At 49.6% G+C, this 67626-nt stretch overlaps 1 protein-coding gene across 1 annotated transcript; it reads right to left on the minus strand.

Annotated features, from left to right (window-relative positions):
• Positions 1 to 15068: 15068 nt before the first annotated feature.
• LOC112112906 (caspase recruitment domain-containing protein 8-like) lies at positions 15069 to 47688 on the minus strand. The gene is made up of 13 exons (XM_026659112.2): positions 47648 to 47688; positions 47137 to 47165; positions 46664 to 46912; positions 43552 to 43677; positions 37014 to 37079; positions 34868 to 34947; positions 33394 to 33458; positions 32152 to 32375; positions 25431 to 25690; positions 21879 to 22004; positions 21344 to 21485; positions 16244 to 16285; positions 15069 to 15717 (listed from the first exon to the last, which is right to left on the minus strand). The coding sequence occupies exons 1-13, from the start codon at positions 47686 to 47688 to the stop codon at positions 15419 to 15421; spliced, it is 1749 nt and encodes a 582-aa protein (XP_026514897.1). The 3' UTR covers positions 15069 to 15418.
• Positions 47689 to 67626: the final 19938 nt, after the last annotated feature.

A 67626-nucleotide genomic window follows, 5' to 3' on the forward strand; every position in this document is an offset into this window, starting at 1 on the left:
GTTCTTTGTGCTGGTAACTCTCTGCTTTCTCTTTCATGTTTAATGCCCCTCGGCAAGTTTGATATGAAGCTGACCCTTCTGCACACACCTCCAAGGAACCTCTGTCGAAGGGCCTGCTCCTTCCATGCCTGGCTGTGTGGGCAAGACTGAGTGTCTGTTAACGTTAGATGGCTCAGCTGTCCAGCCTGAAGGCTACAAATGCCTGACTCATTGGGACTAGTTCTGTGCCTGATCAGACAGGTTCGCAGACTTTTGGTGAGTCCCAGAGACCAGAGAGAGATTTCTGTGGCCGTTGTTCACTGAATGTGCAAGAGCCTGGCCAGACTGTTGTGTGATTTCAGTGGTCAGGGAGGTGATGGGTGTGACATAGCAAGGTACAATCCAGACTAGTGGGAGTGGGCGGGGGGGGAGGGGGGGTTGGGCTGTGTCATCCTGCCCAGCAACCTCGGGTGCCTTACAATGCCTTGCTGAAGTAGCTCCCACCTGGGCCACTCACAAACAGCCTTCCAGCATTCAAAAAGTAATAGCAAATTTTTTTAAAGTACATCAGAAGCAGGAAGCCGGCTAAACAACCACTGGGGCCAATGGACGATCGAAATGTTAAATGAACACTCAAGGACATTTGGGAGAAACTAAGTGAATTCTTTGCATCAGTCTTCACGGCTGAGGTTGTGAGGGAGATTCCCAAACCTGAACCATTCCTTTTAGGTGACAAATCCAAGCAACTGTCCCAGATTGAAGTGTCATTGGAGGAGGTTTTCCAACAAATTGTTAAACTAAACAGTAAAAAGTCACCAGGACCAGATGGCGTTTACCCAAGAGTTCTGAAGGATCTCAAATGTGAAATTGCAGAACTACTAACTGTCGTCTGTAACCTATCATTTAAATCAGCTTCTGTACCAGATGACTGGAGGATAGCTAATGTGATGCCAATTTTTAAAACGGGCTCCAGAGGTGCTCCCAGAAATTACAGGCCGGTAAGCCTGTCTTCAGTATTGGGCAAACTGCTTGGAAGTATAGTAAAGAACAAAACTGTCAGACACATAGATGAACATAATTTGTTGGTGAAGAGTCAACATGGTTTCTGTAAAGGGAAATCATGCCTCACCAATCTACTAGAATTCTTTGAGGGAGTCAAAAAGCATGTGGACAAAGGGGATCCAGTGGATATAGTGTACTCAGATTTTCAGAAAGCCTTTGACAAGATCCTTCACCAAAGGGTCTTAAGCAAAGTAAGCTGCCTTGGGATAAGAGGGAAGGTCATCTCATGGATTTGTAATTGGTTAAAAGATAGGAAACAAAGGGTAGGTATAAATGGTCAATTTTCAGAATGGAGAGAGGTAAATAGTGGTGTCCCCCAGGGGTCTGTACTGGGACCAGTCCTATTCAACATATTCATAAATGATCTGGAAAAAGGGGTAAACAGTGAGGTGGCAAAATTTCAGGTGATACAAAATTACTCAAGATAGTTAAGTCCAAAACAGACTGCCAAGAGCTACAAAAGGATCTCTCAAAACTAGGTGACTGGGCAACAAAACGGCAGATGAAATTCAATGTTGATAAATGAAAAGTAATGTACATTGGAAAGCATAATCCCAACTATACTTGGAGTCATTCTCTGATAACATCCACTCAATGTGCAGCGGCAGTCAAAAAAGTGAACAGAATGTTGGGAATCATTAAAAGAGGGATAGATAATAGGACAGAAAATATCATATTGCCTCTATATAAATCCATGGTACGCCCACAGCTTGAATACTGCGTATGGATGTGGTCACCCCATATCAAAATATATATATAGGAATTGGAAAAGGTTTAGAAAAGGGCAACAAAAAATGTTGAGGGAAATGGAGCAGCTTCCGTATGAGGATAGATTAATAAGATTTAGACTTTTCAGCTTGGAAAAGAGAAGACTAAGGGGAGATATGATACAAGTCTATAAAATCATGACTGGTGTGGAGAAAGTAAATAAGGAAGTGTTATTTACTCCTTCTCATAACACGAGAACTAGGGCCACCAAATGAAATTAACAGGCAGCAGGTTTAAAACAAACAAAGGGATGTATTTCTTCACACATTGCACAGTCAACCAGTAGAACTCCTTGCCAGAGGCCAAGACTATAACAGGGTTCAAAAAAGAACTAGATAAATTCATGGAGGACAGGTCCATCAAGGGCTGTTAGCCAGGATGGGCAGGGATGGTGTCCCTAGCCCAGTGGTCCCCAACGCGGTGCCCGCAGGCGCCATGGCACCCGCCGGGGCATCTATGTGCGCTCGTGTATTGGCTGGCGGACAAGCATCCGCTGAGATGCCGCTGAGAAGTGGCAACGTCAAGAGGCATCGCCGCCAAAATGCCGCCGAGAAGCAGCGTCATCAAGAGGCATCACCACCGAAATGCCACCGAAAATCAGCGGCATTTCGGCGGCGATGCCTCTTGATGACGCTGCTTCTTGGTGGCATTTCGGCGGCAACACCTCTTGACGATGCCGCTTCTTGGCGACATTTCGGCGGATGCTTGTCCACCGGCCACGGTCCTCGGTGGCGCCTGCCAAACGGAAAAGGTTGGGGACCACTGCCCTAGCCTCTGTGTTCCAGAAACTGGGAATGAGCAACAGGGAATAGATCAGTTGGTGATTACTTGTTCTATTCATTCCCTCTGAGTCACCTGGTATTGGCCACTGTTGGAAGACAGAATATTGGGCTAGATGGACCTGTGGTCTGACCCAGTATGGCCATTCTTACGTTCTTAACCCACATTATGAGTTTCTGTGTTTAACTGCAGCCTGCCAGCTACATTCTGACTCTCACCAGCCTGGGTTACACTGCAGGGTGGCCCCAACATACCCCCAGTCCTGGATTTCCCCCCAGAAATGTATGTCCCCTACTGCCTCGCCCTCTCCTGGACACTGCAAATATTTTAAGTCTATTATTCCTTTAGGGGAATAACAAACCAACTTATTATTTTAAATAGAGTTAGCAAGACACTTAACTTAAACACACTGGATTAGGTAAAACATTAAAACAAGTTTATTAACTACAAAGAGATGGATTTTAAGTGAGTGCAAGTAATGAAGCATAGAATTCAGAAATGTTTGCAAGAAAAATAAAGATAAAACGATTACTAGTGCCTAACAACAAACTATATTAGATTAAAGCAAAATTTATCACCATAAACTTCTAGCAAGGTTATTGACCAAATTCTTCAGGGTAGAACCTCTACCCCCAAGTCCAACAGCTGTTTCCTTTTGTCTTCTCAGATGCAGAGAATGGGATGGGCGGAGGGGGTCTTGGAGTGTTTGTCCCTCCTTTTTATAGTTTTGGTCTGTGTTTTGAAAACATTGCCAGGAGACAAAGAATTTATTTGGAAGGATGTTCCCTGCTGTTTTTTTCACCCATAAGAACTGCCTTTGTTTTCCCTTCCTGCTTGATGACTCTGTTTACTGATTAAACGCAAATGAAGGCAAGCACTTATTCCTTTGTTGGGTGTGGGACTCTGGGGTTGTGTGTGTGGTTGATTAATTTTGGCCGTTTATATTGTCACTCTGTATTAGAGTTGGCATTAGGGAATTGAGTATGTTAGTGTATTTTTAATTAACTGGCAGAGGTGCCAAGGATGCTGCATGGGCCTCTCTTTCATTAGTGCTCATCTAAATTGAAATAAATCAATGAAACAGTGAGGAAGTCAGATGGGTGTGTGTGCGCACTTGTGTACATGCTGGGTATATTTTGGGGGGAAGAGGGGGTCGTGTGCAGGTATGTGTCAGAGATTTGTAGGGGAGAGAGAGAAGGAATGAAAGGAGATGAGAGGGTTTCCTACAATAATTTGAAAGTTTGCTAAAGCTGAATCTGATTAAAGTACATTGATGCACCCACAGACCTGACCTGTCCCAATCAGTTCCCTGATTTTAGGAAACTGCTTGACTTCTGTGGCCACAGCTCTCATTCCCCTACTCAACTCTGTGTCCCAGGAGTCTGAGATCATAGGAGAGGCAGGGAGGACATGGGGCGGGGGGAGGAGGGGAAACTCCAGAGTGGGGAGGGCAAGGACACGGATGAGTGAAGAGAAAAGATACAGGAACGAGGACAAGGGGGAGGGGCAAGAGAACGAGATAAAAAGAGAGACTCAGTGAAGAACTCAGTTCCACTTTCAGCAAACAGCCAAGCCAAGATGCCGAAGACCTTGAAAGATGCCTTGCAGGAGGTTCTGGATGAGCTGGGGAAAGAGGATTTCGAGCGATTCAAGGCCAAACTAAACAACCTTCCGGAGGTGCCCCAGGGCTGTAACAGAATCCCCAAGGGGAAGCTGGAGGAGGCAAACCGCCTCGCTGTGTGTGACCTGATCGTAAATTATTACACCACGGCGGGGGCTCTTCAGGTGGCCATGGGCGTCCTCAAAGGAATCAACCAGAACGAGCTGGCCACAAAGCTTCAGACACTCGTGTATAACTAGAGCTGGTGAGTTGATTCCCTCTTGCTTTGGGGCCTCGGCATCTTTACCTGCTCTTTGTCTTGTTCATTGTGCCCTGGCAGGACCCTGCCAGTCTCTCTCTGGAGAGAGGTGGCAGCTGCAGCAAAAGAGCCTGATTTGCAGGGATCTCTGCTCAGAGTTTCTCCAGGTTAGAGAGAGCCCAGAGGCACATGCAGGCGCTAGGGGGCTGCAATATACAGCAGGTCCTTGGGGCAGGTGGGAGACCAGCAGCCAAGTCCAGCCCTTGAGTGACTCCGTGGGCCCCAGGTTAGAATTAAATGGTTTTCCAATCACATTTCTGGCCAGAGATCATGTAGGAACATGGGAATTGCCAGATTAGATCACACCAGTGATCCATAAACCAGCGACGGGGTCAGCACCAGCTGCTTCAGAGAGCCCTCTGTGAGGAGAGTATTACTCCTGGGGGAATTCTGCGCCACTGCAGCGTAGCAGAAAAATGTCCCCCCCCCCACCAGTTTCTCTTTACTTTCTGCAGAAAATGGTTTCTGTGGGGGGCTGGGGATGCCTCGGCTGCCCAGGGACATTCGCCCTCCCCTTCACTGCACAGAGCAGCGGGGGCTGGGTCAGATCAACCCCCCAAAACTTCCCCTGGCTACAGGAGGCTCTGCACCACAGGGAGGGGGAAGTTAGCGGGGGGGTCTCGGTGCACGAGGTGAGGCTTGGTGGGGTGGGGGTTCCCAGTGTGTGTGGGGGTGAGGCTCAGCGGGGATTTTGGGTGTGGGTGGGGGGGTCTGGATGCATGGGGGTTGGGTGTACAGGGGGAGTAGCTCCCTATACAGAGACCCCTCCCCCCACTCCCGCACCCAGAACCCCCCACCGAGCCTCCCAAACTCAGGCTCTGACTCAGGTTTGAGCCCAATTCCGCCTTCTGTCCACACACACATCAGTCTCACTCAGGTCAGCAAGCACTCAGGACCAGGTCCCAGGACACTGCAAGGCGGGTGGGTCACAGCCCGAGTCCCACTGTGACTCGGGTCCAAGCCTGGCCATTCTGCAGTGTGGATGCAGGTGACACTGCAGATGCAAATCAGAAGATCTACGTAGAACAATATGGACACATCAGCATGGCTGTGAGACCCGGGTCCAGCAACCAGTAAATCGTGTATACCCAGATTTACCATGCTGCATGGATGCTCAGGTGCAGATCTGGAAACACCGAGTCCGCAAGCCCGGGTCCCACAGCCCTGGGTTTATAATGCAGTGTAGACATACCCATAGTGGGAGCCAGTCCCTGCCCCACTGCGCTCATAACCTACACAAAGGGCGGGATAAAAGGATGTTACACACAAACTGATCCTTGGCAATGATTATAATTTTGGGGGTTACTCTAGTTATGCAGGATTTTGTTATTTAAACACAAAGATACACAAAGTTTACGTGTGTGTGTGTGTGTAAAATACACACACAATTGGTCACCCTGGAGGGCAGGAACAACACTGGATGTATGGCATAGAAATGTGCGAAGTAGTCATTCACATGCATTCGTTAGACAAGGCTCCCTGTAGAGGCAGGCAGTTACCTCCTCAATTGTGAGTGTCTCACAGTGTCGCTTTGAACTGGGGAGGCAAATGTGGTTCTGGTGTGTGGGAATTGATGCAAATATGCTAATGTCTGCAAAATGTCACCCTAGATGGGCATCATGTGGCATTGATGACAGAGTGAAAGGACACGTGCCGCTTCTCTCCTCATCGAGCTACAAGAAGACGCAAAAACTCCGCAAACCACCTCCCACCAACCTCTGTGTCCAGCCCACAGCCCGTACCGAGGAGAGAGTCTCGCCAAGGACATCCTGATGTGCATGAGACACCCGACCCTGCTGTCTCTCCAGAGCCTGCTTCACTGCGACTCATGTCACCTATCCTGCAGCCTTCCCCTGTCCCGGCCCAACACTGTCCTGCCTGCTCTGCTACGCGTCTGTCAATAAAAACCTTTGAGCATTTGAGCCCCATGCTGTTGTGTGCTCCTGATTTGCGTAGCTCTGCTGGGGGTCAGACTGCCAACCTCCACCCCACATTGCTATCGACCTTGGGTAGGGCACTGTGTCCTCACATGCTGCCCCACACCAATCTGCCCTAGAGGGACCCAACCCTCTGCTGTGAGCTGGCAGGGCAATATCAACGGCTTCTTTGGCCAGCCTCTGCCAGTGTGCAAGGGGTCTGATGGGGCCAGTCGTGTGGGGCTAGGGGACCCTTCTGCACTAGGACAGCAAGGAAACCTTCCAGACTCATCTCCATTGTGGGCTGTAGAACGGCCAAGGGACAGTAACTGCTATGGGTCACAGCAGCGGGGAATATATGTCACAGCGGGGTCACAGCCGAGCCACTGGGCACGTGGTAGCTGTGGGCTGGGCCAGTAAGAAGTGTGTGGCCCAGAGCTCCTGCATGAGCGCTCTACCTAAACGTAGCCAAGGGCTCAGGGCTTCTGGTCTTTGGGCTCACTAAACAGTCAATAGCTCAGGCCCCTTGGCCTATGGGTTAGTGCTCGTCCAGCCCCGAATGTGGGGCCGGGGGTTGAGGGACCCGGCCCCACCCTGCTCCACTGGGTCCTAGCCCAGGCCCTAGCAGCGACAGGGGATCCCGTTGCTCGGCTGGTGGGGAAACGTGGGGGTTGCTGCCTTGCCTCCCGGCAACACAACAGGCCCAATGTCTCCTTTCCCTGGGCCGCTGCCTCCTGGCGCCTGGTGGGGCTGCTCCACAGCCAGGGGAGCCTGGTTCCTCATCTCCACGCGGAGCGGCTCTCTCTCCCCTCCCGCTCTGGGTTCCCTCCTGGGGCCACGGCTGGCCTTTCTCCAGGCCGGCTTAGGAGCATCATTGTGCCCCCTCATACAGGGGCTCCACGGGCAGTCCAGCTCCCTAGAGCGGACATCTGGCTCCTTCCTGGTCTGGCTCCCACTTTGCTGCAGGGCCTGGCCCTTATATTTCCTGCCCTGCCCCTACCCTTCCTGTGAGGGGGGGTGGGACAGGGCAGGGCTAACTGCATCCAACAGGGTGAATTAACCCTTTCTGGGCCACTCCACCTCATTACACTCCCCAAGGGGAAAGGCCCGTGTCCCATTCCCCACCACCCTAAGCCAGCCAGTCCCCACCCTGGGACTGTATTGGACCAGGGGCCCTACACCATAGGTGCAACCACAAATTAAAGAAAGAGGAGACAGGCAAATGGCTGCCAGTTGTCCCGATCCAGTTTAAAATCCTTCCTACTGACCAACCCAACAGTTCTGCGTTAATGAACCCACAGAAAACTGTCCTGAAACAGCCGAGGTCGCTACGCAGATCACAGGCCTGACCCAAACCCGCAGAAGCAGAGAAACAAAGAGTTAAGCCATTTACCAGAACAGACCCTCTTCCCTCCGTTTCCCATCTCCCCACAACCACATCTACTGTACACCACAGACCATGCCTCACAGCCTCAACTCTTACCCCCAGAGACCCCCACCTGACAGCCCCCCCTTTACCAAACTAACCACTCCAGCCACACCTCCCCCTGCCCTCCTACACACCCTCTCCCAGCACCTCTAGGGGTAGGGGTAGGCTCGGTTTGGAGGTGCCTGTAGGGTCTGGGACATGTAGGGGAAGAGAACTGTTTTATGATTTGAGCTTTACAGGGAAACCATCCACTCCTAGTTGGGGTGTGACCATTTCAGGATTAAATTCATCCACAGCAATGGGGGACTCCCTGCTGGCTGCTTAGGTGGAAGTCCACTTCTGCTGGAGTAGGGCCACGTCCTTCTGCCCCTGTCACCAGCCTGCCTCCCTCCTGCCTCTTTTCTTGTCTGCAAGATCTGAGATGGGTCACAGGGAGCAGAGGGCAGCTGTAGTTTCCCTGACAGAGGGAGAAGAAGCCAGGGTATTTCCCACACCAACTTGGGGCCGGTGGCTCCTGAGATCACATCTCTGCTATTTGCCTTCAGCCGGCCGGGCACTTTCCCAGAGATCTCATTCTCCGTGAAAGCAGCCATGGCTTTGAAGAGCTTCCTCTCTGGTGCAACACAAATGCTGTGGAGTGGGAGGGAAAACCTTTCCCCTGCAATGAGATTGGTCCCAACTTTTGTACAGAGGGAGTGTTGTGCCACTTTGCTAAAGTAGTCTCAAAGTCTTCCCACTACCGCCTGAGGAACGGCGATAGGTGATGGAAACCCATGTTATCCCTCTGCCACACACTATGCAATAGTTCAGGTCCCACCTCCCCACTTAGTAACCTCTCCCTCACATCCTTAGCCCCTGTGGCCCCTTAGGCGAGCAGCAGCAGATTGTGGGTCTTTGCTTATCAATTGCTCAGTGAAAGAGAAATTGATGCTACATAGGGAATTTCTAGTGTATTTTCTTTATTTAGCGTATACTCAAGTTTCCTTGAATAGAGGTGGACAAAACACCATGAGGTTCTAATGGTTAAAAATGTACACATTATTTCCAGTCTGAATTTGTTTAGCTTCAACTTCCAGTCATTGGATCATGTTCTATGATCTCTCTGCTAGATTGAAGGGCCCATTATTAAATAGTCGCTCCTCGTGTAGAGGCTTATAGACTGTAACCAAGTCACTCCTTACACTTCTCTTTGTTACGCTAAATAGCTTGAACACTAGCAAGCATGTTTTCTACCCTTTAATCATTCTCATGGCTCTTGTCTGAACCCTCTTCAATTTATCAGAATAATAGAATCGTAGAATATCCGGGTTGGAAGGGACCTCAGGAGGTCATCTAGTCCAACCCCCTGCTCAAAGCAGGACCAACCCCAACCAAATCATCCCAGCCAGGGCTTTGGCAAGCTGGGCCTTAAAAAAAAATCCTTCTTGAATTATGGACACCAGAACGGACACAGGATTTCAGCAGAGTTTGCATCAGTGCCAAAAACAGAGGTAAAATAACCTCTCTGCTCCTGCTCAAGATGCTCATGGATATGCTTCAGAGTATCGTATTAGCCCTCTTGGGCTCAGAGTCACACTGTAGTCTCATGTTCAGCTAATTATCCCTCACAACCTCCAGATCTTTCTCAGTCATTGCTTCCCTGTATAGAGTGCCCGCTCCTGTAAGTATTGCCTACATGCTTTGATCCAAGGAGTAGACATTTACATTTAGCCCTATTCAAATGTATAGTTTGCTTAAGCCCAATTTACCAACTAATTGAGCTCACTCTGTATCAGTGACCTGCCCTCTTCACTCATCCAATTTTTGTGTCACTTGCACATTGATAAAAATGTTAAATCATTGGTGATCCCTCCATTCGAGGATGATCTCTATCATGGATTTACATATGGGTCCTGAGATGACTCAGGAGTCCGGTCCTGGAACTGCAAATCCGCCCGCAGTAGGTACAGACATTTCGTGGCAGACCAGCTGCCTGCTGGGAGAAAGTTCTTTCTTTTTCCTTCCTTCTCTCTCTCTGTTAAATAGCGTAAGGTCAAGAACTGATCCCTGCAGGACCCCACTGGAAACATACTCACTTGCAGGCATAAAAGTAAATGGGAAGACTTACCGGTGCACCCGGTGTCGGCGTCCTTGGGGGATGGGGCAGCTCTGGGCCTCTGGAAGGGGCGGGGCCTCGGGAAGAAGGGGCTGGGCTGGGGATAGACTCCCCCAACCAACCCTTCATGGACGCCGCTCCTGCGGTGGCCAAAAGCCCTGGGGCTGCAGTGGCAGAAGCTGGCAGCCCCAGGGCTCCAGCGGTGATTTGAAGGGCTCGGGGCGTCTGCCTGCTGCCTTTTAAATCACTGGGCCCCGGGGCGGCTGCCCCTTTTGCTCCCTCCCTGTCAGTGGCCCTGCTGGTAGGGTCAGGCAGCGCTTTAACATCGCTACCCCTTTTGCCCCTACTGGCAGGGCTGCTGATGGGGGGCAGCAAAAGTGGCAGCGCTTTAACGTCAGCCGTGCGTGGGCTGGTACCAGCAGCCGGTTCTTACCGGTACGCCGTACAGGCCCACACTGGCCCACTTTCACCTCTGCCTGCTTGATGATGATTCCCCATTTACAACTACACGTTGAGACCTGTCAGCTAGCCCAGTTTTTAATCCATGTGGATTAATCCTTGGGGATTAGAGAGCATGGCCCCTTTAAATCCTCGTCCTGAGGCACAGGCAGTGCTGGTTGTTCCAGGGGCATGGAGAGAGGGAGGGCAACAGGAGTTGTGTGTCTGGAGCTGCAGACAAGAGGCCTCCACAGCTGAGAACCTGCCTGAACCCCAGAGCAGCTGACTGGGGACGCCCCAGGAGGAGCGCTGTGCCAGGGAAGAATCACCTGAGGACAGGCCGGAGCTGGACCCAGTATCACGGCTGCCCAGAGTGGTATGGGGCTGAGAGTACTGGGGCTTGTGCCCTTGCATTGGGAATAAGGAGGGAGGCGGCAGCTAGCTAAGTGGGAGGTGGTCGCTTTGTGTGGGTTTGCAGAGAGTGGCAGAAGAGGGAACTGGAGCGGTTTACTGGCACCGGTGACCAGGAGCATCCAAGACTCACCACTTGACTGGAACGCTGCCCAGGACTCCTGAACTCGGAGTGCAGATGTGTTGCTCGGTGTCTGTCCTTTCAGACTGTGGTACCACTGGGCATGTGGGGCCTCGCGTTCGATGTAACCCTGTTTTATCGCTTCCCCATCTTTCCCCTTGTTGTTTTTCTCCTTTCATCCCTCTGTACATAAATAGTTCCCTGTCCTATATTCATTGTACTACTCTGGTGTGTGTGTGCATGTGACCACTTGGGACAGGGTGGGGGGGTTAGAACAGGTGCCCCTGGGGGAAGAGGGAGGTTTTTTGCTGCATTCCTGCGCATGCCTTTTCTCAGCCAGAGTGTAGTGAGGCAGCTGCCCCACTCTGGCATGGAAGGGGTTAAAGCAGGCCAGAGAGGCTGCGCAGAGCCCCAGCCAACCAGGAAAGGGCTTACTGAGAGCCAATCAAGTGGAGGCTTCAAAGCAGCCAATCAGGGCCAGGCTGGGCCCTATAAGAAGGCTGTAGGGTGGCGAGGAGCTTGTTCTCTCCCTGGATGGCAAAGGGAGAAGAACTGGCTCTTAGGGAAGCACCTAAGACAGAGCAGTGCTGGGCAGGATCAGCCGAGGCTGGGAGAGCTCTAGGCTGACAACTACCAGACTGGGGCCCTGACACAAAGGGCAGAGAAGGGGCTGGGGCTGTGGGGAAGTGGCCCAGGGAAGCAGGCCATAGAGGGGAGTTGGAGGAGGGCAGTAAGTGGCTGCTACTAGAGGGTCCCTGGGTTGGGGTCCAGAGTAGGGGGCAGTCCTGGTCCCCTACTTTCCCCCCACTCGGCCAGTGATGAGAGTGGCTAAGCCAGACTGCAGTTGCCCTTGGAGGAAGGGGCGAGATTGAAGACTGCAGTGAGCCACTGAGGCAAGTGATAGAACCAGAAGCTGCTGCTCCCCTGGAACGGGGGCAGGGGAGAGCCAGGGGAGAGGGCACAGCTGGAGGGCAGTGTCCAGAAGTGGACACCGTGGTCTGGGAATGATGTGGGTCCGACTGTGAGGATGATGGAGACTGAGTAACGGTGAGTGAGACACCACTAGCGAAGGCACACGGCTGAAGGAGCTAATTCCCAAAACAACCAGCAGGGGTCCCAAAACATCCCCGGTACACAGAGCCACCTGCAGAGCAGACTCCATCTTCTCCATGAGGGCACTATAGTTACATTAATATTATATCATATATTTGTAATCAAAATTTTGTGCAGTATCATGTCAAATGCCTTACAGAAGTTTATCGCATCAACACGATTAGCTTTATCAACCAAACCTGTAATCTCATTAAAAAAAAAAAGGTATTAAGTTTGTGACAGTCTTTGGTTTCCATAAACCTATGCTGATTTGCACTAATCTCTTTACTCTCCTTTAATTCTTTATAAATCGAGTCCTGTATCAGCTGCTCCATTATCTTGCCCGAGATCGATGTCAGGCAGGCCTATATGTACCTGGGTCATTCCATTTACCCTTTTAAAATACTGGCACAAGATTTGCTTTCTGCCAGTCTTCTGGAACTTCCCACTGCTCCAAGACCTATTTAACACCACCCCTGCACCTCCACGCCCCATCCTACTGTGCATGCACAAGTTTACATGGGGGCAGACCCCCCTGAATATTTGCATTGTGAATGTGCTTTCCCCCCCCTTCTCCGGGTTCCACCACCCCAGTTCATGCGATGCTGTCACCTGTTCTTCTGGGGGTATAGGGAGCAGAAACGATGGAGTTTTCCATGGGATGGAAAGGCTGCTGTGTCTGGAGTCTTTGGGCATTTAGCTCCATAATCCTCTGGACCATTTGCATCCATCGTCAATGTTAGTGACAGGTGTGGTTGGGTGAAGGGAACACTTGCACATATGTTGTGAGGATCTGCCCACTAGTTGAGTGAGTTTTTGATTGTTAACGGCATTGATGTCTTCTCAGAACGTATACTGTTCTGAGTCATCCTTGAAGATGACGCATGTGGAGTCTTACATGCTTTATAGCAAAGGTGTCTGCCACCATATGCTCCAGTAGTTGAAGACGGGTTTGGGCCTTTATGTCCTGATGCACTTCCCACTGCACCTCTTGGCCCCTTTGCCTCTCCTCCCACATCCGACCTCTCCATCTTTGTCTTTCACTCTGCTCTTGATCATTCAACCCCCTCCAATCCCTGCGTTCGCAGTCACAAGCTGCAGTTCTTCACGTGAGCTGGATCAGATGCTCAGCAGGCGTGGAGGGGGCACCTCTCAAGGGCACCCTGGCAGAAGCTGCTGATAAAAACAGACTGAATCACTGTTAGATTTACAGTCGGAGCAGAAGGGGGAAAACTCCCCTTATGTTATTCCCACAAAGATCTTTATTTAATAATGCAAATGGTCACTTTAGCTTTGGGACAGCCCATCACAGTGTGGCTCTGCAGCTCAAGCCAGAGTACAGAGGAGTATGGGAAGATGGGAACCTATTACACTGGAGGTTTTCATGCCAGCAGCCCTTCGGTATAAGTAAAGGGAAAATGCAGTGAATTGAATATTGTCACTATTTTCACAGGCAGTGGTGATTTTGGCGGATATCTCATTCCTGAGGTTGACCAAAGCTCGGAGAATGCAGCTGCTGGTAGCGTACCTAAACTGCCGAAGCCTAAATGCTGCTAGCCCACTTAATGCAGTGTGCCAGTGGATCTCCATGCAGAGTGGCACGGGAATGTCTCCTATCGTGGGGGAAGAAACAAGGCTACCATCCCTTACAATGATATGGGGAGGATTGTACAGTATCTCCATGAAAGTTTCATTGAGATCTCGACAGTACAAGGGCCGTCACTGTATGGATGAACATAGTACTCTGCATGAGAATTGTCATCCTCCATGCCTAGCAAAAACAGGAAAAAGAAAGGAAAGGTGAACACGGCCTCCACCTCTTCTTTCTACCTCAATCTGAGCATGGGCCAGGGATCTGTTGTGGATTGCGTAATTAGGACTGCTACAATAATCTTTTTGAATTCATTTCCTAGCATATAGCAGTTGATTGAAGTGGCAACAATAATGTATTTGAGAATATTAATTTTAATTGTATTCCCAGTGCTCTTCTGAATATGAGGAGTAATGCACCAATACACGTACCCGAGCTCCCTTCACCGTCATCCCCGGGCTCATCTGCGCTCGTGTGATGGGACAGGCTCAATTCCGGCAGAGTTTCAAGCAGCTCCTGGCTCCCAGCATGTTTTGTATTCCCCTCTGCTTCTCACCCCCTTCTCCTCCTCCTCCTCACTGTGCATTGCGGGGGATCCCATGCCTAGCGTCCCTGGTCAGATTTGGGGTGCTGGTAGCAGGTGTAGTTCATTGTAGAAGTGGCAGGTCTGCAGGGGAGCCCCAGATGTGGTGGTGGTCTCCCTGGCCTGCTGCATGCTTGCCAAAGTGGACAATCAGGAAAAGGCATTTCCAAAACACAACGAAGTTTTTCAAGGGGACGGAAGGAGGGTCTGTGACCCCGGGGCAATGGATTTCACAATAGTGACCAGAATGGTCACTGTCACGGGGGCAACCAGGGCATTGTGGGACAGCTGCTGGAGAACTGTTGGGATCAACACAGGTAATGCAGTGTCTAGACTAGAAATAGGTCAGCTCTGGCTTGGTCATCTGGAGAGGTGATGTTATGTTAGCAGGAGACTAATGCAGGTGTGGACACATGTAAAACTACGCCAAAACAAGCTGACTTACGCTGACATAACTTTGTAGTATAGACAGGTCTATGTATCTTACATCTACACTATTACCTTTATCAGCCAAACTTGTAGTCTCATGAAAAAGAGTATCAAGTGGGTTTGACAGGATCTATATTCCACAAACCCACTGTGATTAGCATTAATTTTATTACCTTAATTACATTTTTTATTAATCGAGTCCAATATCAGCTGTGCCATTATCTTGCCCAGGATTGATGTCAGGCTGACCAACCTATAATTACCTGGGTCATCCCATTTACCCTTCTAAAATACTGGCACAACATTCACTTTCTTCCAGTCTTCTTGAACTTCCCAAGGGTTATTGAAAATCAACATTAGCACTCCTCTGCCAGCTCTTTTAAAACTCTTGGATGCAAGTTACCTGGACGTGGTGATTTAAAAATGTCTAACTTAAACACCACCTATTAAACACCCTGCAGAGTTACTAGTGGAATGATAAATAGAGAACAAATGTATTCAAGTGGGTAGGGGGATAATAAAATCAAAACTGCAGGTTGCAGATAGGAGTGGGGGGTTGAAAAGAGCTTGGGGGAAGGAGGGGACTGAGAGACAATTAAAGTGAAACCTGATCCTAAAGGGTCAGAAAAACGTGAACTCGGAAAGGAATTGGCTTTGTATGCAGTTCCCAAGGACTCTGACTTACGAAGAGAGAGGAGTATATTCCGTCTGAGTTTGTGCTTAGAATTCAGAGAACAGGGAGGATGCAGAGATGAAGATGCAGTGGGATCCCCTGTAGAGAGGAGGCTGATCTTCCCCCACTGGCTCATTCCTGACCAGCCACTGTTGCCCTGCGAAGTCTCTCTGCCCGGTCTCTCTGGTTGATAGCGTCCAGCACCATCGTGGTCACCCTCACCGCATAGTGCTCCCCGTAGTGACTGATTAGCAGCTCAGTGAGCTCCACAGCGTCTGCTTTCTCCAGGTCACATCGAGGTACGTGGCTGTGGTATCCCTTTTCCAGCTTGATGTCAGTCAGTTTGCTCTTGAACTCCTTCATCTCTGCCTCTAGGAGGTTTTTCAGGGTGTCCAGGAGGTGATCTTTCATTGTCTTCCCCGTGCCACCTCCTAGAACATGGGCCAGCAAAGTCCAGTCCAGCCACTCCCCACCCAGGTACCATTTCCTGCTCTCCTTCACTCCCAGGCTCTCCCTCTTCATCTTACACCTCTCTCCTCTACAGCAAATGCTTGGTACCTCCTCGCAATCCCAGTGCTCTGTACTCAGTGCCTCACTGCCTCTGGTCCAGTCTGTGTGGTTCCCCTTTGCTCACCCCTCTCCACGCTTCTGCTGTCCCCTCCCGCAGATACCTCTCTAATTCCGTTACCTTGACCCTCTTCCCCTCCTTGCTGGAATACCTCCCAATGCCCAAAGCCTCTCTTCTTTCCTGTCAGAATTCCCCCCCTTGATGTCCACTCACTCCCTGAACCTGCTCTGAATTAGAATCCTGGGTCAGGGCAGGACTACTGCCTAGTGGTTACAGTACGGGGGAGGGGAGGAGTCCTGGTTCTGCCACTGACTCGCTATGTCTTTTTTCTTCTGTAATTTCTATCCTGCTAAAATAAGGCCTCTGTAAATCAGGGGAGATGAACTGACCTGTGTGGCGTTCTGTTGATGGTGAACTGTGCTCAATGTCACCTGGAAGGGAGGAGGGAAGAAAAGTGAAACAAACTTTTTATCATAATTTTCTGTTTACTCTGCTTGCCTCACACCACACAGGGCACTTGCAGATCTGATTGGCTAAGCCAGTCACATGGCAGTGTGATTATCTTTGGAGCTGAGAGAATGATACACCAGTTAATGAGTTATTCAGAGTCCCCTGAAGGATCTGTTCTGGCCACTGTCAGAGACTGTACCCAGATGTCAGACGCAACAGGTGTGGCAATGCCTGTGTTCTTAGACAGCTGCTCTGGGTCCCCCCGCAGAACACCAAATAGCAGAAATTTACACACTGAACACACACACACTCATCTGGCATCTGGTGAGTGCAAGTTACCGTGTGCACCCAGTGACATGTCTCTGTACAACAGCACTTATGCCACTGCTGACTCTGCCCAAGGTGCCCGCTAGGCTCGTGTTTTTAAAATCTTTTTCCTTATTACTTTTTCAAGAAATCTACGAACAAACCCACTGTAACAACGAATGTATTGTCATTAAAACAGCAGTAAGTGATCTCAAGATGACAAGCACACACAGCTGTTGCTTCAGGCTTTTAGCTTCTGGTTATTATTATTGATACGTCAAACGCCCAGTACAGGATGATAAGCTCAGCGCATTGTAAATCTCTGTAATACTGTTGTTCCTTTGGCTGGGCAGAAAGCTGTAATTTTGGGCCCTGCAGGGTAGTTTCAGTTTGGACGAGTGATCAGTGATAGAAGTCCGGTATACTTTTGGTGTCATCTGTTTATGCCCAGAAACAGACACCGCATCCTGCTTCCCTGACCAACACGAGGAACGTACAATTCATGGGCTTTAGCAGACATCCCCAACCAGACACGCAGCCTGGTGCCCAATAAGCAGCTGGTCTGCCTCTGCTTCCTTCTAGGGTCACCCAGCCACTGCCTCTCTAATGGCCGACCCACTGCGACCTCCGAACACCCAGCACCAGGTCGGCTTCCGGCTCAGATTGCCAGCTCTTTGGGACAGGGACAATCCCTAGCACAGTGCAGTCCTGGTCCCTGGATAGAGCTCCTGGGCACTACCGTAATACACCTATAAATTAATGTACTGCACCTAGCACAATTGGGTTCTGGGCCATGACTGTGGGTCTCAGGCCACACAACGAATAATAATGGGCTTGCCCTGCAGGCTCCCCTCTGCACTACAAAACCTTCTCAATTGCTCCTGCTGTTAGGTAAGAAGGCAAATGCTTAGCTGCCCCCATTGGTCTCTGATGGTCCTGCACCCCTGATGGCAGCCATTAGCACCACTCAGCACCACAGTAAGTTTTAGTAATAATATGTGAAACCCATTGTACTACAAACATAGCAATGGCTTGTGGGGACACCCAATTTCAGTGTATTTCCCCCATTTTAGTATTTGTATTGTGGTAGCACGTAGGAGTCAGATGGATGAATATCTTCAATACCAGGCAAATTGGTTAAAACTACAGTAAAGAACAGAATTATCAGACACACAGATGAACACGATTTGTTGGAGAAGAGTCAAGATGGTTTTTGTAAAGGGAAATCATGCCTCACCAATCTACTAGAATTCTTTGAGGGGGCCAACAAGCATGTGGACAAGGGGGATCCAATGGATATAGTGTACTTAGATTTTCAGAAAGCCTTTGACAAGGTCCCTCACCAAACGGTCTTAAGCAGAGTAAGCTGTCATGGGATAAGATGGAAGGTCCTCTCATGGATCAGTATCTGGTTAAAAGATAGGACACAAAGGGTAGGTATAAATGGTCAGTTTTCAGAATGGAGAGAGGTAAATAATGGTGTCCCCCAGGGGTCTGTACTGGGACCAGTCCTATTCAACGTATTCATAAACTATCTGGAAAAGGGGGTAAACAGTGAGGTTGCTAAGTTTGCAAATGATACAAAATTACTCAGGGAGTTCAAAGCTCGCTGTGAAGAATTACAAAGAGATCTCACAAAACTGTGAAAGGCAGATGAAAACAACAAAATGGCAGATGAAATTCAGTGTTGATAAAAGCAAAGTAATGCACATTGGAAAACATAATTCCAATTATACAAACAAATGATGGGTTCTCAATTACTTATCACCCAAGAAAGAGATCAGGGATTCATTATAGATAGTTCTCTGAAAACATCTGCTCAATGTGCAGAGGCAGTCAAAAAAGCTAACAGCATGTTAGGAACCATTAGACGAGAGAGAGAAAATAAGACAGAAAATATCATAATGCCACTATATAAATCCATGTTATGCCAACACCTGGAATACTGTATGCAGTTCTGGTCACCCCATCTCAAAAAAGATATATTAGAATTGGAAAAAGTACAGAGAAGTGCAACAAAAATGATTAGGGGTATGGAACAGCTTCCATACAAGGAGAGATTAAAAAGACTGGAATTATTCATCTTAGAAAAGAGATGACTAAGGGGGGATATGACAGAGGTCTATAAAATTATAAATATTGTGGAGAAAGTGAATAAGAAATTTTTTTTTACTCCTTCACATAACACAAGAACCAGGAGTCACCCAATGAAATTAATAGGCAGCAGGTTTAAAACAAACAAAATGAAACGTCTTCACACAACGCACAGTCAACCTATGGAACTCGTTGCTCAGGGATGTCATGAAAGCCAAAACTATAACTGGGTTCAAAAAAAAAATTTGATAAGTTCATGGAGGATAGGTCCATCAATGGCTATTAGCCAAGATGGTCAGGGATGCGACTGCATACTCTGGGTGTCCCTAAGCCTCTGACTGCCAGATGCTGCGACTGGCCAACAGGGGATGGATTATCTGATAATTGCTGTTCTGTTTATTCGCTCTGGCACATCTGGCACCAGCCACTGTCAGAAGACAGAATATTGGGCTAAAAGGATCATTCTTATGTTCTTACAAACTGAATTTGAGTCAACAATGTGGTGCAGTTGCAAAACAGCATGCTGGGCATATTAACCGGAATGCCGTCTGTAAGGTACAGGAGGTAATTGTCCCACTCGACTTGACCTTGTGAGGCCTCAGCTGGAGCCCTGTGTCCAATTCTGGGTGCCGTACTTTAGGAAATATGTGAACAAATGGAAAAGAGTCCAGAGGAGAGCAACAAAAATGAGAAAAGGTTTAGAAAACCTGAGCTGTGAGGAAAGGTTAAAAAAAACTGGGCATGTCTAGTCTTGAGAAAAGGAGACTGAGGCCTGGTCTACACTAACCCCCCCAATTCGAACTAAGGTACGCAACTTCAGCTACGTGAATAACGTAACTGAAGTCGACGTACCTTAGTTCGAACTTACCGCAGTCCAGACGCGGCAGGCAGGCTCCCCCGTCGACTCCGCGTACTCCTCGCGCTGAGCAGGATTACCGGAGTCGACGGCGAGCACTTCTGGGTTCGATTTATCGCGTCCAGACAAGACGCGATAAATCGAACCCAGAAGTTCGATTGCCTGCCGCCGAACCAGCGCGTAAGTATAGACAAGCCCTGAGTGGGGACCTGATAACAGTCTTTAAATATGTTAGAGCAGGGGTTGGTAACCTTTCAGAAGTGGTGTGCCAAGTCTTCATTTATTCACTCTAATTTAAGGTTTCATGTGCCAGTAATACATTTTAACGTTTTCAGAAGGTCTCTTTCTCTAAGTTTTTAATATATAACTAAACTATTGTTGTATGTAAAGTAAATGAGGTTTTTAAAAATGTTTAAGAAGCTTCATTTAAAATTAAATTAAAATGCAGAGACCCCCGGACCGGTGGCCAGGACCTGGGCAATGTGAGTGCCACTGAAAATCAGCTCGCGTGCTGCCTTCGGCACACATGCCATAGGTTGCCTACCCCTGTGTTAGAGGCTGTTATAAAGAGGACAGTGATCAATTGTTCTCCATGTCCACTGAAGGTAGGACAAGAAGTAATGGGCTTCATCTGCAGTAAGGTAGATTTAGGTTAGATATTAGGAAAAAATTTGTAACTCTAAGGGTAGTTAAACTCTAGAATAGGCTTCCCAGGGAGGTTGTGGAATCCCCATCATTGGAGGTTTTTAAGAACAGGTTGGACGAACCTGTCAGGGATGGTCTAGGATTCCTGGGCCCTGTTTCAGTGCAGGGGGGCTGGATGTTATGACTTCTCAAGGACCCTTCCTGCCCTGCATTTCTATGATCATCCCCAGAAGCGGCAGTCATCTTGTCAGTAGCAACCACTGGATGATTTTAAAACTTTTCAAGAGCTTTTCAACAGGATGCCTGAGATTCTCAAGATTTCTCTGGAAATGGTTCAGGACAAAACTTATAAACTTTGATATTGTGCAACTGGCTGCTCAAAACAGAGCACCTCTCCCACCTAAACGCTAACTCCTGTCCCTTTAGGTCTGTAGAAGTCCCAGTTACAGGGCTAGCTGCACCTCTCTGTCCCCTTTCTGGCAGCTCAGTGCATCCTTCTTAGGGCTCGTGCCTTCACCGTTCTTGGGATGGAATCATGTGATCCTTCCATGCTTAGGCCAGGCCCTGGGCTACAGCACACTGTGTCTTCACCATTATTGCTCTGCTGGTCTTCCCTTCAGGAGCCTATGACTAGTGGTTTATAGCGACCAGAGAGTCTTCTTAAAACAAGGAGGAGGGTAGCCGGGTTAGTCTGTAGCCACAAAAACAACAAGGAGTCCAGTGGCACCTTAAAGACTAACGGATTTATTTGGGCATAAGCTTTCGTGGGTAAAAAAACCCACTTCAGATGCATGTGGGTTTTTTACCCACGAAAGCTTATGCCCAAATAAATCTGTTAGTCTTTAAGGTGCCACCGGACTCCTTGTCATTTTTGTGGCTACAGACTAACACGGCTACCCCCTGATACTTTAAGTCAATATATGGTTTCAGCAAACACCACAATCACCAAGCCACCATACTGTATCAATACAATATTACAAGGCAGCTCCAAGTCCATCACAATAGGACAAGGCTGTGGTGCACCCCCACTGCCTTGGTCGGCACCTGAGTTTTGCACTGACCATCAGCAAGTGCCGAGAGGGGTTTTCTTGTACAAACCTCTCACCCCTGCCAAGATCTTCTGCTGAGCTGAACCTACCTGGTCTCACAAGGGCCTTCCAGATCAGTTGCCTATCACTTTGCTTCACCAAGCTGAGCTCCAGTTTGTCCACCAAGCTCTGGGTGTAAATCTCCATGTATGGATGTTCATCCTGGGGATCTACATAACAGAACTCCAGCTCCTGCAGTGAAGACAAGGCGCTCCATTAGGGGTGACCCTGCCAGAGCCAGCAGAGCTGGGAATCAACAGTGCAAAGGATATCCCAGTTACCAGTAGAACCTAGCTCCAGGCTTCAGTCATCTCTTGCCTTGATTATTGCAACCTCCTCACCTCTCTCCTTCAGTGCATCCAAATGTTGCTTCAAAATTCCTTGAGCACAGCATCCTGCAGCACTATACAGGGGCACTGGGGCCAGCATGGACTGTGAGGGGAAAGCGCCCCCTACTATACCTCCCACCCTGCTCCCTGCAGCACAGCGCCCCCTAGTGCCATGACTAAGTTGCAATAATGACTTCAGGAGAGGGCCCTGATATTTTTATGCCTTCATTGAAGCACAGAAGATAATTTCACTCACCTCAGGTGTTATCTCTACATTTGATGTGCTGGATACAGCATAATGGGAGCCATAGGTCAATGGTTTAGTTGTAGGAGGTTTGCGCACACGTATTGATTTGTACTTTCTTTCATTATCATCAATTACCTGTAAAGAACAAGCACAGTCATTTCTGAGATACAGGCAGACAGGGCCACAGAAGACACATTGTGTAGGAACTACCACAGGGGCAGGAGAGCCAGTGCAGGGTCCTAATTCCCATTTTCCTCCTACACAGCAGTCCTTGGAAAGAGGAGCCTATTGTTATGACAACAAGGGAAAACAGTGTCATGAGAACGGCAACTGAAGAGCAATCTTGGTACAATTTTAATTGTTTATAATTAAGGCTTCAATTTTGGCACAGGTATTTTTATTAAAATCACAGACAGGACATGGGCAAGAAACAATAAATCACGGAAATGGAGCTGACACCCAACACCAAAGCCAAGCCCTGCCCCCCCGGGGTTGAAGCCAAAGCAGACATCTCTTAAAATTATGGACTCTGTGACCGATTCGTAGCCTTATTTCTAATGAGGCTTGGCAAAATTCAATTTTTAATTTGGACAGAAAATATCAATATTTATTTTTAAGCATTTTCCCTCTATTTTTATCTATTTAAATTTTCACAGTTGTGGGACATTACGGGGACATCAGGCAACGATGGGGCTGGTCAGACAACAATTATTTAATGCCAGTAGCGGTTGAGATTCAAAAAATTAAAGTTTAGTAAGTGGCAAAACAACGTGTCCACATATACAAAGTCAATAGCCTCAAATCAAACGCTGAAAACTTCTTAATCAGCATTTCTCTTGCTTGGCCTATCTGTAATTTTTGAAATTTTGTCATCAGTTTGTGTTTATATGGTGAAATCAACGTTTACTGACGTATATACTGATAAAAATCAAATCCTCCCAAGCCTAGTGATGTTTGCTCTCCCCCATATGAAAAGATGGATCTGTTCCCACCTGCCCAACTGCTTCTTTGTTCAGTTAATGTCTGCATCCATAGAAAATTTAAATGAGGGCAAAATTTTGACAAGCACCTAGGTGACCTAGGAGCCTAAGGCACATTTTCGAGAGTGAGTTGGGCAATTAGGGCCAAATTTACACAGGTGTTTAGCTGCCTAGAGAAAAGTGCCAGGTGGGACTTTCAAAAGGGTCAAAGCAGGTTAGGCCCTGCCATGGAGTTAATCTTCAGTCTAGCAGACAAAGGTCTGACATGATCCACTAGCTAGAAGTTGAAACTAAACAAATTCAGACTGGAAATAAGGCATACATTTTTACCACTGGAACAATTTACCAAGGGTTGTGATGGATTCTCCATGACTGGGCATTTTTAGTTCAAGATTGGGTGTTTGTTTTTTAAAGATTTGTTCTGGATCAACCAGGAATTATTCTGGGGAAGTTCTGTGGCCTCTGTTGTACTGGTGGTCAGACTAGATTATCACAGTGGTACCTTCTGGCCCTGGAATCTATGAAAGTCAATGGGAGTAAGGCACTTTGATAAATCCCACTATATGCCTAAGTGAGTTAGGCACCTATCTGCATCTTTAGGTGACTTTTGTAAATCTGGCCCTAAGCCTGGCTTTTCTGCAAGTGGGACGTAGGCTCCTGTCACAGGGGGGAAAAGTTCCATTAAGGAGAGTCTAAGGTCACCCATGACTGAACACGAATGCCCTGGCTAGGCCTGATTAGGGGTGGTGAGCACCTGGGGTCAAGTGATAGAGAGGGAGGCTTGGGTGCCAGGAAGGGGGGAGGCCGACCAGAAGTAGTGAGGCCTGAGTGGTGGAGACTCAAGCCAGAGGAAAGCCCTGGGGAGCCCCCGCTTTTGCCACTGTTCTGCATAAGGAGAAGTGACCTGGAGGAGAACCCAGGAGGGATGGGTACTTTCTATGGGCCCAGGGTGGGAGGACATTGTTTGTGTTGGCCCTTTGTATGGGCGCTTTGGACTCTAGCAGGGGACTCCTGGGGTAAGAGTGAGAGCCCTCCAGTCTGAAGGAAGGTGTAGATTCATAAAGAGCCTGGAGTCACAGAAGGTGGTAGAGCTGGAACCAATGGCATTGAACTTTATTTTGTGATTTGAGACATCCATATTAATAAGTTGCCCCGTGCTGTGGGTGTTACTAGCCTCAGAGAGTGCTGGAGAAGTATTCTGAGAAGGGGAAACTGAGGGTGGAATACCTGCAGGGCCAACCTATGCCATGGGGGGTTCTCTGAGATGGGGACCCTACGATAATTCCTAAGCCACTTGGGTGCTTCTGAAAACTTTACCCCAAGTCCTTACTCCTTTGGGGTTTAGATAATCTTAATTTTTCCCCCTTTCCAGCTAAAATTCTGGTTAGAGAATGAACCCGCAAATCTCCAACAGATATAATCATGTCATCTGATTTTTCCCTAATTATTTTACAGCTTGATCTTACATTAGAGATGTAAACCAGGTCTCAAATTCCAGGAAAGAGTTGTCTCAGTCTGTTCTACAGTTATGAACAGCACAATACCAGCTGTAGGCTGCTGTCTTTCAATTTGTTATCCTCAACTTTCATTCCTTTGATTGTGCTGTCTGGTCTCAATCTGAGGTGCCCTTAATATGCCCTCCTGAAGTAAGAAGACAGAAAAATTCTAAAGCATATGTGAATGTGTCAGATTGAAACATTACACCTCTAAACTAGTGAACAAACTTATTTCAAAATGGAATTGATGTTTAAGAATCAAAATGTACAAGACATTTTTGAAGTTCTAACTTTAAACATTTTAGTGTTATTGGAATAGAAGGTTTGCAGGCATAATTCATTCACTCCATTTTTTTTTATTCAAGGTGACCTGCAACTGGAGGGGGAAAAAATAGGTCTATTGCCTTTCCCCCCCCCCTCCGTTATGATTGCTAACAAAGGCCTGAAATGGTTTATTTAAAAATTTATTTGTTTGGGTTTTTTATTCTATGATGACTGGACAGCAAGTGTAGGTGATGACATCAGAGTGAAAGTTGAACTGTTGACAAAAAATTTACCCAAATGATTTAAAAAGAAAAAAAAAATTTACTTTGAATGACTAATTTTTTGAGTAACCCTGTGTTAAAGATTCAACACACTCCTCTTTTCACTTAAGATAGTAGCAGCTAACAACATGCACAACTTAGACCTCCCAGTGATCCTCCAGCAAAACCAGTGAAGACCAGACTTGGCATTTCTGAAATTTGTAAGTTATAAAACAAACAGGGAAAAAATGGATAGTAAATAGTCTTACAGGAATTCTTTATATGTCATTAAACACCTCCCCCTGCCCCCCTAAATTTTTTAAAAAATCTCTCAGGGGTCACCTCTAACAGTCCACACATATCACTTCCTAGATAGAATATCATATTTCAGAGAGTAAAAAGCATATAGAATCACATGGAATTTAGAAACAACCTTGGCTACACTTCTCTTTGTGCAGCTCTCTCACAACCGTGCATGTTACAGGATGTTCTGAGTTATTCCAGGTTATGTGCTGTATGGTAAATGGTGAATCTGGCTCACTCTTGTTGAGTCTCAGTTACCTTTCTCAATGGAAGGATGTCAGGTATCAAGTAGAGGTGGAGAGTTATATTTTCAGCCCTGAGTGCCCGGTAAAGCAGTGTGATACCGTGGATTGAACTAGATAGCATAGCTTTTCCTTTTTTCAAAATAGCTCCCCAAAGGGAGAAACGGGGGTTCTCCAGCACAGCGTGGAAAGGCATCACTCGCGTTGGCTCCTCCAGTGTCATCCTCCCATCAACAAAATGGGCCATTCGCATCTGGGAGACGCCAGCCTCTCCCCCTGGGAATGGATGTCAAAGAGAATGAGGTTCGGTTTTACCTGTTACATGACAGCACTGCCCAAGGTTTAGAGCAAGGGGCGGGGACCCAGGAATCCTAGGCTCTCTTCTCAGTTACACGGGGGGAAAGGGAGCAGGAGACTAGGAGTCAGGACTCTTGTTTGTTGTATAACTACTCATTGGTGCATAGTTACATCAATCAAACATATTGTAAAGGGCCTCTGCTGCCTTTCCCGGAGGGGACTGAGCTGCTGATGGTCGGGTGAGCTGGCTTACAGGAGAAGTGATCTGCACCGAGTATAGGGCCGACACAGATTTACTTCCCCCCTCCCGCCCACCATGGAGCAAGGGTGGAGAGGAGGGACTGAACAGTGACTGAATCCCAGTCTGGTTCCTGATCCTGCCCCTTTATTCAGGGCTGGTAACTCTGTGATCTGGCCCTCGATAAGTCCATGACCTGCATTTTTTTTTTTTTTTTAAACAGATGTAGTGAATAGGAATTGGGAAGCTTCTTTTTAAACCAGCCGAGAGCCACCCAGTTTGCCTCCTCTCTTCTGTTGCAGACGCCACCAGAACCTGACACAGTAACAGTGCGTGCAGTGCGTACACGTAGCTGGTCCTTGTATGGTGTTTTATAACTATTTATATAAACATACAGGGCCTAGCTGCATATGCTCACTGGACACTGTTGCTGCGTTAGGTTCTGGTGACTCCTGCAGTAGAAGAGTGGAGGCCAGGTGGATGGCTCTCCAACTATTTAAAGGGATAAAACCCAATCCGTATCCAAATAAATCCAGCTGGGCCCGTGTGGTTTCCTTATTCTTAATGTTGTGTAAAGAGCAAAGACAACAGGAAATAAATGTCGTTAGGGGTTTCTGACGCCCACTTTTAAGAGAAAGATCAATGACTTTCTAATGAGAGCAGTAGAGCAGAAGATACAGCCTTTGGCACCCTTGCGTCCACCTCCCTTAATTAACTATCCCCCTCCATCCTCAGCAGTCTAGCCCTCCGCACATCAGTTACTTGGTTGCCCCCCTTAAATTTAAGTATTTCCATTGTGCTCTCTAATTTTCAAGTTCTTAAAAGCAGAGGAGAGAGAGACAACTGCTCCCACCAGCCACCCGGCTGGCTACAGTTCTCCAGAGGGGAATACAATTGGGCTCCACATCTGCAAATATAGCCCCAGGCTTTTACACTGCAGTCGGGGGCGGGGCGGGGCTGGGTAGGGTGAAGTCCACAGACAAGGAGAACATGGGGAGCAGGAAGTAATTTGTGGGACATATCTGCGTCTCTGCACATGCAGGGCACGGGATGCAGTTCTGTGTCTAGAAACACCCAGAAGAGGGGTGTGGTAGTTACCGTGCAGCCTCACTACCTCTTCTTGGGGGTAGTACAGAAAGCCGCCCTTTACGGGGAGACAGTTATGGATGTCTCACATGCCCTCACTCTGAGACCTGAGCGCATCAGAGTCGCGGGAAACATTGTCACATCAAAGCTCGTGGCCCTAGAGGCTCGGAACTGTGGCTGTCGAGGGCGACGGTGCTGAGAAGAAAGCGCGTGTCTGACTGTGAACTGAAAATGTGAACCCTGAGCCGCACTCTGAGCATGGCAGCAGTGGGAGGCGTGAGTAGCTCTGGCTGCTCCAGTGCCTGCTTGCCTGCAGGGTTGGGGCAGCTCCAGGCAGAGCTGTAGAAGAGCCAGGGTGGCACTTGCTCAGCCTAGGGGAATGGCCCTTTGACCTTCTTCAGGTAACGGTGCAGCCCTCAGGCTGAATATGTTGGACACTGTGGTGCGGTGTCCACCCCACACAAGGCCCGCACAGGTCAAACAGGCCAAGTAACTTTACAGGCTGCACCTCGAGGAGAGCCAGGGACTCTGATGAGGCCTCATGGCTGATGAAGCCCAGCTGGGGAGGAGCTGGGATAGGCCTATAAAGAGAGGATGTTGGCAGGAGGAGGGCTGCAGGGAGGAACTCTGCAGTCAGTCCTAGAGAGGAGGGGAGCTGGCCAGATATAAGGAGGAGTAGGCCCTGGGATCCTGCCTGGGACCACAGACTCTGGCAAGAAGCCGAGAGGGGAGAGGTAGCCATGGGGAGCAGAGGAAGCTCCAGTGGTAAACCCAGAGGTGGGCCATCAGAGAAAGAATAGAATCATAGAATATCAGGGTTGGAAGGGACCTCAGGAGGTATCTAGTCCAACCCCCTGCCCAAAGCAGGACCAATCCCAACTAAATCATCCCAGCCAGGGCTTTGTCAAGCCGGGCTTTAAAAACCTCTAAGGAAGGAGATTCTACCACCTCCCTAGGTAACCCATTCCAGTGCTTCACCACCCTCCTAGTGAAATAGTGTTTCCTAATATCCAACCTGGACCTCCCCCACTGCAACTTGAGACCATTGCTCCTTGTTCTGTCATCTGCTACCACTGAGAACAGCTGAGCTCCATCCTCTTTGGAACCCCCCTTCAGGTAGTTGAAGGCTGCTATCAAATCCCCCCTCATTCTTCTCTTCTGGAGACTAAACAATCCCAGTTCCCTCAGCCTCTCCTCATAAGTCATGTGCTCCAGACCCCTAATCATTTTTGTTGCCCTCCGCTGGACTCTTTCCAAATTTTTCCACATCCTTCTTGTAGTGTGGGGCCCAAAACTGGACACAGTATTCCAGATGAGGCCTCACCAATGTCGAATAAAGGGGAACGATCACGTCCCTCGATCTGCTGGCAATGCCCCTACCTATACAGCCCAAAATGCCATTAGCCTTCTTGGCAACAAGAGCACACTGTTGACTCATATCCAGCTTCTCGTCGACTGTGACCCCTAGGTCCTTTTCTGCAGAACTGCTACCTAGCCATTCGGTCCCTAGTCTGTAGCTGTGCATGGGATTCTTCCGTCCTAAGTGCAGGACTCTGCACTTGTCCTTGTTGAACCTCATCAGGTTTTTTTTGGCCCAATCCTCTAATTTGTCTAGGTCCCTCTGTATCCTATCCCTACCCTCTAGTGTCTCTACCACGCCTCCCAGTTTAGTGTCATCTGCAAACTTGCTGAGCGTGCAGTCCACACCATCCTCCAGATCATTAATAAAGATATTAAACAAAACCGGCCCCAGGACCGACCCTTGGGGCACTCCGCTTGAAACCGGCTGCCAACTAGACATGGAGCCATTGATCACGACCCGTTGAGCCCGACGATCTAGCCAGCTTTCTATCCACCTTACAGTCCATTCATCCAGCCCATACTTCTTTAACTTGGCGGCAAGAAAGAAGAAAGGTAGGAAAGAGCCCAGAGAAATAGCAACAGAGTTGGAGCTTGGGCAGACCATGACTGCTGGGCAGAGGGTCCAGGAACTGGAACCTGGAGCAGTGGGTGGGCCCGGGTTCCCCTACCGGCCACTGGCACAGACTTGGAAGTGGATCAGAAGACTGCCTGAGATGGCAGATAGACAGTTTGCCCAGTGGGACTTGATACCCCAGAAGGGGAGGGCTATAGTGACCAGGCCCAGAGGGATGAGTCATGAAGAGGGAGCACCCTGAGGCCAGAGAGAGATCACAAGGCGAGCAACCACAAGACTGGGTGAGAGCTGATCCCCAGACCCAGATGCAAGGAGGTGCCCCACCAGTGAGTTATAGGCACATAGAAGCTACTGAAGTTCCCAGTGGACTTGGCTGAATGACAATGATGCAAGGCCAGAAGCTGCAGCTGCTGTCACAGCAGAATCTCCAGACCTGCAACATTTTGGCTGTAGGCGAGTGTTACTCCAGCCTTTACCAATGAGGGAGGATGTTGGGTAAAACCAACATAGAACAGAACAGAAGCAAAGCTCAATAAGATGAGTTTGTAAATCCCACATCTGACCCAGCTGAGCTTACTGGGGAAAAGGTCAGTGCCTTACAGAGCAAAAGCCCTATAGAAAATGTCAAAACCTGTAACATCCTGGCTATGTATTTTCTATCTGATCACACGAACTGAGAGCAACTCAGCTATTAACAGAGGCCTGAATACCTGTAGCTAAGAAGATCCACAGAGCAGACTCTGTTTGCTACCAAAACAGAAGTGTTTGGACATTGAAAAGCTCTGTAGTTTTATTCCAAAATCCAGGCAACACACAAACTACAAGATAAGCCAAGTTATAGATTGAGAAATGGTCTCTGAAGAAGGTCAGAGGGAAAAAAATGTGTGCTTGTGTGTGTGTATGCTAAATTAAAGAGATGTGAGCATTTGTGAGTGACAGCCGACATTGTGGTGCAGATGTTACAGACCACACCTAGATGACATGAAGGTGCATTGCATTATCAGAATGGTCAGTTTGTTAAAGCCTCTGTAGGAAGAATACACCCGAAGACGTTCTGTCTAACAGTTTTTGTTACAAAGTAATTTAAGAATATTTCAAGTACTGTTTAAAAAATTAGTTTACTTTGTTTGCTTAAGTGTTTATCATAAGGAATTGTGTGGTACTCTCTAAAAGTGACTGGGAGCTTCTAACAAGGCCAAAATTCAGGCTTTTAAATACAATAGCTGTGTGTTTAATTTTGTAGCCAAAGATGGGAGCAGGATCGTCTCGTAAGTGCCATACCCAAGGGAGTGCATTATAGGAATGAGTTAGGAGGCCCGACTGAACTGCTGCAGTTAGTGTCTGTGCTTTCCCACCCATGCTGGGAAAAAAGAACTGCAGAAGCCCCCAATTTTGAGAAGCCCTAGCAGAAGACCCTTTCTGGGCTTTGCAATCACCTGGTACAACCAGTATTTGGGGCAGATGTTGTGCGTTCAATCTGCCCAAGCCATGGTTTCTAGCAGCACTTAGTGCAGAGAAGGTCTGGGGCAATCTGAAAACTCCCTGCTAGTTAGCATTATCCAGATGTTTTTTAATATTGCTTCCACATCCAAGCAGCTGCTCACTTATGCAGTATGGTCAATGTGATGAGAGTGGGACTTGCCTGTAATATTTTTATGAATTATTTGTGTGGTAGTCCAATTATTTGGCTTGGTGTTGCTACCCAGAGGGTGCAAAGAGTTAAAGTCCCTCCTGGGGGAGAGCCAGAGACGTGTGGAGTTTGGGTCATGTAACTGTCTGGGGTGGTATGAATGAGCCATTAGGACTGGCTGGAACATTCACAAATCAGTCAAGGATCCGGGAAGACAATGGGAACCCCAGTGACTGAACGATTAACGCTTAGCAACGGGAGGCTCAAATGGGTGGAACATGTGAACTTGGTGGGGTTTTGCTGCAGCGGAGGACAGTGGACAGAGATGTCATGTACCTGTGCTAAGCGTGGGGCTCAGAGACACCGACCACTCACCTGGACTGGGACAAAGGGACAGAGAAAGGAAGTGAAGATGTTTCCTACAGCACTACGGCTCAAAGGGCAGCCCTGGCTTTGGCCCGTCTGGACTACGTCTTAATTTTTGCTTCTCTATGTCAGTGGTCCCCAAACTTTTTACCTCGTGCCCCCCATACCTCTGTCCATGCCTCCCCTGGAGCCGGGGCCAGGAGTGGGGCCGTGGCCCTGGGAGGTGGGAGACGTGGACAGGGGTAAGGGAGCCAAGGCTGGGACCACAGCTAGAGGCTGGGGCAGGGCTGGGAGCGGCACCTCAGCTCAGGCCGGCAGCCGGGGCCAGGAGCGGAGCTGGGTGTTACTTCCGCCCCACCTCCCATGGGGGCTGTCCTGAGACCCAGCCATGCCTCCCCCGAATGTTCCTCCGTGCTCCCTTAGGGGGGTGCACCCCACAGTTTGGGGACCTCTGCTCTATACTAACCCAAGGACTTCCCCATGCTGTGTTCCACTGGACTATTCCAACCTATTCCCTTTGTGAACAGGCTGCCTCGTGTCATCACTGCAGATACTTGCTGACCTGCACTGGTCCCTGAAGAGGGTAAAGGTCTCTGAACAGAGTCTACCTCAGTGGGACTCACCAGGCAGAGCTCACGGTGCGGAACAGGAGGGCTGGAGCCCAGAGGCTCAGTTTTGGAGGCACTGGGGCCACATGACCTACCCTTTTGGAAAAGTGTGACCCCTTGGGGATCTGGCACACTGACAGGGTTCCTCTAAGGGACAGCTTACAGGCAAGGGCATAGCACAGACCCTGTGTATTAGTGACGGTCCATATACACTAACTCCTGGTAAATGGGAGCACAGGACAGTCCATATCAACAGAGCTAAATCAAACCACCTCATCCAATTCTTTGTAAAGTGTCATACACGGCTTTAGTGCGCGTGATCATGACTCCATGATCATGCTGGACCCAGCAACTACAGTAGCTTGTTATTTACCAAGAACCAAAGGACTCAGTCCTTCAGCTCTTTGACTTTTGCCCTAGGTCTGTCTGCCCCCCGCCCTCCGGTGCTGAAAGTCTTGGATTCAGTCTCTGCTGATACTTATGGTGTTTGTGGGCGTTTGCAGTCATGGTTTGTTACAAAATCACTGAGATCTATGGGTTTATAGAGCTTTTATAGTCATTATTTATCTGCCATACCTGCGAGGCACATGAAGTGTGGGAGGTACAGAGCTGCCACAGCCCCGGCCGGTTCCGCCCAGATGTTGAACAAAGGGCCAGCGATCATCCACTGCTGCATGTCCAGTTCTGTCTGATGACAATGCCAAGATTCATAGTTGTATTTGAGAGTCACGGCTGCCCTCACCTCGAACCCCAGTTCAGTTTCAGAGCATCTGAAGGAGCCTGCCTGGGGGAAGTGAACCCTGCACATCAAAGAGAGGGAAGAAGAGAGTTAAACAACACTAAATGCAAAGTGCCCATCAGTTTTATCATTCCCATGGTGTGATGGGCTGAGAAACAGAGGCACAGAGACTACAGGCCCAGCAGAGTGAGTGGTTGGGTGGGGGCAGAGGACAGGATAAAAGGGGTTATTTGCCCTATTTTTAAAAATATATATATTTATTTTACTATCCAGTTGAGGTCCCCCCAGTATGGGTACAGGGCCCATGCACTGTAATTCTCCACACACACTTAATTTTTATTTGAGAGAAATAAACTTACCAAAAATTGCATTGCTGGGTATAGAACCCAAGAGTCCTGACTCCCACCCCCATAACCACTAGACCCTAAACCCCAGAGCCAGGGATAGAGACCAGGACTACCCCCGCCCCCAATTCTTACCCACTAGACCCTCCTACACTGATTGTCTGAAAGTTAACTTAGAAAAGACACTGATTTTAGCGCCTAACAAGTCCAATGGCAGAATCAGATCTAGACAATGTACAGCTAAACATACTAATTCTTCCATCTCCGTTTTGACAGACTTAAACAAACATGTGTTATGGGTTTGAAACATCTCCTACCATTTTTATAAATCTAAACAGACCCTCCCCCAATAGAGCATGTCTGACCTGTGATTTTTCATAGACTTATAACTTGGGCCCAAATTTAGGTGGATTTTCAAAAGAACAGAAAAAACCCATTACCAAATTTCGAGTCCCTGCTCTAAAGCATGGAGGTGCTAGAGCTTCTCAAGGAAACAGTTGTAAGAATTTTTTAACATGGACTAAACAACACTTGCCCCTACTTTTATTTTCAGAAACAGATGAACCATTTATCTGAAATTTAGCTGAGGCAGACACCCAGGGTGGAAAAATGTTAAGCTTAAATTATGGCAAAATTCTAAGCAACTGAAAACAGGGTCTCATAATCGAAAGTGTCAGGAAACCTTAATTCTATGTGTTACTACCAGCTCCACTTAAATAATGCCCCATCTCTGACCTGTACAATTTCTGGTTCTCCTCTGGGCCTGGCAAAATCTCTGGTTTTACTTCTTCTGCAAAATTCTAAAACAAACACATTTGTATTAACTTGGCTCCAGTAAGGATTTTCAGCTGGATGGTTCTCATGAGAAAAAGGTGTTAGCTAGATGCAGCGTACTGTACAAAACCTTCAGCATGCAACCTGCCCACACTGCCAAAACTCTTTTCCAAGCCTGGCTCATCTTGTGTCTTGACTGCAGTAAACTCATTCCCTCTGGTTCATTCAAAGTGCTGCTACAAAGTGCTGCATCTTCCTAGTTTGTTGCTCTGACTACCAGGGGCATCATTTGCTATGGGGCACTGGGGGCAGTTGCCCCCCCCCTGACTTTTCATAGGACTATAGGCTTCATTCTGGCTTCCTCTCCTCCCCTCAATGAGAGTGAGGCTATGGAATGTCCTTCAGCAAAAACACCCTCTTTCAAAATGGCCACCACCTCCCATTTTTCCCAGTGGGAATGAAAACTGTCCTTGGCAAAAATGGTGGCCCCTGACCTGCAGTGACACCATGAGTGATAAGAAGATGTGTGTCTTTGAAATCAATTAAATTTAATTTAGAACTATAAACTCTGATTAACTAATCACAATTGTATTGGTATTCTGTGGCATCACTCCAGGGCTCCGTTAAGGTTACTGGGTGCCTTAACTGTGCATTTTCAGATCTTAATATGCTTGGCTTTCTTGTAGATATACAGGGCCACCCAGAGGGGGAGGCAAGTGGGGCAATTTGCCCCAGGGGCCGCCACGAGAATATAGTATTCTATAGTATTGCAACATTATTTTATGGAAGGGGCCCCCGAAATTGCTTTGCCCCAGGCCCCCTGAATCCTCTGGGTGGCCCTGTAGATATAACCTTAACTCTGAATGCCCTGAGCTTGTAGTGTTTGGTTTTGGGATAGTTGCAACGTCTATTTTTTTTTTTTTTGCCCTTAAATTACTAATACATACTTAACATTATTACTATCTAAGGCAGTCTTTGTCTGGGAATTTTCAGTGGGGATTCACTGATTGGCAATTTAATAGCAATTTTTAGTGTCAGTTCTGTTGATGATGCCAGAGCCAGATTAGACTCCTCCTTGCTCTCTCTACACTATGTTGACTTTACAGGCTTAACAGGAGCAAAAACTCGTTGTTACTCCAGTCAGCAGTTCTGGCTCCGCTATACATGGGGACCAGCTCTGTCAAGGAAGAAAGGGCCATTTTTACATAGTCACTTTTGACTGGAACTGCGGCTAACTTCTCAGCTTCTTCTTCTATTTCCTCATCCCTTGAGCTTTGATCCCAGAAAATAAACACAGGTGTGTGATTTCCTCTGAGTTAAACAGTGTCCCATCTGGGGGCATCCACACAGCACAGACACACTGACGGTGTGAGACAGTGCCCAGACACCACAGTGATGGGGACAGAACACACAGAGAACAAACACAATCCCCTACCTTCTCTCTGTGACACAAATCACATCTGTCCTTTCCCCAGGAGCCTGAAGTGGCATCTTCACTCCTGCGTCTCACTCCTGCTGCAGAAGGGAAAGTATTGGGTCAGGGCAATACATCCTGAAGGCAAGACTGTCCTCAGCTCTGGGGAGATGTGAGGGCAGGCCAGACACAACAGAATCCTTCCACTCCCAAGTGCCCAAAGACTGAGGTTAGCACCACAGCAGTGTTACCCATCACTCCATAGTTACCCCTCGTCTGGTCCTTTCCATTCCACAATTAATCCCTCTCCCTCCTACTTCCCTGTCTCCAATGCCAGTTTCTGCTCAGTGAGCTCGTCTCACACTGTCTGATCCTGGGGAACATCCTTAGAGCATGGGAGCAGACACCACCACCAACAAAAATAATAATGGTCGTGGGTCACTGGAATTGGCTTCTGCAATTCATATCCTAATCTCCATGCCTGGAAGGCCTGAGGCCATACAGAGAAAGTATTTAAGAGGTGAGTTAAAGCCCACTTCACCAGCCCAGACCATGCAGTAGCACATTATATCTATACAGATAGATGGGCACAGGTGACTAGTGTTAAAATAATGGCTAAATCTGTGATGTCATGGGACACTTGAGACTTTTTTGGGTGTCCGTTCAGATGGAAGCTGTTCCCATATTCATCACGTATATAACAGACTGAGCAAAATATTGGTGGGAAATTCCAACATTTCAACTTTTTTTTCCACCCTGAATCACGACAAAAGTTGAAACAGCAAAACTTGGTGCAGAACAAGTTCTGAAAATTTTGATTCAGAAAAGGTGAAATGTTTTCTTTTGGCATTTTCAATTGAAACTAAACATTTCAACATTCCTGAATTGAAATGTTTCATATCGTCTTGTTGAATTGACCCAAAACACGTTGTCTGGAGTCAGTTCAATGTTAAACTGCATTTCCCTGTGGTGATCCATCGCTCCATTAAAGCTAGTTGTCCAATGTCCCCATTTTCCCCTTTGGGCTGGGATCCCTAAGTAGGCTACAACTCCCATGATGCATCAGCTGCAATGTGACTCCCATAATGCAGCATGCTGCAGGATCAGCAGGGAGATGGTGTGGCATCATGGGAGATGTAGTCCAGCCAGGGAGCCCAGGCCACAGGATGAATGGGGGCCTGAACTGCCACTCCCATAAGGCAATGTACCACAGGAAATGCAGCTTAATGTTGAACTGACTCAAAACATTTTGGGTCAATTCAACAAACCAAAATATATTGATTCAGGTCAAACCAACTCAAACTGAAATATTTTGTTTCAATTTTCCCAATGGAAAAATCAAAACATATCAGCAAATTCAAAATATTTCCCAGGGAAACTTTTTTCAACAGAAAATGTACTCTCTGAAAAATCAAAAATAATTTTGAGAGAAAATTCTCAGCCAAATCTAATATATAAGAGTTTCTCACCCTTGTGGATTCTCATATGTTTTGTGAGGTTGGAGCTGTCACTGAAGCTCTTCTCACACGTACTGCATTTAAAGGGATGTGCTGGCCACAGCTTCCTGCCACCCCCATGAGCCCGGGACGGTGAACCGCGGCGAGTGGGGGCCGCGATCGGCCGAACCTGCCGCGTCAGCAGGTAAATAAACTGGCCCGGCCCGCTAGGGTGCTTACCCTGGCGAGCCGCGTGCCGAACGTTGCCGACCCCTGATCTAGAGTGACCCCACTGATGACAATGGAGTCAGGGCTATATTCTGATCTCAGGTACAGTGATACAATTCTGGAGTGACTCCAAATGGACTAACCCCAGGGTCACTAAGATCAGAACCTGGTCCTAACTCTGCTGACCTTAGTGGGGTCACTCAAGATATCTCCAAATCACCTTAGCTCTGCGCTCAAACAGGAGGAGATGATTAGCTTGAAAACTGGTATTTTAAGAAGTCAGAGGTAGTGAAATCCAGGACACTGCCCATGTCTAATCCAGGCTGGGGAAAATGGATCCAGTCCCAGCACCATGTGGCACCTTCCTTAGGGAAAAGTCCAGAAGCCCAAGCCCCTGAAGCAACAGTGTTGTGACACCCAGGCCTGGAGCTGTTTTTGTCCAACTCTGCGGTGAATTTCCACTGGGGCACGTTCCAACCCCCTGGGCAATTGTGCTCACTCACCTGATGCTGATGTCAGTTCTTCAGTGGAAATTTGATCATGAGGAGCTTCCATGTGACTGGAATGTCCTATGGATGAGAGAAAGAGCAATGTAGCATTTTTCCTCAGTAGATCTCATAGCACTTTATAAAGGAAGCCGGTGTTTTTTTCAAACTGGGATTGATGTCTGGATCTCAGTGAGATCTACAATACAAGTCAGGTTTAACATTTTTGCTTCAGTCATTTTGAATTCAGCCAGTCAAAAATCAGGAGAATAAAATCGCAAAAATGGTTCAATTCTCCTCCAGCTTCTTCATTAAAATTCAAAATTGTTAGAATGTGACACATTTCCACCAGCCTTATAGAGACCGATCTCTGATCTCTGTAGGTGCTTTCACAATTCTAATAGTAATAACTTCAAAAAGAGTTGTGGTTTTTTTTCTTGACATTTTTGCTAGTCCATGACTTTTAAAAAAAAAAATTCCCACAATTTCTGGAGCTTCATGTTGCTTGCAAGGCTTTCCCCACCCTTTTTCTAAAGGGGCAGGAGAGAGAGGTGCCCTGTACCCACGAGGGGTTCCTGGTACTTGCTGGGGGCAGGTACTCATCATGTGCCAGTTGAGGAAGCCTTCTGCACCCTGCAGTGGTAGGGTCGTGTTGGCTGTCTACACTCAGTTCCCTGCCTGTCCCCCCACCTGCCCCTGTGCACATGGGAAACAAACAGCTGAGCTGAAAGGCCAGGGTCATGGGGGGAGCAGACAGCTGCTGAACAGTTCTCTGCTGACCCGGCCCTTGAGCGCAGCCTCGTTCGCTTGTCCTGTGCAGGCTCTTTCCAGCAGAGGACAGGGCTCTGTGCCCTGGAGCTGTGGTGAAGGGCCGGGGTCGAATGTGTAAGATATCGCTCCATGATCACATACTGAATGAAACCAGAAGGTATACAGAGGTGACCAATATAGTGCAGGCGATGTACGACGCAAAGCAGAGATGGGCAAGTCATGTAGTCCGTAGGCAAGACAATAGGTGGACAACCCGCATTAGTGACTGGATCCCCAGAGGCCATAACTCACCGCTGGGCAGACCAAAAACACGCTGGGCTGATCCCATGACAAAACTCTTTGGCCAGAAATGGAAAGAATCTGCTTGCAACAAAATGGTATGGCATCGACTTGCATTCGTGGAGGGACAGACGAGGACACGCTGAACAAAGGTGACCCATTGATCACAAAGTCCAGCACATCTTGGTGGCAAGACAGACTGAAGTGTCTAAGGGGACTGTCTGTGACTCCGTTATAAGACTACTGTGGTACTTTGGGAGTTCACATTTGGTTCTGGATGGGTGAGATCTAATCATAGAACATACAACCAGTTTGGAGTGTCTACTCTCCTTTTCGCAGTCTGCCCTGAGGTAGGCACTCTTGGTCTTGAGCCACTCCAGACACCATGACACCCACGTGAAGGAAAACTTGCACTTCCTGCAGTAGAATGAAGTCAAGAGACTGGCCCCAAGAGGGACAGGGAAGGAAGGTAAGAAATGGGGACAGAAAGAAACTGAAGGGTGTATTCCACTTCCACCGTTCTTAAGACCAATGACCTCTGGTGATGTGGCACCAAGCACTTAGGAAGGGGGATAAATGATTGGCAAATAGAGGGGTAAGTAGAGGATGGTGCTCTGGGGACTGGTAATCTGTCCTCAACCAATGCATGAAAACAATTGTTTAGAAGAGCCAAATCAGTCTAGGTAAACTGGCCTCTCCAGATGGGGAGGTAAATTCTACCCCTCTTTCTCAACAGGTCTTGGGAATGAGGAATAAAAAGTGGATATCAATGAGATTCCTGCAAGCAAAATCGCTTTCTTTTTGTCACAGCCATGTAGATATCGAGAGACTTAAGCGTGGCTCTCAAATCCTTAAGGCTATGGAGCCTATTGTCCATTTTCTCTGAAGAGAACAAAGGACCCTCAAAAGGGAGGTCTGGAATAGTTTGCTGTACGGCTGGATGAAGACTGGAGGTCTGCAGCCACAAACAACACAGCATGGTGATGGCAGAAGACATGGCCCGAGCTGCAAAGTCAGGCAGATCTAGATTGATTGCTGAGCCCGTCTGGCAACTAATTTGCCCTCATTCACCACTGCAGTGAATTCTTGTTTCCCCTTGTCAAGTAGCCTCTCTTTAAACTTTAAAATATTATCCCACAGGCTAAAATCATAACGACCCAGCAGAGCCGGCTGGTTCACAATTCTGAGCTGTAAACCACCTGTGGAATAAAGTTTACTTCCAAATAGGCCCAGCTTCTTTGCCTCTTTCCCTTTCGACATTGACACCTAGTGCTTCTGTCTCTCTCTCTCTATCATTAGCAGACAACTACCAAGGAGCCTGGAGGGAGATGGTTATCAAAATGGTCAAACCCATGTAAGGGTACGTAGTATCTCCTCTGCACCTTTTTCACCATATGGGGAAGGGAAGAGGGGGTCTATCAAAGCACCTGTGGTAAATGAGGGGTACGGTAGCTCCCTTTTATGGACATCCAGCCTGTCAGTTAGCTATAAAAATCCTTCTCAGCAGCTGTTCTCTACTTGCCTTACCTGAAATGCTTAAGTAAGAGGAAGTGGGTGGGCACCTGCCCAAAAGAGCCAATGGGAGGGCTAGAATCTTAAAATTGAGAAAAAACTTCCCCTTTGTCTGTGTTGTTGCTGTTCTCTCGTCTGCAGAGACAGGGCAGCAAATATGCTGTAAGGCTTGGGCCAGGTATGAAAATCATCAGCCTCATACCTAGAAACTACTCATTTGGAATCACAGATATGTAAGCAGATCAGGAAATGTTTAGTTAGACGCAATCAGAACCCTAATAGGTAGAGCCTCCTCTGATTCCAACAAGGGCAGATCCTGAGAGGGAATTTCCTCTTATACACACACAGACAACCTGCAGGGACAGGGCACAATGTAGTTCTTCATAACAAAACATCTCTGTGGTGCTTTTCACCCAGATCAATGCCCAAGTGCTTTACAAGCTGTAGAGATGAGGATCACGTGGCCTGCATCCAGGTGAGACACAGCTCTCAGAGTGGGAGGGGGAATTTGTGCCCTTCATGGGGATCCCCAGAGCCCACACGCCTTGAGGGACCAGGTGCCCTAGGAGTGAGGCTGCCCATGGGGAAGCATTGTCTGCCCCAGCACCTCCTGCTGGCTCTCCCCAGGCCCTCACTGGTGCCATTGGTTAAACTCAGACAAAGCTCCTGGCATTCTCCAAGGCCTGGCTAGAGACATGGGAGCTCAACACCATGGGAGCCACAATGCTGTTGCCCCCACATAGCTCCCCAACATGGAGGATAATGTGGAGGAAGAGAGAGGAGGGGATAAGGCAGTGGCATCTGTGATTTGGTGTCCTGTCCTCAAGCTCGCCCGGTGCCTTAGCTGACCTTCCTCAAGAACGTAGCTTGGGCCTTGGAGGGATTAGACACGGGGTTCTGGTGCTTCATGGGGCCTAGAGAGAGCAAGTGAAAAAGAGCACAGCCCCCCCCCCCACGGACTGGATCCCCCGATAGCCCAGTGCGAGGGACTCCTGCTTGGCTCTGAGTGGGACAGTGGGGAACAGGGCCTTGGTGTGGAGGGGGACACTAGAGGGCACTGTCCCATAGGCCGTATGCTCTGGGATCCCACCCCCTTTGTCATGGATTAACCATGAACACTGTTACAAGATACACGTCCTTGGGGAGCTGGGATTAGAACTGGCCCGTCTAGCCTGAGATCCCACCTGCTGCCTGCCACAACAGATCAGACTCATGGGCCCAACTAGCCCAGAATCTACTCCCCACCAAGCCAGATCAGAACAATGGGCCCATCTAGCCCTTATTCTCCCACCACACACACACTTACTTTTAACCTGTGGCTGAAATGCAGCCACTTCTGGGATGGGACGTGGCAGCTGACAAACAGCGACACTGCAGAAAAAGGAATTTGGGACAGAGAGTGAAAGCCAATCATGAATTGACCAAACTTGGAGATTGAGCACAACCCTCATTACTTATGTGGAACTGTAGTTGGGAATAAAGAGCAAATACAGTGGCCCCAGCAGTATAGTGAGGGAAGAAGCAGTTAGTGCCTGGCAAACGGGTATAAAGCTACAGCACACTAGCCTGCAATTCTCTAATGTAGAGGTTCCCAAACTTTTTTTGTTTTGCTGAGCCCTCCTCTGGAGATTCATGTTGCATTCACGCCCCCCTTTTTCTAAGGGGGCAGGGGTGCCCTGTACCCACGAGGGGTGTCTGGTACCTGCTAGGGGCGGATACTCACCATGTGGCAGTTGAGGAAGCCTTCTGCTCCCTGCAGTGGCAGGGTGGTCTCTGCTGTCTGGACCCAGCTCCCTGCCTGTCCCCCGTCCCCACCCGCCCCTGTGCGCATGGGAAACAAACAGGGCTGAGCTGAAAGGCCAGGGTCAGGAGGGGAGCTGACAGCTGCGGAACAGAGTTCCCTGCTGTCCCCGGCCCTTGAGCGCAGCCCCATCTGCTTGCCCTGCGCAAGCTCTTTCCAATAGAGGGCAGGGCTCTGTGCCCTGGATCTGTGGTGAAGGACCGGGGTCGTCAAGAGGCTCTGGTGGCAGGAGAGTCACTAGTCCCATGTGTCACTTGCAGAGTCCCTGGTGGCCTCCCCAATAGGGGTGGTGGCTGCTGCAACTGCTAGGGCAGGGCCAAGGCCTGCCCCTCTGCCCCTCCTCCCTTGCGTTTTCAGGGTAGGGAAAGGCCCATGCAAAGGTCTCTGGAGGCAGAGCCAGTGTGGGGCGCTGAGGCTGCTGGAGCAGAAATCAGTGTGGCTGTGGCAGAGGTTGACACTGACCCACAGGGTGGGTGGCCGCCCAGGTGAGTCAGGGGATGGAAGTGGCGCTGCCTCCTTGTCCTCTCCGAGGGCTGGCTTGGGCCCTGCCATGTGGGCCTGGCACAAGCCACCTGGCATTGCCACTCACCCCTAAATATTCCTCCACACCCCACCAAGGCGCCCCACAGTTTGAAAACCTCTGCCCTGAAGAGACTTTTTTTTAAATTACTGATTTTAGTGCTCCACAGACCAGTGGAGGGTGGGGGGCCACACAGAGCTAGAGCTCCACCTCCTCCCTGCCCTTTAAAAAACTATGCCAGGGTGAATTGTGCCCATCTCCCCCTCTCTCTCTCTCACACACACACACACACACACACACCCCGCCCATGCAACCTGCAGGGACAGGGCATAATCGAGTTCTTCATAACAAAACATCCCTGTGGTGCCTTTCACCCAGAGCAATCCCAAAGTGCTTTACAAGCTGAACAGATAAGGATCACCTGCCCTGCACTGAAATGCAGCTGCCTCTAGGGAGGAACATGCAAAGCATTTACCATCACTACACAAACTTTGAGCAAGATATGAAGGCAGCAGTTTTTGGCAGCTGGGAACGAGGATGGGACTCTGGATTGCGTCACTCGCTGGATCAGAAGGGCACAGAGCAGTGGTGTCGAACATACAGCCTGTGAGCTGGATTTGGCCCCCAGATCCCTTCCTTCTGGCCACTGTTCCCTCTGCCGACTTTGCAGGGACCCAGTCTGCAGCTGAAGCCGGCCAGAGAGTGTCAGAACCAGAGTGGGAGGAGCTGAGGGTGGAGCTTGGGCCTGATTGGGCTCAGGCACTGGAGACCCTCCTCCTCCTGCTGCTGCCCAATCAGCTCTGCCAACAGCCAGGGGCTCAGCAGAGTGGCTGCTTCCCCTTTGGACCCACTCTAGGTCTGGGCTCTCTCTCTGCTCCCACCCCCTTCTGCTTGACCTGACATGGGCAGCTCTGCGGATCTATTCTGTCATCGATTCATCCTGCCCCCCATCGCCATAGCATCTGGACACCTTCCCTGTAACATCAGTAGCAGCAGAGAAGTGCTCACTGGACTTCATGGAGTCTTGGGCACTTTTCAGAGGCACTGCTATGGCCAGTGAAGAGTTACAGCTGCTGGCGATTTATAGCCCACCTGCAGCTCCCGCCCTGGCACCACCCAGCTGCTTTAACATCGGTGTGCAGGGCTGCCCACAGGATTCAGGGGGCCTGGGGTCTTCGGCGGCCCGGCACTTCAGCGGCGGGTCCCGGGGCGGAAGGACCCCCCGCCACCGAATTGCCGCGGAAGACCCAGTGCGTAAGAAGCTCCGGGTCTTAGGCAGTGGGCCTTCACTCGCTCCAGGGGCCTGGGCCCTGCAAGAGTTTTCCAGGGCCCTCGGAGCGAGTGAAGGACCCCGCTCCAGGGGCCCCGGAAAACTCTCGTGGGGGCCCCTGCGGGGCCCAGGGCAAATTGCCCCACTTGCACCCCCCTCTGGGCGGCCCTGTCTGTGTGCAGGCCCCTGTACCGTTGTGATGGCTTAGGGATAAAACCCAGAGAGCAGAGCTGGCGGCTCTGTCGGGAGGCGCTTGGGGTGCAGCCGCCTGGGGGTGCAGTGGGAAGTTATTTCCCATATTTGATTTTACCCTCTAGCTCTTCAGTGAGGCTTTTGTTTGTTGCCTTCAGCACCGGGTAGGGCTGCTTCTGGTGCCACATACCACAGCTCCGCATCAGCTCACCTTCCATCCACAGTTTATTCTGTTCATCATATCGCAGCTTGTCCCTATGAAGCATACCCAGGATTCTGTCAACTGAAGAGGCGCGTTGAATCAGCTGCTCCCGGTACCGCACCACAAAATGTTCCCCTGAGGGACATAAAAACACCCCATTGAAGCACTGGGTTTGGTAGCCAGGCTCCTTCAGCGTCTACCTAGGGCCGTTTAGCCAGAGCCCTGAGCTGGGGTTGGGGCAAATCTGCCTTGCCCAGGGGGAGCTCCCGGACAGTCTGTGCCTCGGGACAGGGCGAGGCGGGGGGCTGAATTCCTGGTCAGTCGGGGGCCAGGCTGCACTTCCTTAGGCCAGCCTCTGAAGGGAAATAAATGGGGGTGGGCAGAAGGGTCGATCACGGAGTATCAGGACTATCTAGCACTCACCCCCGCCCAACCCCTCCCACACTATACCCCCCCGCACAATCCTACACACACACACACAACCCCTGCACAACCTCTCACACAGACTATACCCGGGGGGCAGATAGGAGCAAGCAGTGGGCAGGGCTCGGGGGAAGAGGTGCAGCAGGGGCACGGAGAGGCAGAGCGAGGACGGGGCCTTAAGGGCAAGAGGTGGAGTGGGGGCGGGGCCTCGGGGCAGAGTAGGGGGTGGGGACACAGTCCGGGCACCGGTGGCCCCCCCAATTCTAGGGAGCTTCTGGCACTCCTGGGCATAACCTCCCCAGACAAAAGACTCACATGCCACCTATGGTCCTTTCTATAACAAAGGGAGGGACCGCGGGTGATGGATGGGCCTGTCTTGTGGGTTACAATTATCAGAAATGGATGGCGGGGGGACAGGACGGCAGGAATGGATGGGTCCACTGGAGCAAGGGAGTGAGAAAATGTGAGGGAGGGAGGAGGGATGTAACAGCGAAGGAAAAGAAGCACAGGGGGACAGAAAGACAACTCAGCAGTGGGGGCAAGACTGTGATGGGGGGATGGGGTGGGGCAAAGAGCCAATTGGCAGAGAGATCAGCAGCATGGTGGTACGAGGGACAGTGACTGGCTGGGAAGAAAAGGCAAACAGCCAATTAGAGGAGAGGAAAGAACATCCAGGGTTTGAATTGTAGCAGGCAGATTCTGCTGACATCTGGACATTGGGGAGAGCTGGCCTTGGGAGGGGGGAAATGGGTGGGGATGCAGGTGGGATGTGCATTTCTATCTCCAGAGTGGGGTGCCCAGCTAGGCCTCACCCCTTCCAGCCACTTACAGGACAGGAGGGGGAAACTGGGCCCTAGATGGGAATCCCCAGAAACCTTATAGATCAGGGACCGGATGCCCTAGGACTGAGGCTGTCCTTGGGGGAGCATGGTCTGTCCCAGCGCCCCCCACAGGCTCTCTCCAGCAATTCATCAGAGCCATTGGTTAAGCCCAGACAAAGTCCCGTCCAGTCCTCAAGACCTGGGTATAGAGGCAGGAGCTCACTGCCATGGGGGCAATGATGCTGCTGCCCCTGCATGGCCCCCCAGTAAGCTGGGCCTATGCAGAGATGGAGAGAGGAGGGGATGGGGCATTGCAATCTCTCGTGTGGTGTCCAGCCCACCAGCTCGCCTGGTGCTTTGGCTGCCCTCACTCGGGAGCATAGTGTGAGCCTTGGAGGCGTGAGACACGGGGCCCTCGTTCTTCCTGAAGCCCAGAGAGAGAGAGAGAGAGTCATCCACAGCCCAGAGCCCCCCACGGGTGAATCTCTTCATAGCCCAGTGCGAGTGACAGCTGCTGAGCTCTGCATGGGGCAGTGGGGAAAAGGGATCCTGCCCCCTTTGTGATGGATTCACCCATGGACACAGTTAACAGATATACAGCCCTGGGGAGCTTGGACGAGAACTGGATCAGACCAATGGGCCCATCTAGCCTGGGACCCCACCTGCTGCCTGCCACCCCAGATCAGACTCATGGGCCCATCAAGCCCAGTAGCTGTTGTCCCCACCCACATAATTGCTTTTAACCTAGTTCTGCAATGCAGCCACTTCTGGGATTGGACGTGGCAGCTGACAAACAGCCACACAGCGACACTGCACAAAAAGGAATCTGGGACAGGAAGTGAAATAGAATCGTGAATTGACTGCTGTGGAACTGCAGTTGGGAATAAAGCGTGAATACAGTGGCTCATTGGTACGGTGAGGGAAGAAGGACCTTTGGCTGCTATGGGCGAATACACATGTTAAAGGGCTTGTCCAGATGGCCAGTTAGTGCCTGGCAAACGGTGTAAACCTACAGCACACTAGCCTGCAACTCTCTAACGTAGAGGTTCCCAAACTTTTTTATGATGAACCCCCTTCTGGAGATTCAAGTCACATGCACACACCCCTTTTTCTAAGGGAGCAGGGGAGAGGGGAGCCCTGTACCCACAAGGGGTGTCTGGCACCTGCCAGGGGCGGGTACTCACCATATGGCAGTTGAGGAAGCCTTCTGCTCCCTGCAGTGGTAGTGTGGTCTTGGATGCCTGAACCCAGCTCCCTGCCTGTCCCCCCACCCGTCACTGTCCCCCCACCCGCCCTGAAAGGCCAGGGTCAGGAGGGGAGCAGACAGCTGCACCCACTGAGTACTGGCCCCCTGCTGAACAGAGTTCCTTGCTGTACCAGGGCCTTGAGCGCAACCCCATCTGCTTGCCCTGCACAGGCTCTTTCCAGCAGAGAACAGGGTTCTGTGCCCTGAATCTGCAGTGAAGGGCCGGGGTCGGCAAGGGGCTCTGGTGGCAGGACAGTAAATAGTCCTGTGGTGCCGCTTTCGACTCGCAGAGTCCCTGGTGGTCTCCCCAATAGAGAAGGGAAACTGCCCATTGGTGACTGCTGCAGCTATTATGGCAGGGCCAATGCCTGCCCCTCCCCCATTGGGTTCTCAGGTTGGCCAGCCCTGGACAAGGAGGCTGCCAGGAGCAGAAATCGGTGCAGTCATCGCAGATGTTGACACTAACTCACAGGCTGGGTGGCCCACTGAGATGAGTTAGTTTGGGGCTGGCATTAGCCACCTGGGATGGCCACTCACCCCCCAAATGTTCCTTCCCATCCTCCCAAGAGGCGGGGGGATGTGCCCCACAGTTTGAAAACCTCAGCCCTGAGGAAAGATTATAGTTATCTACCTTCAAGCTCATCAACAAGGGCTCTGTTTGTTATACACAGTACCCGGTGGAACTGGTCTTTGCGCTCCCTCCCCCAGCTCGGCACCAGCTCGTACAGCTTCTGCATTTTCTCCACATTGGATCTCCCGGTGCTGATGCTCTGGTATTGCTCAGGGGTTAGCGTGTGCCCCCGAAGTAGCTTCAGGACTGCGTCCACTTCTGAGAATCGCTGGATCAGCTGCTCTCGGTGCAGGTCAACAAAGTGTCCCCCTGGAGAGAGATTTCATTAAAATAAATGGCAATTGCTGATTTTAGTGCTCCACCGAGTAGTGGGGGGCATGCAGGGCCATGGCTCCACCTCCTCCCTGCCCCTGAAAACCTCTCCCAGGGTGAATTGTCCCCCAGGGTCACACACAGAGTGATTCAGTGATTCCCCACCCCTGGGCGGGCCCTGCCCCTCTCTCTGGGACCAAGAGTTCCTTCTCTCCCCTCACCTGCTTCTTCACCACAAGGAATCCAGACCCTGAAAGAGACATGAGCAGGGATGGGGGCAAATGTCACTTATCCAACAAAGAAGGTAGGAGGTCCCAGGTAGAGAGGAGCGGGAAGGTAAATACAACCACACCACTTACTCTAGACACCACCCAACGCTGCCTGATTTAATTCACACCCTTGCCCTCTTTGGGTAAAGAGATTGGATCTGGGGTTTTGGCATGAGCCAAACTCCAACCCCTCCCATATTCTGGAGGTGTTAGAATCTAAACTAAATGTTACAAATACCCCAACCTACATAACAAGCCAAAGCAACCCCCGGGGACCCAATCCCCCCATCAGGAGTGGGTGTGTAGCTCCTATGGATGGGAAGGGGAGCGGAACTGAGCCCCAGTCTATAGGGCAATGTGCAGCCCAGCTCTGCTCTGTGCAACCAAAGCCGGCTCTGTCTGGAATGGACCCAACAGCACCAAATAATCTCATCCCTGGGGGCAAATGCTCCCACAGGCTCACTGCACATTATACAGTGTCGTGGGGGTGGCGTAATAATCCATGCCCAGCTCTGATGCTGCAGTGATGGGCGAGGGATAAACAGCCAGAGAGGTGATCTAGTGTCGCCCTCGAGATGGGATCAGGGTTCATGATGGGGAGCATGGGAAGCGGATTTCCCTGATATCATTTATTTACCCTCCAGCTCTTCAACCAGGTCTCCGTTTGTTCTCTTCAGCACCTGGTAGAGCCGGTCCTTGTGCCATTCATCCCAGTTCGGCACCAGCTCATACAGCTTCCGCATCTGCTCCTGGCTGGTTTTCTCAGCTATGATCCTCTGGTATTGCTCATCATTCAATAAGCATGCCCCAGGCAGGAAAGGTGTTATCTCACATCTAAGCGGCATCGGCTCCTTCTCCTGCTTTTGGTGCCACTCAAAATAATGTTTCTCTGAGGAGTAATTAAAAATAAATCCTGAACTAATGATTTTAGGGAACGTGTGTTACGTGGCACAGGGCGATGGGTGGGGTAGTCACGTCTTCCCAACTTATCACCCCTTCCCCCCAACTCTGCCTCCTCTGTGGCTGGGGAGGAAACAATTAAAAGATTTTTTTCCTCTAAAGCGTCCTCCTCCTGTAGTGAATCCCCACTTAGTGCTCACCTGGACCAAACCATTGTCTGTTCCCCTCCCCCCACTGCTGGTGCTGGCTCCTGGGATGTGGCAGGGATCAGATCCTGCAGGGGAGGAGGAAGACCAGAGGATGCAGCGCTACCTCCTCCTGGTGGATGGGCACAAAGCAGAGAGGAGACACATATACACACAAACACACACACAATTAGGCAGACACACATACTTTTAAGGGGGTCTTTCAAGAGTGAGGGAAGTCCCCCGTGGATCCTTGTTGCACTGTGTGCCCCAATCCAGCTTCCAGTGCAAACATGACTCCTTTGGTTCCCGGACCATCCCCACCCTCACCATTTTTTGGTTGCTTTTGTTGCTGTTTAGCTAGAGAGCTGAGCAGGGTTTGGGGATGGATCTTGCTTTGAGGAGTCCTGTTACTCCCCCAGCTCCTGACCACATAGAGGGACATGCTGGGAACACTGTGTTGGGGTGAGATGTGTGGGGCATTTGGTTGAGGAGGGCGGTAGGACTGTGGGGGGGGATCGAGCACGTGGTGTGTAGGTATTTGGTAGGGTGGATAGATGGGGATAGATGGGTGAGTGCAGGGAGAGGGACAGATCAAGGTTGGGAGAGACAGAGTTTGAGATGGATGGGAACAAAGGGCTGGGAATGAGGGATTCATTACTGGGGATGGGGAGAGAGTGCTGAGATACTAAGGCCTTGGCTACACTCACGGATTCACAGCGCTGCCGCGGCAGCGCTATGAAGCACGAGTGTAGTCGCGCCGCCAGCGCTGTGAGAGCTCTCTCGCAGCGCTGCAAGTACTCCACCTCTCCGAGGGGAATAGCTTGCAGCGCTGCGAGCGAGCGTGCAGCACTGCAGGCACTGATTACACTGGCGCTTTACAGCGCTGCACTCGCTGCGCTCGGGGGGGTGTTTTTTCACACCCCTGAGCGCAGCAAGTGCAGCGCTGTGCAGCTCGACGGCTCCACACCAGGTGCCGGAGTCAACGGTGCTGATGGTCCTTGCACCCTCTGGCGATCGGGAGCCGGGCGTGGCTCTACCCCCGCAGGGAGAGCCGGTGCCTGAAGGACAGCAGCGTCCTGAGTCTTACGGGGCCTTTTATGTCCCGGAGACAGGGACCAGCGCCAAGGGGCTTGAGGTGGACGCGGTGCCGAGGGAGGACGGTGCCGAGGTGCCTTCCCCGCGTCTGCCCGCGGTGCAGTACCAGACAGTGCCGCTGGGGCGCTACGCACCGAGGCGCTCGGTGCCGGAACCTGGCGCGCCGAAGGAGGATCCGGGCTAAGTGCTGCCTCCAGGAGGAGCTGCTTAAGTCTGAAGTCCCGCTCCTTTTTCGTCCTTGGCCTGAAAGCCTTGCAAATCCTGCACTTGTCCGTTTGGTGAGACTCCCCTAAGCACTTCAGACAAGAGTCATGGGGGTCTCCCGTTGGCATAGGCCTAGCACATGTTGCGCACGGCTTGAAACCGGGAGCCTTGGGCATGAGCCCGGCTGTGCGCCTGGGAGGGAAAAGGGGGGAATAATAGCCTCCTTAACCCCCACTAACTTACGAAAACTATTTATAACTATTAACCACAACTAATCTAAAGAACACAACTAACAACTATCTACAACAAACAACGGGTAAGCTAGGAGAGAGGAGAACAGCTATGCCACGCTCCACAGTTCCAACGACCGTCACGGGCGGTAAGAAGGAACTGAGGGGGCGCTGGGTCGGCTGGGGTATATATTCAGCGCCATGAAGGCGCCACTCCAGGGGGCTCCACAGCCGACCCACCGGGGGTTGCTAGGGTAAAAAACTTCTCCAACAATCGTGCACGCGGCGCGCACACACCTAAGTGGAATCGATATGAGCAAGCACTCGAAGAAGAACTGAGACGTTTCGAGGGATTTCAGCACAAACCGGGGCGGGGAGTGGGGCGCGCGCAGAGCGGGGCGAGAGAGCAACCCATCCAAGAGTGGCCAACAGCCAGCTGGTCAGGGCACTCACCTGGGAAGGGGGAGGCTCATGTTCAAGTCCCTGCTCTGCCTGACTCAGGTGAGTTCCTTGACCATCTGGCTATTCTGGGCTGGGTCTCTCTCTGTGTGAAGAAATCCCAGGCTGTACCTGACAAAACTGTCTTGAGGAAAGTTTTGTCAGAACCAATCAGCTCCTGCCAATTTTAGTTTTGTGAAATTGACATTTTCCTATAAACAAAAAATAAAAAACAAGTTCCTGACCAGCTTGAAAACGTGCACCCTTAACTGTCCCCCTGGAGTTCACTGACCAAACTCCCTCCTCTTCTAACTCTCCCCACTCTCATTACTACTACAAAAGTTAATTTTCCTCCCTTGGTATCCTACTGTTAATTGAATTGTTTCCTTAGACTGACCTCACACTTGGTAAGGCAACTCCCATCTTTTTATGAATTTATACCTGCTCCTGTATTTTCCACTCTATGCATCTGAGGAAGTGGGTTCTAGCCCACGAAAGCTTATGCCCAAATACATTTGTTAGTTTCTAAGGTGCCACAAGGACTCCTGGTTGTTTTTGCTGATACGGACTAACACGGCTACCCCCTGAAACCTTTCCCTAAGCAGAACTCCACCAGCCACAATCAAAACTTACTTTACTAGGGATCTGTCAATACTTTAATTCAACCTGTTAAGATTGCAAATGTGCACAAAAAAGGAGAAATTTGCATGTGGCACTTTACCCACCAGTAGTTGAGAGGGTGGTAGGTAAACCAGGAAGGTTTGGGAGCCGTCCCCCCCTTTACTATTCACGGAATTTGTCCCCTCTCCCCTTTACTTGTAAACTGAAATAATCCCTTACTTCCGTGTCACTGCTGGCAGCCCCGCCTAGCTCTGAAGGCAGTTCCAAGACAGCAGCGGCTGCTGGTTGGGGCGTTCATGTTGTTTGCGGCACACAGGGCCGGCTTTAGGAACTGCGGGGCCCGATTTGAACAGTTTCGACGGGCCCCCGACAGGGATGACTTAAAAAAAAAAAAACACGTAAAAACAACATGTGGGGCTTGTACTCACCGGGCCGTGCTCCTAGTCTTTGGTGGTGTGTCCTTCACTCGCTCCAGGTCTTCGGTGGCACTGAAGGACCCGCCGCCAAAGTGCCGCCAAAGACCCGCAGCGAGTGAAGGACATGCCGCCAAAGTGCCACCAAAGACCCGGAACGCCGCCGGGTGAGTAAAAATTAAAAAGGCACCTGTAGCCAAGGAAGGGATTCTCTGCCACTTGCCCCCCACTCTGGGTGGCCCTGCCACTGGGTGCGGGGCCCTCTTAGGCGCGGAGCCCGATTTGGGGGAATTGGCCTAAAGCCGGCCCTGGCGGCACAGGAGGGCTATTCTTTTAGTCCCGCCCCGCAATACCCTGTCCAGTTTTATCCTGCTCCTGCTATTATGGCAGCAGGTCCTGTGGGACCCACGGGATCCCAGTTTCTTTGTGCCCTCCCTCCCCCAGAACCTCTTTTGCTGAGAGGGCGTTTCCCCCTCCCCCCCACACACACACAGTTTGTGCACCATTGCTCTAGCTAATGACAGAGACAAGGTGGGTGAGTTAAGATCTTTTATTGGACCAAATGCTGCTGCCAACTAAGTGAGACAAGCTTTCAAGCGCCACAGAGCTGTGGGCTGAAGAAGAGCTCCATGCAGCTCACAGGCTGGTCTCTCTCATCAACAGAAGTTGGTGCAATAAAAGATATTACCTCACCCCCACCCTCGCGTCTCTAATGCCCTGGCACCAACAGCGTGACAACAGCACCGCAAACAGCTCTAGCTAGTATCCCACCGCGAACAGGGAGGCTGCAGGGAAAGGGACAGGCTGGGGGCCAGTCGCCCTGGCTCATTCCTTACCAGCTCTCAATGCAGCAATGAGTCTCTCGATTCTCTTTGCTGGGGCTCCTTGGTCGATGGCTCTCAGCGCCTCCGCAGCCACCTCCGCCCCATAGTCTGTCCCATAGAAGAGGAGGAGCAGGTCCGTGAGGGCTGGAGGATCCGCATTGCTTAGGCTCCCAGAGGGGAGCTGTTGGTATCCCTCCTTCGGCTGGATTTCACTCAGTTTGTCCTTGAATCTCTGCAGCTCCCTTTCTCCCAGCATTTCCAGGATCTCCAGCAGTTCACTCTCGGCCCCCTCCATACTGCCAGCACCACTTGAGATGGTTCATCAAAGAGACAGGAGCTGCTGAGACAGAGAAGGGCTGTTGCATATGAGGCAGGAACCAGCAGCAGGAAATTACTCATTGCTCTGCTCAGCTCCCCTCCCTTCCCTTCCCTCCCTGGAGAATTTGCTGGAGTGGCCTGAGGATGCCCAGCCACAGCTGCAAACGGCAGGAATTTGCTACTTAGGGTGCACCCGGCCTGCACACACGAGCTGAGCAGACTCAGTAATATCTGCTAAAGCCACTGCCCTTCACCTGGCGTGAGACTCTGCGGACTGTGTTTTACAGGGGTTAAAAAAGGGCAAAGGGAGCAAATCGGAGGTGGGGGTGGCCAGGGTCTGAGGGGGGGGGGGTTCAGGGGGCCGGGGGGGCAAGCAGCGGGGGGCGGGGTTGGGATAGGGGCTGAGGGGCAAAATCAGGGCTGGGGGGAAGGAGCCGGGGTTAAGCCCAGGGTGAGGCACTGCACATGGTGACAGAGGGCAAAACCGTGGCACAGGCAGGGGCAGAGGGGGTAACAGTTACCCCAGGGCACTGAGACACCAGTGGTTGCAAAAATGGGAGGGGGGGCAGAGGGGCTTTTTTTGTTTCCCCTCAGACAGTACCTCTCAGCATGGGCTTCCCAGGGCTCGGTTCTTAAAGGCACAAATAAGAGGCGTAACACATCTCCTGAAGGAATGAATAAAGCAGGCAGACTTAACCTGTGTGGATTTGCTGCAAACTTTTCTTTGGAAGGAAAGCGATGCTTTTTCTCATGTAATAAAGACACGCAACGGAATCTTCAGCATGTACATGATGGTCCTGATCCTCCAACACAGGGATTATTTGAAGTGTTAAATTTACCTTCTCTGGGACCAGGATTAGGATCAGTTTTCTTCACGTTTCCAAGAAAATCTCCTTTGCCTACATATGTAGGTACTGTAACAATGTATTTCTCAGTTACCTGACAAAAGCGTATGAAATGTAAATATTACCAAAAAAGCCTAAAATGTATCTGTATTTCCTAAGTACGCTATCCAGTGTATCCTACAAACAGTCCATTTATGTTCACTGAGCAATTACTTTTAGTTTATTTTTTCCACATCAACTTATAGTCAGATATTGATCCTGCCCCGCCTTACCAAAGGCAGGATGACCCATTCTGCATTCAGATATCATTTATATGCACATGCCTTATAATGAATCTATGACTTTGAAAATATCTGATCATGGCTTAAGTGCAGCAGGTGATGTCCGCATCACATCCCCATCTTCTCTGATTATCAGAGGGGACACTTTTCCATTCTGCCAAAGGAAGAAAGGTTGTCATGCACACCATGAAACAAGCCCTACAACTCTTTGAACACTATCATGACAGTCCATGGGGTGGACATCAAGGAATAGTCAAAACGACAATGGCCCTGAGCACAAGATACTATTGGCCTGGGATGACAAAAACCATCGCCAATTGGGTCTGTACAGTAATAAAACTAAATCCTGCAATATGTCATTTACATTTTAAATGCAAATTTTACATTTACATTGCAAAGAACAATAATTATACATTTGCTGTAAAATGTACAATCCCTTCCCTTGAAGTAATATTTTCATGCAAGAATTTTAATGTGATCATATTATTCCATCTAAACTAGGTTTCATGATGTCTGCATTGCCAGAAAGTGAGAAAGGAATTAAATCTGGATACCACCTTGACAAGCATAAAGATGAATTTTAGACTCTGAGACATCTACTAAATTTCTTCAGAAATTTCTTTTACCTTCCTTCCAGTGTCAAAGCATTAGGAATGTTCTTTGTGTGGATTGCATATACATGATATCAAGTCTCATTCACTTCCTTTAAAAACTTAAGAAATCTTATAAAGAGAGAGTCAAAGATAATTGTTTATCATTATCCATTTTTATCATTGCTACATAATGCGGCCTTTAATTCACAATGAATGCAATGCATGTGAGTGGCACAACGGAGTGCAACAGTGAACTCTATTGCTCCTTGCAGTGGCATATTTCTGCAGGTTTGTTGTTGTTTCATTTTTTCATACAAGTATTCCTGTATTACTTTTTGTTGACTTTATTTCTTTTTGTTCTATTTTTAAAAATGGAAATTAGATTCTGATAGTGTGTTTGTGGAAACCACATCAGTGTTCAGTATGCTTACTACTTATGGGCTTATTGAGAATCTGAAATAAGAGAAATCCAAACTATGACTCCAATTGGCTCTCTTGCATACAGGTCAGTCGGCCCTTTGAATTGGTGGGAATGGATTTAATAGGGCCATTACCAGCAATAAATAAGGGATACTGACAGCCACAGACCATCTTACAAGATGGGTTGAAGTATTTCCACTTCTAAATAAGTCGGCATCTGTGGTGGCAAATGAAATGTACAAAATTATAATGCGATTTGGATGTCCACAGTGTATACTGACAGATCGTGGGTCAGAATTCAATAAGGAGGTCAATACTTATTTCTAAGGTTGTTTTTGACTTTGTCTTCAACCACACTTTCAGGTCACAGATAGTTGATGGTGAACATGGGCTTCATTGCCCTCGTTAGTTGTTCATTATAGGCATTTTTGCTGACAAGTTTCTATGAACTGCCACTCAACTTTAGCAAATAGCACTGCTGGTCGCTCTATCACGGTTGCTATAACTTTTTATTCTTTGGTCTCTTTTTACCCACCATGCCTGTCCAAAGGAAATTTTATGGCATAACTTATTTTCTTTCAGTGTAACCTGGAGAGTTGCAAAAAATTGGGAATACAATGTAGCTTCACCAGCCCATACCACCACAAACCAATGGATTGGCTGAAAATACAAACAAATCCATCAAAAGGTAATTTTAGGGCTGGGAAAATTACAGTATTAATAGTAAGGAGAAAGCACTATCCCAAAAGCTGCAAATTGCTTCAAAATCTTCAAAGTTATTTTAGTACATTGCAAGTCCACTTTTCTTGCATTTCAAGAAAAAGTAATCATGTTAATGCACTAGGATGGCCTTCTCCTTATGCCTTTTGGATTCCATAGAATTTGTCTCAGTAAAGACAAGCCATTTCATCTCCAATGAGCTATTACCCCGGGAGCTTGCTGGAATCTACACAGCCTTTGATCAGAACCTTTTTCAGTCAAGGCAACAGGACAAGTGCATTGCTGCCTGTGCCTCCCTGCTGAATTGATGAACTGTAATGGTCAGAGATCGCGCCAGCATAGAAGTATATTGAAGGCGAACCCTAAGGAAATAAGGGTTTAAATTAGCCTCACATGTCCCATGTCCCACTACAATGAATCCAACCCCCAGGTCACTTAGGCAGAAGTATCAATGTCAGGATGCTACATTGTTAGCACAGTAAAAGAAGCTGCAAAATAAATGATGTTTAGATGATCTCACTCTATTTTTTACAATCCTCTATCAAGAGGTTAAGAGCCAAAGACTTTATGCTTCCATCCCCTGAGATGTCCCCATCTCAATGACTAGACAACGCAGTTCTTCCAACATAACATACTGAGGTGCTACAGGAGACTTGATGCAGTGAAATATTTTTTATATACACTCCCAAAAAGAGGAGGCCATACAGAGGCCTGCCTGTCCTCAAGGACTCCCCTACCACTCTCCTGTGTGGCAGAGTCCTCGTAACCCCGACAAGACTTGAAGCTTCACCCCCATCCTCCTGGTGGCCACTTAGGATAGAAGCTAGGGCGTCCCCAGTCCAGGGTGCTCTCTTCACACTAGCTACTTCCCTGACCCACTTATCACTGCATTAAGTTCAAACCAAATACAATTTATTAAACAGAAACGGTAAGAAAAATAAGGAAAAAAATGGAAAAGGTCAAAGAAACAAGGGACCTCACCCTATAGGGAACACCACAAACAGCCATCTCTGCAACTTAAGGAAAGGTCACAGTCTGTTCCTCACACGTCCCAGGCCTCCCTCTCAGGCCCTGGCTGTGCTGAGGTGTTACCATGGGTCAGACACCTGCTGTGGTGGTGGCCACACCCGCTCAGGCTCTAGATGCCAGGATCCTTCTCCCCAGTATTGGCCCTCCTGTCAGGTTTATGTCCCCCCTCCAACTCCAGCCTTCAAAGCCCTCTCAAAGACATCTCCTTGCACTGGGCCCTCTGCCCAGGCCCCCCACTCGCTCTCCCCAGCCACTCACTGTGCTTGGCTGCAGTGTTACTTGTGGCCTGGCTGGCATCCGCTATCCCAGCTCTGGGCCCACAGCTCCCTCTGTAGCTCAGCCCTCGCTCCCCGTCAGCACAGCTGGTCCGTGCTGCTCCAGCTCCCCAGCCCTGACCCCTCTGGCTCGGGCTGCTGCTGCTCTGCCTACAGCCCAGCTCGGGCCGCTGCTGCTCTCCCCTTAGCTCTGACCAGCTCTGGCTCAGGCAGTTCCAGCTCACACAGAGGACAGGACCCCAGGCTCCTGACGCCCTCATTGGCCTGCCTGCCCTGTCAGTCAGGCTGAGATGGAACATTGGCCTCTCTCCATTGATCCTGAGACTGACAGTCCCCAGGGCCTCGATTTCTCTTCAGCCCCTGCCCTTTCTTTTGGTACTGGGAGAGGGCAACCAAAAAAACCCCCACCAAGTTTCATTAAAGGGCCCACAGCCCCCTTACACGGGCCATCCCCCGACCGTTTCCCCGCACCTGGAGGGCACACAAGTCATCCCCTGTCATAACCATACAGCTAAGGGTAGCCTAGAATTCCTCCTTACCTGTAAGGGGTTAAGAAACTCAAATAACCTGGCTGGCACCTAACCAAAAGGACCAATGAGGAAAGAAGATACTTTCAAATCTGGGGGGGGGAGCAGGGAGGCTTTGTTTGTGCTCTTTGTTTGTGTGTTCTCTTGGGAAACAGAGAATCATCAGGTCAGAAAACTCTTTCTCCTATCAACCATCCTAAAGTGAGTCTCAATATTGCAAAAATAGTAAATAATAGCAAGGAAATGCGTTAGATTAACTTTTGTTTTTGCTTGTGAATTTTCCCTGTGCTAAGAGGGAGGTTTATTCCTGTTTTCGGTAACTTTAAAGTTTTGCCTAGAAGGGAATCCTCTGTGTTTTGAATCTGATTACCCTGTAAAGTTATTTTCCATCCTGATTTTACGGAGATGATTTTTACCTTTCTTTTTTTAATAAAATCCTTCTTTTAAGAACCTGACTGATTTTTCCATTATCCAAAGTGCCAGGGGGTTGGGTCTTTGATCACTTTGTAACCAACTGGTTAGGATATTATTCTCAAGCCTCCCCAGGAAAGGGGGTGTAAGGGCTTGGGGGGGATTTTGTGGGAAGAGGAACTCCAAGTGGTCCTTTCCTTGATTCTTTGTTAAATCACTTGGTGGTGGCAGCGTACCGTCCAAGGACAAAGGATTTGTGCTTTGAGGAAGTTTTTAATCTAAGCTGGTAGAAATAAGCTTAGGGGGCTTTCATGCGGGTCCCCACATCTGTACCCTAGAGTTCAGAGTGGGGAGGGAACCCTGACATGGTGGCAGAGGTGGGATCATTTTGAACCAGAAGCACAGAGCTTAGAATTTTAAAGGGATACAACAATTTCTTTTTCCTACTGCTGCTTGGAAGCAGGAAGGTTTTAAGCTGAGAGCAGCTGGAGTTTTATTTCTCTGCCTAAGGGCAGGGTAGTTAACCTCCTGCAGGGGGAATTCACAAGTGTATTTTTTCTCTTTCTAGCTCTCGGGTTAGGCTAGATTAAACACAGAAAGGCTAGGATGACTGACAGTAACGTCTAAACGAAATTAGAATTAGCCAGATATGAAGCTGAAAAGAGACAAAAAGAACATGAAAGACAGATGGCCTTAAAACGCTTGGAGTTGGAAATGGAGGAGAGGAAAGAGACAAAACGCATTTCCTTGCTATTATTTACTATTTTTGCAATATTGAGACTCACTTTAGGATGGTTGATAGGAGAGTTTTCTGACCTGATGCTTCTCTGCTTCCCAAGAGAACACACAAACAAAGAGCACAAACAAAGTCTCCTCCTCCCCCCTCTCCTCCGAGATTTGAAAGTATCTTCTTTCCTCATTGGTCCTTTTGGTTAGGTGCCAGCCAGGTTATTTGAGCTTCTTAACCCCTTACAAGTAAGGAGGAATTCTAGGCTACCCTTAGCTGTATGGTCTGACCGTCTCCCCCTTGCCTTTGGAGCGCATGGGCCATCCCCCGACCATTTCTCCCCACCTGCCTAGGGCAGGAATCAGGAACCAAGAGCAGGGTTGAAACTGGGCTGGAGCAGGTGCAGATGCAGGACGGGGTAGGGACTGGGGCAGTCTGTCACAATCACCAAGCAGCAGGCAATACTTGCAGCAAGGTAACAACACTGAGCAGACTGGAGTGGCTGCTCTCACTGGGAGCATATATATATCCCTGGCCTTGGGGTTACCTAGATAGATGTTCGTCTGTGGACTGGCTGAGCCCTGGTTGACTACCTGAGGGCTTCACCTCAATCAGGCTCAGGGAAAAGCCATCAGGTTCAGCAGCACTTATCAGGCTCAGACTCAGAAAGCATGCATTACAGAAGGCAAGGTGTGAATTCACCCCACTACAATGATACCAGTGTAAGGTAAGATGTAAATTTACTCTGCTACAGTAATACTGGTGTAAGGTACAGTGAGAATTCACCCTGTCATAGTGATACCAGTGCAAGATGCTGTATGAATTCACTCTGTTATACCAACACTGGTCCAAGGCAAGATGTGGGTTCACCCCGCTATAGTGATACTGGTGTAACTCCTCATGTGGACACTCTTAGGCTTTGCCTATGCTATGCAGCTTTTAGCGCATGACTGTCGACCCAGCCGTGTCGCTAAAAGTTGTGCAGTGTAGCCGCTGTTTATCAGCTCTTTTGCCAACAAAATACTTCCACCCCCAACGAGTGGCGTTCGTTTTCCCAGCAGGAGAGCGCTGTCCTGCCGACAACGCGCTGTTCATACTGGCACTTGTCGCGGCAAAACTTTTGTCTTTCAGGGGGAGGGGGAGTTTAACACCTCTGAACGACAAAAGTTTTGTCGTTCAATTGCCAGTGTAGACATATCTGGAATAGGAGTGCCTTTTTCTGGTACAGCTGATACCAATTTTGGTGCCAGCCAGACACAGCTCCCTCCGCGTTCGTCTACACGGCAATAAAAGGCCCTGGGTGGGTCAAGTGACGCCGGCTTGCGAGGCAGGGGCTTGCAGGGCTATAGAAGTGCAGTGTAGACGTCTGGGCTCGGACAGGAGCCCAGGCCCTGAGACCACACAGCAGGGGAGGGTCTCGGCGCCCCGACTCCTGCCCGAGCCCACGAGTCCGAGTCAGCTGAGCTGGGCTCAGAGACTTGGTGGGTTTTTTATCGCAGTGTAAACGTACCCGAAGTGTCCACTAACTCCCCGCCCCACGTATCTCACCTGTGAGCTCCGTCTCTTCAAGGGTCCCAGCGCTGGGCTCCTCTCCCCTCCTACTGCTGAGGGGCCAGGACTGGGACTCCCCGACCTCCCTCCAGGCTGCTCAGGGCTCCCCCCACAGCTCGGCCTGAGGGGACGGGGCAGCCGCTCCCCAGGGGCAGGGACTGAGCAGGGGCCGAGGCTGCAGCGCAAACAGCCCCCTCCTGAGTGTCCCCCTCAACTCAACCCTCCCCGGGGTGAGTCCGTTGCGTGGGTTTAACTGTCACCTCGGGGACATTCCCAGCTCCCCTCGGGGCCACCTGGGCCCTCGTTAGCCTCAGGGGATGGGGGTGAGGGCTCATTTGCATAGAGGATGCTGGGGCGGCCAATCAGGGCTGGCCTGGGGGCTGTAAAGGGCTCTGGATAATCCCCTGCACATTGGATGGGCCTTGGCCACGCCCCCTCTGGCAGCTCCTGCCCCTCAGGGCAGAGAGGTCCTGGGCCAGTGGGTCTGGAAAGGCTCCTCCCCAAGCTCTGCGTCTCTCCCCCCGCAGCACCGTGGGGCAGTGGGGAGGCTGCTGGGGCAGGGAGGTGCCGGTGGGATGGAGGCGCGAGGGCAGGAGGGATTGGGTCTGTGGGGGATGTTTACTCAGGGGGGGTAAATTCTAGTTTATGAAGCCAGACGTGGGGTGAGGGGGGCAGTTGCTGTGGGCAGGAGAGATTCTTAGGGCCAGATTCTCCTCCCCCCCATTGTAAATCAGGAGGAATCCACTGAAATCAGCAGAGGGGATCTGTGGTTTGGGGCTGGGGTGGTTGTTGAGTTTTTCTTTCTTTCATGGTTTGCAAAGAAAGGGGAAATGGTCCCTTCTATTACATGATGTTTCTGGCATAAGGCAGGTTTGTGAGGAAGCCTCTAAGGCAGTTGGCAGGGGAGGAGGGAGGGAAATACAGGACTTCTCTTATGCAATCTCTTATCCCAGCACCCTGTATCCCCTCTGCCCCTGGTGGCAGCCGCCACTGTTCACTGCTAGCAGTACTGCCAACACCAGGTGTGTGAAAATAATGAGTCAAGCTCCAATTTTAAACCACAGTAATACATTCGGGGGTCTTTCTATTCAACTTCTGGCTTTTGAACTTTTAGGTTACACTTGGGTCTTGTTTTCTAGTTTTTGTCTGCAACCATGAGGGCTAGACACTGACTTTTTTTCTTCTTAAAAAAAGTAAGCTAAAGTTCTCACATCTTCACAGGACTCTAGGAACTAGGGCTTTGAGAAACACACCAAATATGATGAGATTCATCATAAAATCACAAGAGTCGGCAACCTGTTATCCACCTCTCCCGCAAGCCCTCTCACACCTTCTTCCATGCTGCTCCTTGGGCCTGGAACACCTCCCCAAAGCAATTCACACAGCAATTAATTTTCCAATTCCCTCTTAAGAGTCCTTGTACTGTGACACCCATGGTGAATTGACTAATGATAAAGCTGAGTGTAGCGGGGTGGTTATCCCACTCCTGCCCTGAAGGGCTTAAAACAGCTCTGGGAGAGGGCTGTGGCAGGGAAAGCAGCTAATAGGCTGATTGGGGAAGCTGCCACAGCCGGGCCATGCCCCAATCAGGCCTCAGCTGGCTCTATATAAGAGGCTGTGAGCCAAGAGCTTGGCAGTCTCTCTCTAGCTGTAGAGGGAGATGGACTTGGCTGCAGGGACCTGAGCAGGGCTGGGGAAAGGCAGAGGAGCTGGAAAGCCTCAGGCTGCGGCCTAGCAGAAGGCCAAGGGGTACTGGGGGTTGCAGAGGGCAGCCCAGGGGTAGACAAAGGCAGCAAGTCCAAACCCAACCTTGCCGGTGATGAGTAGGCTGATACTGCAGTCTGCCCCAGGGCGTGGGGGCTAGACAATGATTGGCAGTAGCTGTATACTGAGGCAAGGTGGGGATTCCCTCGGGAGACCCTGAGACTGAGGGGTGTATGGCCAGGGGGCAGCACCCCAGATAAGAGGGCACCAGAGTCCAGGGAGAGACAAGGGGGGGGGCAAGTGGCAGGAGGACACTGGCCTGCAGAGGGCGCTCCAATGGCTGAATGAGCTAATTCACAGAGATGACCAGCAGGAGGCGCTGCAGGGGTGAGTCCGCCCGCTTACACTGAGTAATTAAGGTTCAGTGAGAAAATTATTTGCTTGGGTCTGAATCTGTGTGCTAGAGGTCACAAATTCAGATCCCATCTTATCTAGCATATAATATTTTCTTCTCTTTAATGTCCACCCTGTCTCCCCTCCCCCCATCATATTAACTCTCTATGGCAGACAAGAAGAACAGCAATGTCCTTCAATATCATTCACACAGCTTGGTGGAGCAGTGGAAAGTGTCATTTTTGCATTTAAATAGTCGCAAGTTCAAATCCTCTCTAATATCTCTCAGACCTGGTGAATGCTCTGTTCTCTTTAATGTAGCATGTGGGTTTACAAATGGTACAAATAAACCTGCCCTGCCCTACATGCTCTTGGGGGGGAAAATGTGGCTGAGTGAGGGTTAAATTTTATTGTCTGTATAGAATCCCCTGGGGGGGGGGGTCTTTTATTTACATTTTATAGAAAAAATTCCCATACCCCCCCTCCAAAAAAGTAGAACTGGAAACCCTAAAATGTTACCTCCACAGGCAGTGCCACCAGCTAGCTACTGGACTACAAGCCCGTCCAACCTCCGGTATTCGGTGGGCTAGCCTGTGCCACTGCCCAGGCTGCAATGTTCACACTGTTATTTCCAGTGCAACGCTGCCTTCAGTCTGTCCACCTGGGCACAGCTGCAGGGCAGACATATCCTGAGAGGACAAACAGTTTGCACCCCCTGACCTTAGCGAGCCAGCTCATGCAAACAGACAACGCTTAAACTCCCTGCGTGACCACCCAGAGCAATGATGGGAAAATGCCAGAGGCAGGGTGTGGTAAAAAGATTCCCTTCCTGCTGTCTAGGAGAAGTTATTTCCTGCTGTGGCTGGGCCTCTGGCAGTTTAGTGAGCTGCTGTCAGAGGAAGCAGCCTGGAGAGAGGACAGAGGAAAACTGGCTGCTGGAGACCGTGGAGGAATTGGAGGACGAGGAGTTGAAAAGTTTCAAAATTTCCCTGAGAAGAATTCCCCTGAAGGAGGGCTATGAACGCATCCCCTGGGGCAGGCTAATACCTGCGGATTCCATTGATCACAGTGACCTGGTGACAGGGCCGGCTCCAGGCACCAAGCACCCAAGCTGGTGCTTGGGGCGGCACCTGGAGGGGGGCGGCGCGGCGCTCCGGCCGCCGGGGAGAGCGGGGCCCCTGCCGGGGCTCGCCGCCCTGCGCCCTGGCCGCCGGGAGGAGAGCCGAGCCCCAACCGGGGCTCGCCGCCCTCTCGCCGCCCTGCCCCCGGCGCTCTGGCCGCCGGGGGGTGAGCCGAGCCCCCGCCGGGGCTCGCCGCCCTCTTCCCAGGGCTCCGGCCGCCCCCCCCCGGGGGGGGGGCGGCCGGAGGCTTTTTTGCCTTGGGCGGCAAAAAAGCCAGAGCCGGCCCTGCCTGGTGATCAGGTACTATGGGAAGCCCCTCTGCCATGTACATTGGCCAAACCGGACAGTCCCTCCGCAAAAGAATAAATGGACACAAATCGGACATCAGGAATGGTAACATACATAAGCCAGTAAGTGAACACTTCAATCTCCCTGGTCATTCTATTACAGATTTAAAAGTCGCTATCATTGAACAAAAAAACTTCAGAAACAGACTTCAAAGAGAAACAGCAGAACTAAAATTCATTTGCAAATTTAACACCATTAATCTGGGCTTGAATAGGGACTGGGAGTGGCTGGCTCATTACAGAAGCAGCTTTTCCTCTCCTGGAATTGACACCTCCTCATCTATTATTAGGAGTGGACTAAATCTACCCTGATTGAATTGGCCCTGTCAACACTGGTTCTCCACTTGCGAAGTAACTCCCTGCTCTCCATGTGTCAGTATATAATGCCTGCATCTGTAACTTTCACTTTATGCATCCGAAGAAGTGAGGTTTTTACCCACGAAAGCTTATGCCCAAATAAATCTGTTAGTCTTTAAGGTGCCACCAGACTCCTTGTTGTTTTTATGGGAAGAAGGTGACCGTGAGGCTACTAAGAGACATCGGGAGACCAAGAGCTGGTAAGGAACAAGCCGGGGAAAGATCAGGCCCAAAGGGGGCCGGATTGTGTGCCTTGCCTCTCCCCCGGTCAGCGATGGTGCCTGACCCTAGCTATAGTAAGAACCTTTCTCCTCTAATGGGAAGTGCTGAGAGTTTGCAGGATGGAACCGGGGTATAGAAATTGGCGGGGGGGGGGGGACAACTCCATGCTATCGTAAATATCACAAATATGGGAGCTTTCTGTTTTCATTGGGCTAAATCCTGACACCCACCTCGCTGTTCTTCCTCGCTCAGGCAAAACTCCCATTGAGGTCAGTGGGGACCAGCTGGGAAATTCCTTCAGGGTCAGGTCCAGAGGGTTTAAACCACATTTCCCCATCACTGCGCAGGGTCCAGCGTTCACTTTCCTTTCTGTCCGATCTCGCTGCTGAGCCCAGCTGGTCCGCAGCCCGTTTGCTCTGTTACCTGCACCCCGGCGATCTGCAAAGCTGGGTTTCCCTGACTGGCTGTTATATATAAATTATATATTTTCTAAAACGTCACCTATACCAACAGGAACAAGGATCCCAGCACTGACCGACTCGCTAACCCCAGTCAGGGCACCTGCCCCTCCTCCCACCTCTCTCTGCCCCGGGGGAGTGGGGAGGAGAGAGAGCAGGGTGTCCAAGAGCAGCCCCCGTCCCTTGCCCCTGCCCCCTGGGGTGCGCCACCCAGAGTAGGTCGGTGGAAGGTCCGGGGGTAGTGGCCTGAACTCCCTGGGCAGCTCTGGGGAAGGAGGAGCAGGGACTGGGTCAGAGAGGGGGTGTGGGGTTGTGCCCCCCCCCCCCAGCACTTCTACCGAGGTTTCTGTGCACCTGATTTGATCCACCACCGTTGCCTCACTCTCTCTCTCTACACCCCTTTCCTGAAATCATCCCAATGCTTCCACTTGTCTTCCTGACTCACCTAGCCCGCCAGCTGCTGTAAACTGCCTGCCAATACCCTCCTTCCTCTACAAATCACACAGGCTCCACTTCCTAGCTGCTGGGTGTCACCTGATCAAAAGCAGAAGTTAATTCTGACCTTGGAAATACAAAGTTTCCCCAAACAACCTTAACTCTGCACCTGCCCCTTCCCTCCCCCCTGCCACCCAAAAAACACAAAAAATACCCCACCTTCCTTGTAAGACTGGGACATGTAATGCTTTTGATATCATTTGCACATAGAACATAGCCGTGAATGGGGAATTCCGGCTTGGTACTATGTTACTGCTGCATTGCACAGGTGTAGATGACAACACAAGGTGCAGGGCAGTGGAGAATCAGGCCTATTATTATTTAGATCACGCCATAGGTGTGTGTGATGTTTTACAAACAAGACCCCTATTCCACAGACCTTACCATCTAAATGGACAATGTGCAGATGCTGACTAGAGTTTATAAACTCTAATCTGAAAAGGTGAGTTTTATGGGACGAGAGAGAGAGAGTGTTTTCTTCTTATTCCAGCAGGTGCCCACACGGCGAGTGAGAACCAGGAGGAGTATTGTCAGTGGGAAGGGCCTGTGGGCGCGCAGCCACATGGGACATTCTCAAGGGGACCACAGAGTCCTGAGGAGAGAGATGCCAGCCAGAGTTAGGGCAGGGCAGCACACCCACTGGGGGAGACGTGGGGAACTCAGTCCCTACAAAAGGCATTCTAGGAAAATCACAGTCAGAGAAAGGATTCTCCACCTTCAAATCGAAAAGGAGGAAAGACCTTACATATGTCCCAGTTGCGGGAAGGGATTCAGTCAGAAGTCAAACCTTATTTGCGATTGATCTTGTTCACTCAATCATATCTGTCCTTAAGGATAAGCGCAATGAAGAAACATGGGAAGACATATGGAGCAGTGCAAATTACCTAGATGGATTAGCTAAGATCGATATAGAGCAGAATCAACTGGTGAGAAAACAAGTACAATCTCACCATCCACAGGATTTCATTGTGGATTCTCAGACAGGAGAACGATGGTCCTTGACAACCCCTGATGATTATCGAAACCACTGCTTCTACCCCGTCATAGACAACTTGGTTAATGAACTGAATCGGCGCTTTTCACATGACTCTTGCAACATTCTGAAAGGTGAGTCTGCACTTAATCCAAAACACAAATCATTCCTGGGCAAAAAATGCATTCTGCCCATGGCCCTCCGATATGGGATTTGCAAAGACAATCTGGCTGCCCGTCATCAAGTGCAACGTTTTCTTGAAAGAAAAAGCAACAGGGACATGTTGTTAACTCCACGTTTGCATTTTTGACCCTGCTCCGACCATACTGAGATGCGTTTATTGATTTGTACAAACTTGTATGCATTGTTGTGACGTTACCTGTTAGTTCAGTAGCCTGTGAACGTAGCTTTTCCTGCCTACGACGACTGAAAAACTACTTAAGAAACAACAGTGGAGACTGTCAAACCAGTAACTTCGCCTTACTTTCCATAAATTCAATGAGAACGAAAGGACTAAATGTTGACAATGTCATCGATTCTTTTGCTGCAAATCACAACAACAGACGGATTGTCCTCAAGTGAAATGTCTTCTCTCTGGTGAGTAGTAGCTCTATCTGTCTGCAAGCGTTTTTTGGTTTCATAATGTAGGTCAGTTTTTCACTGGTTCAGTGGAAACCTTGAAAAACACTCACCCCACCCTCTGAGAAATTACTTGAATTTACATCTTGATTTTTGCTGCCTACCAAATGCCATTTTTGTGCTTTATTGGCGATACTTAATTTCTTTTGTGCTTTTTTTGTATTAATTAGCAGTGTGTTTAATTAAGAGCTGAATTGCTTTTCTTTTGTTACCTTAACAAAGTCTGTGGCTCATGTGGGTACACAACAGTCACAGAAAGAGTGAGGTTTTGAATTTTCAGATTATATGGAATGGAAATACAGGCTCAATTAGCTAGGGAAGAAAAGTGTGCTTAGTTTTATTCATTTATTGTTTATTTTGCTTTAAATAGAAGTGTGTGTGTTTTGTTTTCTTTGCGTGTTCAAATAGCTAATTTTAAAATATAATACAGTACATTCTCCAATTTAAAGTCATTAGCTATTAGTATTATTTAACTAGTAATTTTTTTCCAGATAAATATTGCTTTACTCGAAAAATCACAAGATATTCAGATTACTTCCATTCCCAAGGGACCAGTCATTTACCCCAGATCAATTTATACCTTAGATCTCCCACCAAAGACAAAGCTGGTAGCCAATCCTATAGTAAACTAAGGATTTATTAACTAGGAAAAAGAAATGAGTTATCTACAGGTTAAAGCAGTTTTAGATTCCAAAAGGTGACAGAGATGTAGTAATCTGTCCACTGAATGTCTTTTAGGGCTAACCCAGGTTGACTTTGGGGATCTCTGCGTTTGTGTCTTAGCTCCAGCCCTTGGGAGAGTCCAAACAGCAAAGAGAGAACCATCTTTTCTTGTGAGCATCTTTTTTATGCCCTTCCCCCAGAGTTCAAACCAATGGGACAAGTGATCCTGCACGTAACTTCTTCATGGGGGCATGGGGCAAACAACAAAGTTCTTGTCCTACAATGGTCAGGGCCAGCTCTAGGATTTTTGCCGCCCAAAGCAAAAACAATTTTGGCCGCCCCCCCCCATTTAATTACCCCACCCCCGGCCCTGCCTCAACTCCGCCCCTTCCCCAAATCCCCAGCCCTGCCTCCTTCCCCCAGGCTCTCAAGCCTAGGAGGGAGGGGGAGAAGCGGCGCC

The sequence above is a fragment of the Terrapene carolina genome, unplaced genomic scaffold, assembly GCF_002925995.2.
Source record: "Terrapene carolina triunguis isolate 2854851 unplaced genomic scaffold, T_m_triunguis-2.0 Scaffold571, whole genome shotgun sequence".
NCBI lineage: Eukaryota > Metazoa > Chordata > Testudines > Emydidae > Terrapene > Terrapene triunguis.

What these genes read in the sequence shown, in the direction of transcription:
- LOC112112906 (XM_026659112.2), bottom strand. Translation starts at nt 47,688, where the DNA reads ATGGATTATTACGCCACCCCCACGACACTGTATAATGTGCA. An exon ending in TCCTTGTGGTGAAGAAGCAG is followed by an intron (nt 46,913 to 47,136) that starts GTGAGGGGAGAG and finishes ATCTCTCTCCAG; the next exon opens with GGGGACACTTTGTTGACCTG. An exon ending in GAAGGCCCTTGTGAGACCAG is followed by an intron (nt 16,286 to 21,343) that starts GTAGGTTCAGCT and finishes CCTCCCTTCCAG; the next exon opens with GTGACATTGAGCACAGTTCA.